Source organism: Triticum aestivum, chromosome 5D (genome assembly GCF_018294505.1).
Source record: "Triticum aestivum cultivar Chinese Spring chromosome 5D, IWGSC CS RefSeq v2.1, whole genome shotgun sequence".
In the NCBI taxonomy this organism is placed as follows: Eukaryota; Viridiplantae; Streptophyta; class Magnoliopsida; order Poales; family Poaceae; genus Triticum; species Triticum aestivum.
The window spans coordinates 385,794,153-385,866,241 of record NC_057808.1 but is presented as its reverse complement, the minus strand read 5'-3'; the positions used below and the strand labels follow the sequence as shown (position 1 = coordinate 385,866,241).

Below are 72,089 nucleotides of genomic sequence, written 5' to 3'. Positions count from 1 at the left end.
TATTGCCATTTGTCAAACTGGAAAGATTGGCATTTGTTGATCTAGTAACATTGCCATTTGTCAACCCTTGTAACACTGCGATTTGTCAAAATATGCAGCTAAAAATCACTAGCACTATCTAATTTTTGCAACTAAAATTCAGTAATTAAGCATAGATTTCATTCATAGATTAAGCAGTTGTTCTTAATTTGTACAAACAATTCAACTCGACAGCTGAACCGACCAAACTTTTCCGCAATTGTTGCCAACCACGTACTGAAATAGTTAGTTCAACTATATATACTAGCTAATTTTAAGTACGTTGTACAGTTCCACCACACATCTATGGTCAGATGAACTGAACAAAATTGCCCCTAAATACTACTACTACTAATGCGGAGGGGCTTTGTGCTACTTCCGGCAGCCTCTCCTCTGCCGAGCGCGCTTAGTAAGAGGCAGAGGAGGAGGAGGAGCCTACCGACGAGCTGGACAAATGCAACACGGTGCCTGCCACTGCTGCACGTTCAGCGACGCTCGCCAGCTCGAACGCCCACTGCCGCTCCAGACGATCCCTCTCGAAGCAGCCGGACTGCTCATACATCTCCTGATTCCTCGCCTCTGCGTCGGCGTGTGCTGCGGCCATGGATGCGGTAAGGCTCTTTGCATGCTCGACGAGGCGCTCCTCCTCCTCCCGCAGGAACACGATGTAGCGCGCAGGGTCGCTGACGCACGTGCGGGCCTCCACCTCCGCCTCCCTCCTTCGGGCGGCGGTGGCGGAGGGTGATGATCCCGGTGGTAGACGGTGGGGTGGCGGCCATGGCGGCCGACGATGGGGTGGCGGCCACGACCACCACCTCCCACCTTCGGGCCGCGGTGGCGGAGCGGGTGATGGCCACGGTGGCCGGCAGTGGGTGGTGGCCATGACGGCCACCTCCTGCCTTCGGGCCGCAGCGGCGGAGCGGGAGATGGCCCTGGCTTTCGACGGTGGTGTGGCGGCAACGGCGGCCGGCAACAGCTACCGACGGGCAGCGGCGGCGGAGCGTGTGGTGGGTGTTCCACGCACACCCAACAGGGACGCCACGCGCACTACACTACGCCGGGGACTGCGCCGCCGCCGCGGTGTAGCCTCCCAGCTGGAGCTGTCCTCTGATGACGGCGGAGTGGCTGAGCGACGACGACGGACCGGTGCCATTGGTGATTGTGGGAGAAGCAGACTAGATAAGCTACAGGGAGGGAGGGGAAAATGCGACGCAGGACTCGCCGGCCGTGAGGGTTTTTATAGCAGGCCGGTAAGCATTGGGATTTTGGGGGATTTCACCGAGTCGGGCAGGAAGCTTGCGCGGGAACCTGCGAGGTTGCGCAGGAACGGGCTCACCGACGATTCATTGGCGCCACTTTGAGCCACCGTTTGGCCAAAAGAACGCCCCTGCGTGGTGCGCAAGCTTGCGCTGTAAGCCGTCTTGGAAGTGCGTTAAGTCAACTAGAGGGGGGTGAATATGCGATTTTTATGAATTCTTCACTGAGGAATTTCAGGGTGAGGAAATTCCTAAGCGAAGAACTACTTAGCAGCGGAATAAGTACTCAGATGCAAACATGATAGAACATAAGCACAGTCATCATGATGAAATGAAACGAGCACAGAGTACAGGAAGCGTAAACACATGATAAGCAGGATGAAGACAAACAGACTGAAGAAATTGAGCTGAGGAAATTGAGAAAGTCTTCAGTCAAAGTCTTCAAACAGATATGAACAAGCACATAACACAGTAATGAGGAAATGGAAGGGTTGAGGAAATAGAACCAATAGGCTTGGTAAAGACAGTGATTTGGTAGACCAGTTCCAACTGATGTGACAGTTGTACGTCTGGTTGGAGCAGCTAGGTATTTAAACCTGAGGACACACAGTCCTCACCGTATTCTCCTTGAGCTAAGATCACACAGACCTCGCCCAATCACTCGTGGTAAGTCTTCAGGTGACTTCCAAACCTTCACAAACTCGGTCACTCGGCGATCCACACTTTCCTCTTGGATGCTCTAGACCATGACGCCTAACCGTCTGGAAGATACACAGTCTTCAAAGGTAACAAGCTTCAGATCCATGCAGGATCAATATCTTCAGTAATGCTCAATCACTTTGGGTTTGTAGGTGTTTGGGTTTGGGTTTTCCTCACTTGATGATTTTCGCTCAAAGTCCTCGGAGGATGGGATGCTCTCAATGACAAGTGTCAGTTTCTCTCAGAGCAGCCAACCAGCTAGTGGTTGTAGGGGGGCGGCTATTTATAGCCTAGGGAGTAGCCCAACATGATAAGACATAAATGCCCTTCAATGATATGACCGTTAGGTGGGTAGATATTTTGGGACAGCTGGCGCATAGCACAGCAACGGTCGGAAATTTGACTATCAAAATCCTCAGGGCTATCATGTTTCTCACTTGTAGGCAATCCGCACTGGAGAATTCCTAACTCCTCAGTCAGAACAAATTCCTCAGAGACCAGAAGATCTTCGTCTGTGTCACTGAAGAAATTGACTGAACTGTATGAGATTTCCAATGGCTTCACTCGAAAGGATTGGGTAGGTGTAGGATTTTGAGATGAGCATCACTTGGAAACTTTTCCTAAGTTTTTCCTCGACCCCCTTTAACAATACGGTGTTTCCTATGACTCAAGAAAGAGAAAAAGAAACTATGAAAACAAAAGTCTTCATGCTTCATGTTCCTCGCATGAAAACCAAGCCTTCAGGATCACACCAATTTCTTCACTTTCAAAGTATTCAGAAAGTCTTCAGAAATCCAAAGTCTTCAGTTGAAGACATTCATTTTTAGGGGTCGACTTTCTCTGTAAATATCAAACTCCTCATAGACTTATAGACCTGTGTACACTCACAAACACATTAGTCCCTTAACCTATAAGTCTTCAATACACCAAAATCACTAAGGGGCACTAGATGCACTTACAATCTCCCCCTTTTTGGTGATTGATGACAATATAGGTTAAGTTTTCAACGGGGATAAACATATGAAGTGTAAATACTCAAATTGAGGAATCTGATTGCAAGATATAGAAGAATTCCCCCTGAAGATGTGCATAGTGAGGAATTTGCTTTTGAAGCAATGCACATTTTGAAGAGTATAATCATGGAGATCTCCCCCTATATCTTGTAATTCATACACGCATTTAACATATGATATGAAGAACTTGAAATGCATGATGAAATATGGTGACTGATGTAATTCAGCATGCGTGCATTAACATATATGAGGAAATAGCATGTAGAAGAACATAGTGAAAGTACCAGACCACCGTAGGGTTTAAGTTTACAACTCGATCCAACAAAGTCATCAAAAGAACGAGAGTTGTAACTTAGCAAAAAACGCCCATATATAGAGACCCGCTTGAAGACTAACTCAAATTTCTCCCCCTTTGTCATCGAATGACCAAAAGGGGCAAAAAATGAGGACTAACGCCCCTGAATAAAATCACGAAGTCGATGGAGGAGCGCCAGCGTTGTTGGGGTCGGTTGTTGAAGTAGGGCCTGCCGCAGTGTCATCCAAATCTTCATGCTCATCAGTCTCGCGCGATGAAGAATATGAGCTGGCAACCAAGGAAGGAACTTTGACGTTCTTGAATTTCTTCGCCGGTGGCCGAGACAAGTCAAAGTCCTGCTCGAACCCATCTGCTTCAGATCTTCTTCACCATAAAGATGAGACAGAAGAGCCCAGGTGTGATTGAATACTTCATGGAGGTAGAAGTGGTTCTTCCTCACTGCATTGTGTGTAGCAGTCATGTTGTGAAGAATTGAACCAAACTGCCTTTTTACCCATTTATGGTTGCGATCGACCTTCTAGTGAAGACCGAGGAGAAGCTCACGATCAGTATCACCCTTGGAGTTGTGGCTTGAGGATTTTGCTTTGAAGCATTGGCGGTAGAGTCATGAGTGGCAGAGTCATCATTGGTGGAGTAAGATGCAGCTTTGCGGAACTGACCATCCAATGGACGAATGCCTTCATCAATAACAGCAGTGGCCTTGCCCTTTTCATCAGCTGAGGAAAATGTCCGCTTGAGGACTTCAATGGGGGGCAAGTAGCTGCCATGGTTGAGAGTGTCAGCCTTGTAGTTGATTGAAGACCTTGTTCTGAGGAATCTCATAATCGAGGGAGCGTAAGGCTTCAATTCAAATGGAGATAATGCAACATTTGCCAGAGTCCTCATGAAGAAATCATGGTAGTTGACAGGAACGCCATGAATAATGTTGAATAGTAGATTCTTCATGATACCAACGACCTCTTCCTCATTAGAGTCGTGGCCTTTTATTGGACTCAAAGTCTTGGTCAAGATGCGATATACAGTCCGTGGCACATACAGCAATTCCTTCACGAGGAATTTGGTCCTTGGGGCTTGACCTGGCTTCAGTGGCTTCATCAAAACTTGCATGTAGTGATTTGTGAGCTCAGGTTCATGGTATATACAACGTGCACCTTCAAGGGGAGGACTGACAGGCAGGGCATGAAGCAATTCAGAGACCGGTGCTTTGATGTGAGTGTTTTCTTCATCCAGTCCAACACCCAAGAGTTCACATCTTCAGCCTATGATGTGCAGCGTCGCATAAAACTGAAGAATTAACTCTTCATTCCAATCACAGATAGCGGTGCAGAAGTTGAGCAGTCCAGCGTCATGAAGAACACTGAGGACTGGTGTGAAGCACGGCAGCGATTCCATATCCACATGAGGAATATGCTCATGGTCAAAGACTTTGTCCTTATCAAAAAGCAGTGAAGAATAGAAGTTTGCTTGGCTGGCAGTCCAGAAGCGCTTCCTTCTAAGACGAGCAGAGTCATATGGGTTGTAGTCGGTGAAGAACACACGCTCGTGGAAGAAGACATCGGCCTTGAAGTTTTGCTTCTTGGAGAAGGGATTCTTCTGCTTGGGCTGAGGAGTATCATTCAATTGCATTACAGCCTCAGGAATCACATTCTCAGGAACCACAGGCTGAGGAATTTCAGTTTCTGCTTCAGTTGCAGCCTGGGTCTTCTGTTCTTCAGCAGCATTTTCATCAGCACTAGTGGCTGGAATTTCTTCATGGATGGAAGGAGTGGTGTGACGTTCGTCAGATCCCATTTAAACTTCAGTATGCACTGGGGACTGAGGAATTTGTTGCAGTGACGTGAACAAAGGAGAGTTGGGGTGCTGACTTTCCCAAAAGTCATCATTCATCACAGGCGTGGTGCTCCCAATGTCCACGTCTTCATCTTCTTCACTTAATTCTTCAACGCCTGCCTCTTCAGCTATGAACTGAGGCATTGGCGATGAGACGACTGGAGTTAAAGGGATATCATCCACTTCAATTTCTTCGTCCAAGTGCTCTGAAGAAGCAGCAGAAGGAACATCTTTATCAGATCCGCTCGGGATCACATATTCTTCACCAAAAGGAATAATTTCCTTTGATGGCATGCTTGAGATGGGAACAACATCAATAGGATTCTCAACAGAGCTTGTCAATTTCTTCATCTTCTTCGGAGCTGAAGATTCTGATGAAGCAGATGTTTTCCTCTTCTTTACTGCTGCTCGCTCTGCAACCTTAGTTTTCTTCACGCCTGATGCAGAAGGAAGAACTGGACTTGGTGTTGGTGCAGGAGGAGCAGAGGAATTTGGAGCAGTTACTTCAGGCACAACGGATGCAGTTGCCCTGGCTTGGTCAGTCTCTTCAGGCACAGCGGTTGAAGCTTCAGCTGGCCTGACTTGTTCCTCAGGCGCAACACTACAGGTTGCCCTGGCAATTTCATCAGCGGCTGGTATGAAGTCATCAGCCTTGGTACTCTCAGTTTCATCAGCGGTGCTGGCATGTTCTTTAGTCGGTTGAGCAGATGCTTCAGCCTGAGGAATTTCAATGTGCGTTGGAGCAACATTTGAAGAAAATTCTTTCGCCAATTTGACAAATCTAACTTTGGCTCCAAGCCAATCTGCACGGTAGGAGTCAAATTCATCACTGAGGTTTTTGATCTCAGTTTGAGCAGCAATAAGTTCATCAGGGGTCATTATGACAATGTTCTTTTTCAGAAGTCGCTCCTTCTTGTATTGAGCTTTCTTCAACTACCTGGCCTTCTCGAATTTCCATTTTTGTTCGCCAATGAAGGCGGTCAGCATGTGACTTTGGCCAGGAGTCAGCTTGAAGTCGGGCATAGGAGTGTTGGGGTCCTTGTTCCAGAGATCAATGTACTCAAGGATCAGCTTTGGATCCAGCAGCAGAGGAACTTCACTTCCTTTGGCTCTAGCGGCCCTTTGCTGTCTATCTCTGATGATTTCAGCAAGTTCCTCATCATCAGCTTCGTCTTCATCGGACGGTACTTGGAAGGCGACCTGCTTCTTGTGAGGACTTGGTCTAGGGCCTCGTCCAGCAGTAGTCTTGGTCTTCAGCAGAGTTGGGCCTGTTGAGGAAGTTGGAGGAGCTGAAGAACTTGCAGAGGCTCCTGAGGTAATTGAGATGCCAGTTGTCCTTTGACACAAGGCGAGATGCACAGGTGCTGAGGACTTTGCCGGAGGAGCAAAGGGTTTTGCAACTTGAGGAACTGGAGCAGCTTGAGGAATTGGCCGTGAGGGCTTTGCAGAACTGGGCCGAGAGGGCATTGCTGAGGAGCTTGGCCGTGAGGTCATTGAATCAGAGGCCCTGGGCTTGTGGCATAGCCTTCTTAGGCTTGCTAGCATAGGCCTCAGCAGTGGCAGCAGCAGAATCTTCATTGAATTTCTTCACTGCCTCTTTTGCCATTTTGTCCAGTTTAGCTTGACGCTTGGCCCACTCCTTGGGAAATTCCTCACCTCTTCTGCTGCTAGAGGGATCAGCTTCTTGGCCTGGTGCCAATGGAGGTCTTGGGCATGGAGGGTGTACAGCGAATTTCATCATGTACTTTGGAGTGACATAATGATATTCCCTCCATTCTCTGGCCCATCTCCTCTCAATCCTTTGTATGCGCACTTTGCGCTCATTCTTTGTTTCATGAGGAGGAGTGCAGTACCCTGCATAGATGTCATCAGGAATCTCAAAAACATTGTTGACTTCCAATTTCTTGCCTCCCTTCTGAGGTTTCTTGCCATCAGCCTTTTTCTTCAGCTGAGGATTATTAACGATTGAATTCTCTGAAGAGGTATGCAACTTTTCTTCGAGGAACACTGCAAATGAGTTAAGTTGATGAGAACCTAGTGATTCAGCAGCGGACATGAGTACCTGTGAACAGAGTATAGGTGCGAAGAATTTGGAGAGGTCATATGCGTTCTCAGAAGTTTTTGCAAAAAGAACAAGTTTGAGGAATTTGACCAGAGGTGTCTTGAGGAATTTCACTAAGTGTTCTTTGACTTAGGTTCCAGAGTTGTATAGATTGAAAATCCACACAATTGAGGAATATTGAAGAGAAATGTTGCTTAGAGAAACAGATCAAGAACAGATGCTTGTGTGAGGTGTATAAAGTGTGGAGATTGAAGAATAAACACCTTTTTGAAGATTTGTAGAAATCATAAGAATCAACAAGGGCAGTAAAAGTAACTTTTAATTACCCTTGACAAAGAACACGACTAACTGGGAATAGTAGATTTGAAGCTCGTCGGTTCGGATCTTCCACGCCCTAACTTGGCGAGGAAGACAGCTACGGCGGCGGCGGAGTGAAGAAATCTGCGGCCGGCGTGAGTACGACGGCGACGAGGTCGAGGTAGCGATGCTCTTCCTCACCGGCGACGATGGAAGTAGCAGCGGCGCTAGGTTTTGAGAGCTTGAGCAAGGGAGTGAGGTCGAGCGGAGTAAAAACGAAGTGAGAAGGATGAGGGGTATTTATAGCCGAGGTGAAAAAAAGCTCACCCGAGCAAAATGGACGAACGTGCCCCTGACCTTTCTCATTCGTGCGACATGTGTCACCCACGTACAGAGAGGTGGAGATCGTGGGTGAATAGGATAATATATCGTGGAATGTCGAACGGTTTGAGCGGCAACAGCAGAAATTTCAGATATGAAAATTTTAATGTTTCATTCGCAAATTCTTCAGCTGACAAGGACATAGTGAAGATTTTGAACGGGTGTCAAATAGAACGCACATGAAGAATTTGTGAACAGATTGGGTTGAGTTTAGGATAGAGGGGGAAGGGTCCGATCACATTCACTTAGCAAAAAAAAGCAACTTGAAGAATTAGCAATAAGTGAATGTTGTAGAAGACATAAACTTATATATATATATATATATATATATATATATATATATATATAGCCAATGAAGAAAAACGACAGAAACAGTGAAGACATTGCAAAATTGAAGAAATTGAACAACTGAGGAAATTCAAAACTGAAGAAAAACTCAAATTGAAGATTTTTCAACTTTTGTTGGTGGCGTGACCCACCTTATAAGAATGATGATTTCAGACGCCGCGTACAATTGTCGTAGGGCTCTGAGAATCAAATTCTTCGTTAATTTCTTCACACTTAGAGGGTTAGTCTTCATTGATTGAAGAAAAACGTTACTTCGTGTGTTGCACATCTAAGTCATCAATTTTGCATAAGTGTTAGGATGTGTATCCTTTTCAAAGGACATTTGAAGATTCTAAGATATTTAGCTCACACCGCAACTTTTTAAATCTCTTCTCATCCAAGGGCTTTGTGAAGATATTGGCTAGCTGTTCTTCAGTCTTCACATGCTCGATGGAGATGTCGCCCTTCAACACATGATCACGAAGAAAATGATGACGAATCTGAATGTGCTTTGTCTTCGAGTGTTGACTGGGTTATGAGCAATCTTGATGGCACTCTCATTGTCACAGTAGAGAGGCACATTCTTCACATTGACGCCGTAGTCCTTGAGGGTTTGCTTCATCCATAACAATTGAGCACAGCATGAACCAGCAGCAATGTACTCAGCTTCAGCAGTAGACAGTAATATGCAGTTCTGGTTCTTCGAGGACCAACAGACCAAAAATCGTCCGAGGAAATGGCATGTGCCAGATGTTGACTTGCGGTCCACATGATCACCAGCATAGTCAGAGTCTGAATATCCAATGAGATCAAAAGCCGAGCCCTTGGGATACCATAATCCAAGTGTTGGAGTGTGAGCTAGATATCGAAGAATATGCTTCACAGCCTTATGGTGTGATTCCTTTGGTGTAGCTTGAAAGCGGGCACACATGCAAACACTAAGCATAATATCTGGCCTAGATGCACATAAATACAATAATGAACCAATCATGGAGCGGTATACCTTTTGATCGAAGTCAATACCATTTTCATCAGTGCAAAGATGGCCATTTGTGGGCATAGGGATTTTGACGCCTTTGCAATCTTGCATGCCAAATTTCCTCAGTACATCTTTGAGGTATTTCTCCTGAGATATGAATATGCCATTGCGCTGTTGACGAATTTGAAGACCTAAGAAGAATTTCAATTCTCCCATCATAGACATTTTATATTCTTCACTCATCATATAGGCAAATTCATCACTGTAACGTTGGTCAGTACAGCCAAAGATAATATCATCAACATATATTTGGCACACAAACAATTCATCATCATAGGTTTTGGTGAAAAGAGTTGGGTCAAGTGAACCGGGTTTGAAGCCTTTCTTCATGAGGAATTCCTTCAAAGTATCATACCACGCCTGAGGGGCCTGCTTGAGGCCATAGAGGGCCTTATTGAGTCTGAAGACTTTGTCAGGATGCTTTGGATCTTCAAAACCTAGGGGTTGAGCAACATATACTTCTTCCTCAAGCTTACCATTGAGGAATGCACTTTTCACATCCATTTGATATAAGATGATGTTATGATGGTTAGCATAAGCAAGTAATATGTGAATAGCCTCAAGTCTAGCAACAGGTGCAAAAGTTTCATCGAAGTCAATTCCTTCAACCTGTGTGTAGCGTTGAGCTACAAGTCGTGCCTTATTCCTCACCACAAGGCCATTTTCATCTTGCTTGTTGCGGTAGATCCACTTTGTGCCAATGATATTGTGCTTGCGAGGGTCTGGTCGCTTGACAAGTTCCCAGACGTTGTTGAGCTCGAACTGATGTAATTCCTCTTGCATAGCTTGAATCCACTCAGGCTCCAGAAATTCTTCATCTACCTTAGTGGGCTCTGTGATAGAGACAAAAGAAAAGTGCCCACAAAAGTTAGACAAATGTGAAGCTCTTGAGCGTGTGAGAGGACCTGGTATGTTGATGTCGCTGATGATTTTCTCAATCTGCACTTCATTTGCAACACGAGGATGAGCGGGTTGGCGACGAGGAATTGGATCAGCATTTTCTTCAGAGCCATTTTCCTCAGGTGCACCAGCATGATGTTCTTCACATTCTGGAATGACTTCTTCAGCAGATTCTTCGGTAGGAATGACATCCTTAGTAGCCTTGAACTTGATGGCTTCCTCAGGAGACTGTTCATCTAGCACAGGAGGTAGGTGCTCTCTTTGCGAGCCATCTCAACAAGAGTCCTGTTCTTGCACTCCACGATGCCATTCTGCTGAGGAGTATAAGGAGCAGATAACTCATGAGTAATACCAAGTTCATCAAGATAGTCATCAAGACCAGTATTCTTGAACTCAGTCCCATTGTCACTTCTGATGTGCTTGATCTTCACACCAAAGTTAGTTGAAGCCCTCGAGAAAAATCGTTTGAAGACTTCCTGCACTTCACTTTTGTAAGTGACGATATGTACCCATGTGTAACGAGAGTAATCATCAACAATAACAAAGCCATATAGAGATGCTTCATTTGTGAATGCAGAATAGTGATTAGGACCAAAGAGATCCATGTGAAGCAATTCAAACGGTCGAGTGGTAGTCATGATGGTCTTTGCTGGATGCTTGGCCTTGGTCATCTTTCCAGCTTCACAGGCTCCGCACATGTGATCCTTGAGGAATTTGACATTCTAATTGCCAATGACATGCTTCTTCTTCGCGAGTGTGTGCAAGTTCCTCATACCAGCATGACCAAGTCGTCGATGCCATAGCCAGCCTTCTGAAGCTTTTGCAAGTAGACATATAGCCGGTTGTGGTCCCGTAGAGAAATCAACAATATACAGATCTCCTCTCCTAAAGCCTTCGAAGACTTTGGAATTGTCAGCTTCCAAGATCACAACACAACGATACTTGCCAAAGATAACTGAAGGAAATATGCCCTAGAGGCAATAATAAAGTTATTATTTATTTCCTTATATCATGATAAATGTTTATTATTCATGCTAGAATTGTATTAACCGGAAACACAATACTTGTGTGAATACATAGACATACAGAGTGTCACTAGTATGCCTCTACTTGACTAGCTCGTTGATTAAAGATGGTTATGTTTCCTAGCCATAGACATGAGTTGTCATTTGATTAACGGGATCACATCATTAGGAGAATGATGTGATTGACTTGACCCATTCCATTAGCTTAGCACTTGATCGTTTAGTATTCTGCTATTGCTTTCTTCATGACTTATACATGTTCCAATGACCATGAGATTATGCAACTCCCGTTTATCGGAGGAACACTTTGTGTGCTACCAAACGTCACAACGTAACTGGGTGATTATAAAGGTGCTCTACAAGTGTCTCCGAAGGTACTTGTTGGGTTGGCGTATTTCGAGATTACGATTTGTCACTCCGATTGTCGGAGAGGTATCTCTGCGCCCACTCAGTAATGCACATCACTATAAGCCTTGCAAGCATTGTACTAATGAGTTAGTTGCGGGATGATGTATTACGGAATGAGTAAAGAGACTTGCCGGTAACGAGATTGAATTAGGTATTGAGATACCGACGATCGAATCTCGGGCAAGTAACATACCGATGACAAAGGGAACAACGTATGTTGTTATGCGGTTTGACCGATAAAGATCATCGTAGAATATGTGGGAGCCAATATGAGCATCCAGGTTCCTCTATTGGTTATTGACCGGAGACGTGTCTCGGTCATGTCATCATAGTTCTCGAACCCGTAGGGTCCGCACGCTTAAAGTTCGATGACGATTGTATTATGAGTTTTTGTGTTTTGATGTACCAAAGGTAGTTCGGAGTCCCGGATGTGATCACGGACATGACGAGGAGTCTCGAAATGGTCGAGACGTAAAGATCGGTATATTGGATGACTATGTTCGGACACCGGAATGGTTTCGGGGAGTTTCGGACATATACCGGAGTACCGGGGGGTTACCGGAACCCCCCGGGGAGTTTAATGGGCCTAGATCGGCCTTAGTGGAGAAGAGGAGGGGCGGCTAGGGCTGGACACGCGCCCCCTCCCCCTCCAGTCCGAATTGGACAAGGAAGGGGGGGCAGCGCCCCCTTTCCTTCCCCCTCTCTCCTTCCCTTCCTTTCCCCCTCCTACTCCAACTAGGAAAAAGAGGGTGGGAGTAGGACTCCTCCCTAGCGCGCCTCCTCCTGGCCGGCCGCCTCCTCCCCTTGCTCCTTTATATACAGGGGTAGGGGGCACCTCTAGAGACACAAGTTGATCTGTTTATCTATTCCAGCCATGTGCGGTGCCCCCTCCACCATATTCCACCTCGGTCATATCGTAGCGGTGCTTAGGCGAAGCCCTGCGTCGGTAGCATCATCATCACCGTCACCACGCCGTCGTGCTGACGGAACTCTCCCGTGAAGCTTTGCTGGATCGGAGTTCACCGGACATCATCGAGCTGGACGTGTGCTGAACTCGGAGGTGTCGTGCATTCGGTACTTGGATCGGTCGGATCGTGAAGACATACTACTACATCAACCGCGTTGTGCTAACGCTTCCGCTTTCGGTCTACGAGGGTACGTGGACACACTCTCCCCTCTCGTTGCTATGCATCACCATGATCCTGTGTGTGCGTAGGAATTTTTTTGAAATTACTACGTTCCCCAACAGTGGTATCAGAGCCTGGTTTTATGCGTAGATGTTATATGCACGCGTAGAACACAAGTGAGTTGTGGGGATACAAGTCATACTGCTTACCAGAATGTCATACTTTGGTTCGGCGGTATTGTTGGATGAAGCGGCCCGGACCGACATTACACGTACGCTTACGCGAGACTGGTTCTACCGACGTGCTTTGCACACAGGTGGCTGGCGGGTGTCAGTTTCTCCAACTTTAGTTGAACCGAGTGTGACTATGCCCGGTCCTTGAGAAGGTTAAAACAGCACTAACTTGATGAACTATCGTTGTGATTTTGATGCGTAGGTAAGAACGGTTCTTGCTAAGCCCGTAGCAGCCACGTAAAACTTGCAACAACAAAGTAGAGGACGTCTAACTTGTTTTTGCAGGGCATGTTGTGATGTGATATGGTCAAGGCATGATGCTATATTTTATTGTATGAGATGATCATGTTTTTGTAACCGAGTTATCAGCAACTGGCAGGAGCCATATGGTTGTCGCTTTATTGTATGCAATGTAATCGCCCTGTAATTGCTTTACTTTATCACTAAGCGGTAGCGATAGTCGTAGAAGCAATAGTTGGCGAGACGACAACGATGCTACGATGGAGATCAAGGTGTCGCACCGGTGACGATGGTGATCATGACGGTGCTTCGGAGATGGAGATCACAAGCACAAGATGATGATAGCCATATCATATCACTTATATTGATTGCCTGTGATGTTTATCTTTTATGCATCCTATTTTGCTTAGATCGATGGTAGCATTATAAGATGATCTCTCACTAAATTTTAAGGTATAAGTGTTGGAAATATGCCCTAGAGGCAATAATAAATGATTATTATTATATTTCTTTGTTCATGGTAATTGTCTATTATTCATGCTATAATTGTATTATCCGGAAATCGTAATACATGTGTGAATACATAGACCACAATGTGTCCCTAGTAAGCCTCTAGTTGACTAGCTCGTTGATCAACAGATAGTCATGGTTTCCTGACTATGGACATTGGATGTCATTGATAACGGGATCACATCATTAGGAGAATGATGTGATGGACAAGACCCAACTTAAGCATAGCATAAAAGATCGTGTAGTTTCGTTTGCTAGAGCTTTTCCAATGTCAAGTATCTTTTCCTTAGACCATGAGATCGTGCAACTCCCGGATACCGTAGGAGTGCTTTGGGTGTGCCAAACGTCACAACGTAACTGGGTGACTATAAAGGTGCATTACGGGTATCTCCGAAAGTGTCTGTTGGGTTGGCATGGATCGAGACTGGGATTTGTCACTCCGTGTAAACGGAGAGGTATCTCTGGGCCCACTCGGTAATGCATCATCATAATGAGCTCAATGTGACTAAGGCGTTAGTCACGGGATCATGCATTGCGGTACGAGTAAAGAGACTTGCCGGTAACGAGATTGAACTAGGTATTGGGATACCGACGATCGAATCTCGGGCAAGTAACATACCGGTTGACAAAGGGAATTGCATACGGATTGATTGAATCCTCGACACCGTGGTTCACCCGATGATATCATCGTGGAACATGTGGGAGCCAACATGGGTATCCAGATCCCGCTGTTGGTTATTGACCGGAGAGGCGTCTCGGTCATGTCTGCATGTCTCCCGAACCCGTAGGGTCTACACACTTAAGGTCCGGTGACGCTAGGGTTGTAGAGATATATGTATGCGGAAACCCGAAAGTTGTTCGGAGTCCCGGATGAGATCCCGGACGTCACGAGAGGTTCCGGAATGGTCCGGAGGTGAAGAATTATATATAGGAAGTCCAGTTTTGGCCACCGGGAAAGTTTCGGGGGTTATCGGTATTGTACCGGGACCACCGGAAGGGTCCCGGGGGTCCACCGGGTGGGGCCACCTGTCCCGGAGGGCCCCGTGGGCTGAAAGTGGAGGGGAACCAGCCCCTAGTGGGCTGGGGCGCCTCCTTGGGCCTCCCCCCCATGCGCCTAGGGTTGGGAACCCTAAGGGGGGGGAGTTCCCCCTTGCCTTGGGGGGCAAGGCAACCCCTTCCCCCCTTGGCCGCCGCCCCCCCCCCCTAGGAGATCCCATCTCCTAGGGCTGTGCACCCCCCTTGGGGGCCTATATAAAGGGAGGGAGGGAGGGCAGCACACTACAGCCTTTGGCGCCTCCCTCCTCCCCTGCAACACCTCTCTCTCTCTCTCGCAGAAGCTCGGCGAAGCCCTGCCGGAGAGCCGCTACATCCACCACCACGCCGTCGTGCTGTTGGATCTCCATCAACCTCTCCTTCCCCCTTGCTGGATCAAGAAGGAGGAGACGTCGCTGCACCGTACGTGTGTTGAACGCGGAGGTGCCGTCCGTTCGGCACTCGGTCATCGGTGATTTGGATCACGGCGAGTACGACTCCGTCATCCACGTTCATTGGAACGCTTCCGCTCGCGATCTACAACGGTATGTAGATGCACTCCCTTCCCCTCGTTGCTAGTAGACTCCATAGATGCATCTTGGTGAACGTAGGAAAATTTTAAAATTATGCTACGATTCCCAACAATAAGTGTTCTCCCTGAGTATGCACCGTTGCGAAAGTTCTTCGTGCTGAGACACCACGTGATGATCGGGTGTGATAGGCTCTACGTTCAAATACAACGGGTGCAAAATAGTTGCACACGCAGAATACTCAGGTTAAACTTGACGAGCCTAGCATATGCAGATATGGCCTTGGAACACTAAGACGAAAAGGTCGAACGTGAATCATATAGTAGATATGATCAACATAGTGATGTTCACCATTGAAACTACTCCATCTCACGTGATGATCGGACATGGTTTAGTTGATATGGATCACGTGATCACTTAGAGGATTAGAGGGATGTCTATCTAAGTGGGAGTTCTTAAGTAATATGATTAAATTGAACTTAAATTTATCATGAACTTAGTACCTGATAGTATCTTGCTTGTCTATGTTGTTGTAGATAGATGGCCCGTGTTGTTGTTCCATTGAATTTTAATGCTTTCCTTGAGAAAGTAAAGTTGAAAGATGATGGTAGCAATTACATGGACTGGGTCCGTAACTTGAGGATTATCCTCATTGCTGCACAGAAGAATTGCGTCTTGGAAGCACCGCTAGGTGCCAGACCTGCTGCAGGAGCAACACCAGATGTTATGAATGTCTAGCAGAGCAAAGCTGATGACTACTCGATAGTTCAGTGTGCCATGCTTTACGGCTTAGAACCGGGACTTCAACGACGTTTTGAACGTCATGGAGCATATGAGATGTTCCAGGAGTTGAAGTTAATATTTCAAGCAAATGCCCGGATTGAGAGATATGAAGTCTCCAATAAGTTCTACAGCTGCAAGATGGAGGAGAATAGTTCTGTCAGTGAGCATATACTCAGAATGTCTGGGTATAACAATCACTTGATTCAACTGGGAGTTAATCTTCCGGATGATAGCGTCATTGACAGAATTCTTCAATCACTGCCACCAAGCTACAAGAGCTTCGTGATGAACTATAACATGCAAGGGATGGATAAGACGATTCCCGAGCTCTTCGCAATGCTAAATCGACAAAGGTAGAAATCAAGAAAAGCATCAAGTGTTGATGGTTGACAAGACCACTAGTTTCAAGAAAAGGGCAAAGGGAAGAAGGGGAACTTCAAGAAGAACGGCAAGCAAGTTGCTGCTCAAGTGAAGAAGCCCAAGTCTGGACCTAAGCCTGAGACTGGGTGCTTCTACTGCAAAGGGACTGGTCACTGGAAGGGAAACTGCCCCAAGTATTTGGCGGATAAGAAGGATGGCAAAGTGAACAAAGGTATATTTGATATATATATATTATTGATGTGTACTTTACTAGTGTTTATAGCAACCCCTATTTGATACTAGTTCAGTTGCTAAGATTAGTAACTCAAATCGGGAGTTGCAGAATGAACAGATACTAGTTAAGGGTGAAGTGACGATGTGTGTTGAAAGTAGTTCCAAGATTGATACGATCATCATCGCACACTCCCTATACTTTTGGGATTAGTGTTGAACCTAAATAAATGTTATTTGGTGTTTGCGTTAAGCATGAATATGATTTGATCATGTTTATTGCAATACGGTTATTCATTTAAAGTCAAAGAATAATTGTTGTTCTGTTTACATGAATAAAACCTTCAATGGTCATACACCCAAGGTGAATGGTTTATTGAATCTCGATCGTAGTGATACACATATTCATAATATTGAAGCCAAAAGATGCAAAGTTAATAATGATAGTGCAACTTATTTGTGGCACTGCCGTTTAGGTCATATTGGTGTAAAGCACATGAAGAAAATCCATGCTGATGGGCTTTTGGAATCACTTGATTATGAATCAGTTGATGCTTGCAAACCATGCCTCATGGGCAGGATGACTAAGACTCCGTTCTCCGGAACAATGGAGCGAGCTACTGACTTATTGGAAATAATACATACCGATGTATGCAGTCCGATGAGTGTTGAGGCTCGCGACGGGTATCGTTATTTCCTGACCTTCACAGATGATTTGAGCAGATATGGGTATATCTACTTAATGAAACTGAAACAGTTGAAAAGTTCAAAGAATTTCAGAGTGAAGTGGAGAATCATTGTAACAAGAAAATAAAGTTTTTCTGTGATTTGATCGCGGAGACGAATATCTGAGTTACGAGTTTGGCCTTCAATTAAAACAATGTGGAATAGTTTCACAATCTCATGCCACCTGGAACACCACAGGATAATGGTGTGTCCAAACATCGTAACCGTACTTTAGTAGATATGGTGCAATCTATGATGTCTCTTACCGATTTACCACTATCGTTTTGGGGTTATGCATTAGAGACAGTTGCATTCACGTTAAATAGGGCACCATCTAAATCCGTTGAGACGACGCCTTATGAACTGTGGTTTGGCAAGAAACCAAAGTTGTCACTTCTTAAAATTTGGGGTTGCGATGCTTATGTGCAAAAGTTTCATCCTGATAAGCTCAAACCCAAATCGGAGAAATGTGTCTTCATAGGATACCCAAAGGAGACAGTTGGGTACACCTTCTATCACAGATCCGAAGGCAAGACATTCGTTGCTAAGAATGGATTCTTTCTAGAGAAGGAGTTTCTCTCGAAATAAGTGAGTGGGAGGAAAGTAGAACTTGATGAGGTAACTATACCTGCTCCCTTATTGGAAAGTAGTTCATCACAGAAATCTGTTCCTGTGACTCCTACACCAATTAGTGAGGAAGCTAATGATGATGATCATGTAACTTTAGATCAAGTTACTACCGAATCTCGTAGGTCAACCAGAGTGAGATCCGCACCAGAGTGGTACGGTAATCCTGTTTTGGAGGTCATGTTACTTGACCATGACGAACCTACGAACTATGAGGAAGCGATGTTGAGCCCAGATTCCGCGAAATGGCTTGAAGCCATGAAATCTGAGATGGGGTCCATGTATGAGAACAAATTATGGACTTTGATTGACTTGCCCGATGATCGGCGAGTCATTGAGATTAAATGGATCTTCAAGAGGAAGACGGACGCTGATAGTAGTGTTACTATCTACAAAGCTAGAATTGTCGCAAAAGGTTTTTGACAAGTTCAAGGTGTTGACTATGATGAGAGTTTCTCACTCGTATCTATGCTTAAGTCTGTCCGAATCATGTTAGCAATTGCCGCATTTTATGAAATCTGGCAAATGGATAAACAAAACTGCATTCGTTAAAAGATTTATTAAAGAAAAGTTGTATATGATGCAACCAGAAGGTTTTGTCAATCCTAAAGGTGCTAACAAAATATGCAAGCTCCAGCGATCCATCTATGGACTAGTGCAAGCATCTCGGAGTTGGAATATACACTTTGATGAGTTGATCAAAGCATATAGTTTTTTACAGACTTGCGGTAAAGCCTGTACTTACAAGAAAGTGAGTGGGAGCACTACAGTATTTCTAAGAAGTATATGTGAATGACATATTGTTGATCGGAAATAATGTAGAATTATTCTGCAAAGTATAAAGGAGTGTTTGAAAGGAGTTTTTCAAAGAAAGACCTTGGTGAAGCTGCTTACATGTTGAGCATCAAGATCTATAGAGATAGATCAAGACGCTTCATAAGTTTTTTCAATGAGTACATACCTTGACAAGATTTTGAAGTAGTTCAAAATGGAACAGTCAAAGAAAGATTTCTTGCCTGTGTTACAAGGTGTGAAATTGAGTAAGACTCAAAGCTCGACCACGGCAGAAGATAGAAAGAGAATAAAAGTCATTCCCTATGCCTCAGCCATAGGTTCTATGAAGTATGCCATGTTGTGCACCAGATCTATTGTATACCCTGCATTGAGTTTGGCAAGGGAGTACAATAGTGATCTAGGAGTAGATCACTGAACAGCGGTCAAAATCATCCTTAGTGGAATAAGGATATTTCTCGATTATGGAGATGACAAAAGGTTCGTCGTAAAGGGTTACGTCAATGCAAGTTTTAACACTGATCCAGATGACTCTAAGTCTCAATCTGGATACATATTGAAAGTGGGAGCAATTAGCTAAAGTAGCTCCGTGCAGAGCATTGTAGACATAGAAATTTGCAAAATACTTACGGATCTGAATGTGACAGACCCGTTGACTAAAATTATCTCACAAGAAAAACATGATCACACCTTAGAACTCTTTGGGTGTTAATCACATAGCGATGTGAACTAGATTACTGACTAGTAAACCCTTTGGGTGTTGGTCACATGTCGATGTGAACGATGGGTGTTAACCACATAAAGATGTGGACTACTGATGTTAAATCACATGGTGATGTGAACTAGATTATTGACTCTAGTGCAAGTGGGAGACTGAAAGAAATATGCCCTAGAGGCAATAATAAAGTTATTATTTATTTCCTTATATCATGATAAATGTTTATTATTCATGCTAGAATTGTATTAACCGGAAACATAATACTTATGTGAAGACATAGACATACAGAGTGTCAATAGTATGCCTCTACTTGACTAGCTCGTTGATTAAAGATGGTTATGTTTCCTAGCCATAGACATGAGTTGTCATTTGATTAACGGGATCACATCATTAGGAGAATGATGTGATTGACTTGACCCATTCCGTTAGCTTAGCACTTGATCGTTTAGTATTCTGCTATTGCTTTCTTCATGACTTATACATGTTCCTATGACTATGAGATTATGCAACTCCCGTTTACCGGAGGAACACTTTGTGTGCTACCAAACGTCACAACATAACTGGGTGATTATAAAGGTGCTCTACAAGTGTCTCCGAAGGTACTTGTTGGGTTGGCCTATTTCGAGATTAGGATTTGTCACTCCGATTGTCGGAGAGGTATCTCTAGGCCCACTCAGTAATGCACATCACTATAAGCCTTGCAAGCATTGTAACTAATGAGTTAGTTGCGGGATGATGTATTACGGAACGAGTAAAGAGACTTGCCAGTAACGAGATTGAACTAGGTATTGAGATACCGACGATCGAATCTCGGGCAAGTAACATACCGATGACAAAGGGAACAACGTATGTTGTTATGCAGTTTGACCGATAAAGAACTTCGTAGAATATGTGGGAGCCAATATGAGCATCCAGGTTTCGCTATTGGTTATTGACCGGAGACGTGTCTCGGTCATGTCTACATAGTTCTCGAACCCGTAGGGTCCGCACGCTTAAAGTTCGATGACGATTGTATTATGAGTTTTTGTGTTTTGATGTACCGAAGGTAGTCCGGAGTCCCGGATGTGATCACGGACATGACGAGGAGTCTCGAAATGGTCGAGACGTAAAGATCGGTATATTGGATGACTATGTTCGGACACCGGAATGGTTTCGGGGAGTTTCGGACATATACTGGAGTACCGGGGGGTTACCGGAACCCCCCGGGGAGTTTAATAGGCCTAGATGGGCCTTAGTGGAGAAGAGGGGCGGCTAGGGCTGGACGCGTGCCCCCTCCCCCTCTAGTCCGAATTGGACAAGGAGGGGGGCGGCGCCCTCTCTCCTTCCCTTCCTTTCCTCCTCCTACTCCAACTAGGAAAAAGAGGGAGTCCTACTCCCGGTGGGAGTAGGACTCCTCCCTGGCGCACCTCCTCCTGGCCGGCCGCCTCCTCCCCTTGCTCCTTTATATACGGGGGCAGGGGGCACCTCTAGACACACAAGTTGATCTGTTGATCTATTCCAGCCGTGTGCGGTGCCCCCCTCCACCATATTCCACCTCGGTCATATCGTAGCGGTGCTTAGGCGAAGCCCTGCGTCGGTAGCATCATCATCACCGTCACCACGCCGTCGTGCTGACGGAACTCTCCCATGAAGCTTTGCTGGATCGGAGTTCGCGGGACATCATCGAGCTGAACATGTGCTGAACTCGGAGGTGCCGTGCGTTCGGTACTTGGATCGGTCGGATCGTGAAGACGTACGACTACATCAACCGCGTTGTTCTAACGCTTCCGCTTTCGGTCTATGAGGGTACGTGGACACACTCTCCCCTCTCGTTGCTATGCATCACCATGATCTTGTGTGTGCGTAGGAAAATTTTTGAAATTACTACGTTCCCCAACAATAACAACCATATCAAGATCACAGAGCATTGAGACTGACATGAGGTTGAATCCTAAGGACTCGACAAGCATGACTTTGTCCATGTGTCGATCCTTTGAGATCGCAACCTTACCTAGACCCAATACCTTGCTTTTGCCTTTGTCAGCGTAGGTGATATGCTTCAGATGTGATGGAGATAGAGGAGCATCCATCAATAAGCTCTTGTCACCAGTCATGTGATTTGTACATCCACTATCGAGGACCCACTCAGTGGCTTTGGGTTGATCATTCTGCAGATGAATTAGTGCAGCTTACGAACTCATATACTTCATCAGTGAAGAATATGACATCAATTTTATCAAGCAATAGCATAGATAAAGCAGTATGAGGACGTGAGAAATGAAAGTTCATTTCTTCATGATTAGCCTGCGTCCTTTCAGACGATTTTAGGTCTCCAGTAAATTCTTCAGACATTTAAGTGCGTCTGGAGACCTGACCCTGCATAAGAGATTAGTTATTTTTCTTCACCACCCACATCTGAAGGGGTGGCAAAGAGTTCATCATTCTGCGAGCTCCATAAGAGAAAGGTGGCATAGAAGCCAGTCCACTTCATTTCACATAAGAGCAGTTAGGGTAAGCTTATGAATAAGCAGAGAAATTCTTCGAGGACTTATGAACATGATGGTTAGAAGAATAATGCACATGTTCATAGCCCTTAGATCTTCCCAGCAAAACAGAAGTGTTAGCACGATGATGTTCATATAAGTACTTTGATCCTTTTGAGGAATTTGATCCACGTGAGGAATTTGGTCCATATGAGGACTTGGATCCATATGAAGAATTTGATCTGGGGTTCCTATTCTTCACAGGTGGTGTCATGATGACATTCACCTGAAGACTTTCAAGGCACCTTTTGGGAACCCAGATTTTCTTCATAGGAGAACCGTTCCTGCAGTTAGTGCCAACATATCTTCACCATTCTGATTTTTGAACAGTTTATAGTTGGAGTCAAATGACTCATCAGAAGAATGAGGAGATTCACATGTAAATCCAGATAAAGTAGATGGATCTACTGGAGGTCCCTTTGCAGCAACCCATGAGGTTTTGGGATACTGCTCAGGCTTCCAGTATGTTCCATCAGCATTGAGTTTCCTCTCAAAGGCAAACCCTCTTTCCTAGGGTTCCTGTTGAGGGTCTGCTTTTTAAGCACATCACAAAGAGCATGATGCCCTTTGAGGCTTTTGTACATGCCTGTCATATACAATTCCTTCAGCCATGCATTGTCAGTGATACTAGCAATATCCTCAGATGAGGAATTAGTGATAGCAGAGACAGGTGAAGAATTTGTAGCAGTAGAAGCATTTGAACATTCAGGTGAAGAATTAGCAGATTCACGTTCAATGCACTTCAAACATGGATGAATAAATTCTTCCTGAGCAACGCTGATTTGTTGAGCAAGTAATGAATCACGCTCCTTCTGAAGATCTTCATAACTCTCCCTTAGCTTCTCAAGATCTTGCTTTCTTTGAAGAAATTCATAAGAAATCTTCTCATGATCAGATAAGAGAGTGTTATGATGACTTTGAAGATTGTCAAACTTGGACTGAAGTCTCTGAAGATTTTCAGTCAAAGTTCTGGTGCGATCCATTTCTTCACCCAACATATCATCGCTCTCATCAAGCATGTTTTGAAATTTTTCCAAAGCTCTTTGTTGTTTAGTGGCAAGGGAAGCAAGTTTGACATAACTGGGTCCAAATTCATCACCAGATTCATCATCACTAGACTCGGATAGGTAGCATTCAGTTACCTTAGCACCTTTTGCCATAAGGCATGGTGTAGAGGATGATGATTCTGGTTCGAACGTCATAGCTTTGAGCGATTCCTTGAAATCCTCAAACCAAGGATCATGACGAGTTCAATGACCTTCATAGACCTCGGAGAGTCAGTCCCAGATAAACTTCGCATGGCTGAGATGCATGATATTCCTTGACTGATTTTGAGACAGACAGGAGCATATGACGTCCTTCGCCGTGAGGTTGAGAAGAGTGTACTTGCGAATGTCATCAGCTTCCGCCATCTTGCACAGATCGGTAAGACCAATCTCAGTGACGGTCCACAGCTCGCTGTTCATCGCCATGAGGCGCTTCTTCATCATGGCCTTCCACTTGGGATAATCGTGACCGTCAAAGATGGGGCATGACACGGTCTTCATTCCTGCAGTCGACATAACTAAAATTCCAGGCGGTTAAACCAAAATCACACAGAACAAGGGAGTATCTTGCTCTGATACCAATTGAAAGTGCATTAAGTCGACTAGAGGGGGGTGAATAGGTGATTTTTATGAATTCTTCACTTAGGAATTTCAGGGTGAGGAAATTCCTAAACGAAGAAATACTTAGCAGCAGAATAAGTACTCAGATGCAAACATGAAAGAACATAAGCACAGTCATCATGATGAAATGAAACGAGCACAGAGTACAGGAAGCGTAAACACGGGATAAGCAGGATGAAGACAAACAGACTGAAGAAATTGAGCTGAGGAAATTGAGAAAGTATTCAGTCAAAGTCTTCAAACAGATATGAACAAGCACACAACACAGTAATGAGGAAATGGAAGGGTTGAGGAAATAGAACCAGTAGGCTTGGTGAAGACAGTGATTTGGTAGACCAGTTCCAACTGTTGTGACAGTTGCACGTCTGGTTGGAGCGGCTAGGTATTTAAACCTGAGGACACATAGTCCCGGACACACAGTCCTCACCGTATTCTCCTTGAGCTAAGATCACACAGACCTCGCCCAATCACTCGTGGTAAGTCTTCAGGTGACTTCCAAACCTTCACAAACTCGGTCACTCGGCGATCCACAATTTCCTCTTGGATGCTCTAGACCATGACGCCTAACCATCTGGAAGATGCACAGTCTTCAAAGGTAACAAGCGTCGGATCCATGCAGGATCAATCTCTTCAGTAATGCTCAATCACTTTGGGTTTGTAGGTGTTTGGGTTTGGGTTTTCCTCACTTGATGATTTTCGCTCAAAGTCCTCGAAGGATGGGATGCTCTCAATGACAAGTGTCAGTTTCTCTCGGAGCAGCCAACCAGCTAGTGGTTGTAGGGGGCGGCTATTTATAGCCTAGGGAGCAGCCCGACATGATAAGACATAAATGCCCTTCAATGATATGACCGTTAGGTGGGTAGATATTTTGGGATAGCTGACGCGTAGCACAGCAACGGTTGGAAATTTGACTATCAAATTCCTCAGGGCTATCATGTTCCTCACTTGTAGGCAATCCGCACGAGCGAATTCCTAACTCCTCAGTCAGAACAAATTCCTCCGAGACCAGAAGATCTTCGTCTCTGTCACTGAAGAAATTGACTGAACTGTATGAGATTTCCAATGGCTTCACTCAAAAGGATTGGGTAGGTGTAGGATTTTGAGATGAGCATCACTTGGAAACTTTTCCTAAGTTTTTCCTCGACCCCCTTTAATAGTACGGTGTTTCCTATGACTCAAGAAAGAGAAAAAGAAACTATGAAAACAAAAGTCTTCACGCTTCATGTTCCTCGCATGAAAACCAAGTCTTCGGGATCACACCAATTTCTTCACTTTCAAAGTCTTCAGAAAGTCTTCAGAAATCCAAAGTCTCAGTTGAAGACATTCATTTTTAGGGGTCGACTTTCTCTGTAAATATCAAACTCCTCATAGACTTATAGACCTGTGTACACTCACAAACACATTAGTCCCTTAACCTATAAGTCTTCAATACACCAAAATCACTAAGGGGCACTAGATGCACTTACACGTCTGCGGCAGCGGGGTGACAAGACGTGCGAGAGGAGGACGAAAGGCCGCGTACACATACGGTTAATTAAAAAAACATTTGCGATTTAATTACTAACTATACCCCCGTCCTGGTTTATAAGTAGGATTTAACTAATAAAATACGAATGCATGTCCCCAAAGATTATATTGTTGGATTCGTATTTGAACATAGTTTTCAGCTATACAATTTTTGTAACATGCATTAACACTTTTTTGGTTAAATTTAAGGTTATATACCAGTAAGCGTTTGCCCACAACACACACGGCTTATTCCATCACAAACAGCTCGGATGGATCAACTGTATGCCACATATCGCACACGCAACTCTAATCTGATTCGTGCTTGATGTCTCCGACATCGCTCGCATAGTTCGTCTTATTTGCCACCTATCACTGTACCGGCCTCTGCTCGCCGTTAGGAGCCGCAGCGCGCTCTGCTTGCATCCGTTGGCGCACTCTGCTCGCGTCCGTCGGTGCGCTGGGCTTGTGGACACCTTTTTCTTGCGTGTTCAACTGCTATATATATATAATATATGGGTTATTCTGTTACGCGTAACAGAATATTATTCTCTTACCCTACTTGAACTGATGAATTCAAGCGGTTGAACTGATAAAATTCGAGCGGTTGAACTGATGCTTTCTGTTGCTATTAAAAATCGTCTTCTTTAGTTCAAATATTTTTGCAATTTTTTTTGTCAAAACGTGGCGTGTAATATATCGTTGGAAAGCTCTTGACATCCACATTACAATCTTACAATTTTTTTTTGCAAAAGAATTATGATTTAAGAGCAGTTTTGAAAAAAAACCGTTTTTTTCAAAACCGAAAACGCGAATCGTAGTTTGGACTTAATTTTCAAACGGTTTGTCGGAATTGAGCAAATGAGATGGCGTTGGAAAGCTTGTGAAAATACGCATCTTCCATATATCTACTTTTTTTCAAATTCTATATGATTTAAAAGTAATTTGACAAACGGTGAAATTCTGGCGAAATGTTTTTTCACTGTTTTTTGCAAACGGTTTATCGGATTGACGCAAACGATAAGGCGTTGGAAAGCTATGGAAAATGTGCAACTTTTGCGTATATAAAGTTTTTTCTAATTCCTTACGGTTTAAATACGAATTCAAATACGGTTAAAAATGGTTTTGAACGCGTTTTTTTTAAGTTTGTCGAAATGGGGCAAATAATATACCGTTGGATAGCTATCGAAAAAGCGAAACTTAGTCATGTTAGACGTTTTCTTTACTTCGCAACCGTTTAAGAGTAATCTTGAATACGGCATGACGGATCCTGCTGTTTTCTCGTCTGAAAAACAGAGTAGTCGTACTGATATATGTGTATGTTTGTACTGAGCTATTTTTTGTAGAGTGATTTTAAATGGTTCCAAACAAAGGTACTTGTACTGATGCTTGTATGGGTTTGTACTAAGCGTGTTTTCACTAACTAGACTTTGCTCTGGTTTTTGGGTAATATTTTTCTCGTAATTTTTCAACGGTTCACTGTATCCTAGCCTTGAACTTGCATGGTTTATATTGTTGAACTGAATGTTATTGTATCGTCGGCCCTGTACTTGCATGGTTTATATCATCGAACTGAACATTTTTTTATTCTTTTTTTTGAACTAAACATTTTTTTACAACGATGTTCTGAACTTCTCTTATTTTATGACTTGTACTTTTACCATTTGAATTGCACGGCGTTTCCTTTTGCTTGAACTTTTACAATTTGAATTTCTGTCATTTCTTTTATTCCGAACGGACCATCATTTTAACTTGTACTGATCAATATTTTTAATTAAACCAATTTTCCTTTGTAGAACGGACCACCGTTTTTGTTTGTACGGATCAGTTGTAGAACTTGGACGTCAATGTCATAGAATTAATTTGTGAGCTTATCACGTTTCTTTTTAAAGTTGTTTTTTCCCTTGAACTTTATTGGCACCAAATTTTCTTTTCCGTGCCTCTTGAACTGATGCGATTTTTTTTGACGAGTACATACCGAATTTCTCTGTACTGTTATGTTTTTAACACACACATATTGAATTGTTCCCACATTTCATTATGAATTTATTATATATAAAAGTTGAACTATACAACACTTTTTAAATGAATCTAACAAGAATTTTCGCTCGCTAAACTTCCAAATGTTTTTCCGTTGTAAACTCAAGTCTGAACAGTTGTAAATACTTCTAAATTGAACTGAAATAAAATATAGGAACACTCGAGTCTGAACAGTTGCAAATAGTTCTAAATTGAACTGAAATAAAATATAGGAACTGAACTGAGTGTATTTTCAGATTTCTGCTAGCATGCATCATGACATTTTAGATATGTTTTTACAATAGAACATATACTAATTTTTATGTCAAGTAAAACAGCCTTTGCGCTGAGCCGGCGAAGGGCAACGCCGGAACTGACATGGGGCCGGGGCACGCTGCGTGTCGCCAGCGCGGGTGCTTCGTCAGGAGCAGGCCAGGGCACCTGTTTGTCATGTAGTGAAGGTTAACTGGTGAAGGCAGGAGTATTTTGTTCTGATTGTAGCTAGCGAAAAAATAAGAATTGAATTGAAATGAAAATTAGAAATTTGAACTGAACTGAAACTAAAATAATAATTGAACAAAACTGAATGCTAAAAAGTATTTTTCCTAGGGAATGTGTGGGAAACATGCAACATACCAGAACTTGGTCTGGACTCGTAGTTGAACTTGTTACCCACCCACACTAGCACCAGAGCAGCACAAGTCGTGTTAGCAACCAGGGGGAGCCAGGCTAGATCCAGTCGGAGATGGCGGCGGCGAGCGCCTACATTTTAGCAATGACACTAAATTTACTTGTCCTTGACCCCCAAAATGAACTGAAAAGGATGCAATTTTTTCATTTTTGTCCTTAAGAGACATATCAACAAACTTAATAGCACACTCACGGCCCTATATAGGGATGTTACTAGTACTGTTTGGTTCTTAGAGACATGCAAACACCTAGCAAGCACAAAGGTACTAATTTCCTGGCGTGTAGTTTAATATTTATGCTGTAGAATGGTCTGATCCCTGTAATGTCGTTGTAAAGTGGCGTGATGCCTAGTATCAAGATAAGCCATGCATCAAACATAAAAATACTTTTGAGACGTCCACTATCATGTACTACCAAACTGGCTAAATCAACAGCAGTGACTGATGGTACACCACACCTAATTCCATACCGAATGATAAATTCTAAAACAGCAGCATCTGCATTTCCAGCTACATATAAGCATCACAAGAAGGAATTGGCACAAATATATTGAACTGAATTGAACTAAACCAAATTTAGAAACTGAACTGAAGGGATACGAATTTGAAACTAAACTAGAATAAGAAATTAAACTCAACTAAAATAACAAATAGTTGAACCTTTCTTTCAGTTCACATATTATCATGAAATAGTACCAGATTATAAGGTTTAATACATGAAAGCAGAAATATATAAGCAGGCATCGCCGCCGGTAATACTTGGCGCACCAGAGAACCTGCACTGCTCGATTTGTTGAGAGAGGACTGAGGGCAGTACATCCCCGTGGCGGATAGGTAATTTCAAGTTCTATATGAACCATCACTGCTAGATTTGTCAATAAAGAACAAAGGGCAACACATCGCCTCCAAAGCTTCTGGGTGCAGGACAAAACACGTCGTGTTTGGCCACCTGTGATGCGTGCATCGATGCATCGTGTACTCAGAAACTTGAGGAGGCGCTTCAGGACTGGCCAAACCTGCTTATTGGAGAAGCCAAGAGGCTTCATGGCCTCTAACACTTTCTAGTAGCATTAGCATTGTTGGAAACCATGGCGTTCAATGAAATGGTTCAGGGATCACTCCCAGTCAGTCCCACTGCTACTTGTGTTGCAGAGAACATGAATATAAAGCAGATGGTGACTCATCATTTTTTCTTTATGATATATCTAAACTTACAGAATTTTGAAACTTGCACTGACGATACTTTAGGTGATATATCTGAACTTTACAGAATTTTGAAGAAACTCGCTGCAAATCATTACTTATTTAGGTGGTATATCTAAACTTACAGAATTTTAAAACTTGCACTGACGATATTTCTGCACACACACCAACTATTCTGTGATTTTTCATGGACTGACGATAGATTACACACCGAACTAATATTAAGTCTGGTACATAAATTCTCTATCACGTAGTTGAATGGGCTCTCTTCGCAGTGGTGAACGGCCCGGGGTGGCAGAGGTGGACGGCCTGGGCTGAGGCGGCGGAGGGTGCCGCCGGAAAATTGTCCCGCGGCACAGTGCGTGTTGCCAGCACGGGCGCTTCGCCGGGAGGATGCCACACACGGCGTGGTGAGTGCACGATGCGACGGCGTGAAAAGGAGGGGCCGTGGCGATGGTCAGGGTGCAGGCCATGGCGATGGGCAAACAACAAAGTATTTTGCAATCAACCAATATAATCCAATATCAACTGGTTGAATTGAACTGAACTATTATATTATTGTTTTTTCCATTACACACACACTGAACTTATCGAGAGAGTTATAAGTGAATTGAAGGGATTCGAATGCTACAGCGGATCTTGGCTTCAATAGATCATGACAATAAGTAGTATATTCCTCCGTCCAAATAAGTGAAATTTTTTGTGTTAAGCAGCAGGAGTAATTTACATTGGGTTTGGAACTTTGAATTACACACATCAGGTAGGAGGTGGCCATCTATCTATTTGCAGTGGCATTGGGTGTGTGTATTCCTGGATCAAAGACTCAATTGTTGTTGTGCATATCAAACGTTTTTTAAATGTTCCTCACAGCTAAATAGATAGAATGTGTATGTTTTGTTCAGTACACCATGTTTATGTTGATCAGTACACCATGTGATGCAATTACATAGTCTATTTCTTTCTGAAACAAGCAATATTCACAAAGGACTTAATTTCAAGCATCAGAAGGTAATTGTCTTGAACTGACAGATTTACACAAGTAGACCAAATTCGAGAACTAGATTAGACGAAATTCTACACACACAAAAATGCACGGTGGGAACTTGTCGGACAGGAGCGGGCGAACTGCACGGTCGCTGCAGCCGTCCTCGTTTTACTTCGAGCTCCTAACGGTGTTGCTCCTGTTGAAGAGGAGAGTAGGGGAGGTGGAAGATGGGGGCTAACCTGCGGATCCCACCAGCGGCCGCTTGCTGGAGCACCTCACTGTCTCGGAAGGAGAAAGAAAGGAGAGCGTGCACACCACGGCCGAGCACGCATGGCGACGTCGTCCTTGTCGTCATGGAGAAGTAGGACTGCTGGAGACATTAAAAAGCAGCACAACAAAATTACATGTTTTCTAAAATCAAGTAAAACATGTTTGAGATTATCAGCAGTACACATATCGTATCTTTCAGCAGATCAACTAGTATATCTAAATGTGGAAACATAGAATTCATGGCTGGAGAAAAGGACTTGCAGTGGCTGATATCAATCGGGCAAAACAGAGAAAAAAATAGAGTGCTCAACTTGAACAGAGGCTGCCGCTGCTTTTTAACCATGAATGCTTTCCGAAGAGACATCGGGATTGCTTCAAAACTGCATCATACTTTGTATTATCTCTGATCACAATGAGCAAAGTATTTAGAACTGAAGTATATATGAGACTAGAACAATACTAAAATGGACTACCATACAATTTAAAACTGATATTTTTTAACACACACACTGCACTGTTTCAGCTTTTCTTTATGAACTGATCATAAAATACATATTGGGTTGCTACACCAGTAGCAAATTCACGAACACATACAGTTTCTGGAGAGCAATCTAACAAGTGTTATAGAAAAGCAGGGAACAACTACACGTTTTGAATTGCTCATGAACATGCATCGGTAGAAAAGCAGAGAACTACTGAATGTAGATGGGGTGGGAGGGAGTGTACGGGGGTGGCAAAGGTGACGGCTTGGGGTGGCAGAGGTGGACGACCTGGGTGATGTATTGTTGAACGGCCTCCGAACTGATACAAACTTCCACCACGTACTTGTGTGATTTTATTTTCAAACAACACAAGAGAAGAGTTTTATTTACATCGTCAATACATGCCAACCATTTTATTTCTGGAAAGCACGCAAACATCTTTGTCCTATTTATATAACCCAGCCTTTTTTTGTAGAAGTGAAACACATAATAGAGCAAAAAACTAGAAGCTGGATCGTGAATAGTATTAGAAGTTTAGTGCACACATAAGAAGAAATAACAAATACGAGTATGGAGCAGCAGCAGTACGGATATGTAAAAGTTCTAGAATTTGATAAAAAAAATGAAGTAGCTTGATCTGGTTAGTACTACTGTAACTAGATACATGTAAAAGTTAAGTGACAACAAGTTCAAAAGAAATTCAGAAAATGAAACCGAAGTGATGGGCTTACTTCATGCATTAAATTGTACACCATAGCGTCTTGTCTGGATGTACACGACGGAGCCGGCGGGCTGCGCGTCGAGCCACACTGTGCAGAGAAGTAGTGTCAAATGATCCAGTCTTGGCGGGCTGGGAGCATGCCATTGCTGCAATCAGAATTTTTCACCATTGATTTCTGAACAATAGGTACAAGAATCACCAAAAGTTTGACTGAAGCTCTAGGAATTTTAGCTCAAAGAACAAACGCGTTTAAGTTCAGAGATGAAACATAGTTGAACGTTCTTCAGTGTCATGAGTTAGTACATGTGGAAGATCATTTCATTTGCTATCTCTATCTCTATCTCACTCACATCACCCTGCACGCACAACCAGTAGCTAAGCAGTGCTTCAGGTTACAACAGTAGTGAAAAAATGTGCATCAGCCGTAGCTACCAACTACCGTCAGTGGCGTGCACCACCAACAGTAATCTGAACAAGGCACTAGTGATAATAATAAGGCAGTCAAGCATCTACTTTTGGCACACCCAATAATAGTTGAACCGAGATGGTCAACTAGTTGTACTGAGATAGTGAACTTATTTATTGCAAAAAGAAAGTCTAAATCATGGCTGAAATCTAGTCTAAATCATAAGACTGATGTGAGGATAAGGTAACACAAATAGAACAGTAAGCTCAGAAAAAGGGTTCAGAACTAAAGTCCCTCGACACTGCACAGTAGGGAATGTAAGGAACATAAACTATGCGAGATCGATCAGAGAGGGAGAGTCAGTGAGGCACAAGACAGCAGGATCCAGGGTAGAGCACGGGGTGGCCTGTACTTAGCTCCTTGAGCGACCGGCGGCGGAGCTAGCAGTTGGACTGCCGACAGGGAGGCTCTCGACCTCGCGGCTCCTCCTGCAGGCTCCAGTGTTTGCGCTGAAGCGCAGACCATGGCGCTGGAGTGGGGCGCGTCCATGGCGGCGGCATTGAACGGCCTGGGGTGGCGGTGATGAACTGCTTGTACGCGGCGGCGTAGTCCCATCGGGAAGGAGGCAGAGTGGTGGCGGGTAAGCATCAATGGGTGCTGGAGGACTTCACCCGAGATCTACCAGCAAGATCAACAAGGAGTCGGAGGTGGCGTGGATACGCTGGTGCGGGGCCACGGTTGGTCACAAGGGTGGTGGGAAGCGTGTCCACGGCTGGTCGCCGGGGAGGTGGGGCGCAGGGCCATGGCCGGTTGCTCGGGAGGTGGGAGGCGGGGCCGTGGCTGGTCGCCGGGGAGGTGGGAGGCGGGGCCGCGGCTGGTCGCCGGGGAGGTGGGAGGCCGGGGCCGCGGCGGGTCGCCGGGGAGGTGGGAGGCAGGGCCGCGGCGGGTCGCCGGGGGGTGGGAGGCAGGGCCGCGGCGGGTCGCCGGGGGTGGGAGGCAGGGCCGCGGCGGGTCGCCGGGGAGGTGGGAGGCAGAGGCGCGGCTGGTCGCCGGGAGGTGGGAGATGGGTCGCGAGGAGGTGGGGTGGGCTTTTTTGTTTTTGTTTTGGGCCACATCGTACGAGTTCGGGTGTCCATCGCGCCCATATAGTGCCGAGGGGTAACAGAATAATATTCTGTTAATAATAACAGAATAACTCTGTCATATATATATATATATTATCAGAATAGTTATTCTGATAACACTTCCGCACTGCACGCTCAATGCAAGTGCACGTCATTGTTTGAACCAAGTGTGCTGCAATACTCACACGAGTGAACTTCGTGTCGAAAAAAACTGCACGCAGTGTTTTTCCGGTACTGTTTTCGCTCTAATTTTTTAATCGTTTATTGGAACGAGGCGTAAAATATACCGTTGAAAAGCTATTGATTAGGCGCAACTTCGCCATGTTGAACACTTTCCGAGATTCCTCTCGGTTTAAGAGCAGTTTCAAAAATGGTGCGGCGGATGACGAGTGGCAGCGAGCGTATTTTTGTGATTTTTTCTAAACCGCTCATCGGAATAAGGCAAATGATAAGCCGTTGGAAAGATATCGTCGAGGCGCATCTTTTTCATATCTATTATTTTCTCTAATTCGTTACGGTTTAAGAGCAGTTTGGAATTTACTAAATCGTGGAATTCTGTTTTTTTTTTTTTTTGTAATTTTCGGTACTGTTTTTGCTCTAGTTTTTGAACCGTTTGTCGAAACGAGGCATGTAATACGTCGTTGGAAAGCTATGAACAATGCGCAACTTTCATATGTAGAAATGGTTTTGAGATTCCTTACAGTTTTAAGTTAATTTCAAAAATAGTGCGGCGAACGACGAGTGGCAGCGGCCGTTTTTCGCAAAATTTTTACAGACCGGTTGTCGAAATGATTCAAATGATATGCCGTTGGAAAGATATCAACGAGACGCAACTTTTTCATGTAGAACACTCTCTCTAATTCCTTACAGTTTAAGAGCAGTTTTAAATTTACCGAAATGCGGACACTCTGTTTTTCGCGACACCCAAATCGACGTGGGTACTTCATCCGACTGAAAACCGCACTGCATCGGACGAACAACCGCACTTCATTGGACAAACAAGTGCACTGCATGATTTATTTTTTGTGGGACGTAATTTTTCCTAAACGAGGTGGAGTGCACTTCATGTCGAGTGTTGGTGAACCACAATACTATGAAAAGTGAACCTCGAGACTACCGTAAATGAGCCGTACTGCATCAGACAGAAAACCGCACTTATTTAGACTAAAAACGCACTTCATTGGACACACAAGTGCACTGCATGATTTCTTTTTTGTGGGACGTAAATTTTCTTTTTTTGTGGGACGTAAATTTTCGCAAACGAGGTGGAGTGCACTTCATGTCGAGCGTTGGTAAACCGCAATACTATGAAAAGTGAACCTCGAGACTACCGTAAACGGGCCGCGACACTACCAAAAGTGAACCGCGTGAGTTTTTTCCAAACTCAATATTTTTTATGTGCGTAGACCGCGCGAGTGGACCGCGGGGACTGAGCGAGTGAACTACATATAATGAAAAGCGAGCTTCATTGAGATATATTTACCAAGCGAACCGTGGAGGAGTATTATAGCAAACTGCATGAGACAACAAAGTGAGCTTCAAAGTTTACTTATAAAAAGACGGGCAACCACACTGCAATGGCGACACAGGGAACTTCACACGACGACGAAGTGCACTGTCGCGCCACTACTCGCGTCGAGCGCATGGACTACAACAAAAATAGTAACCTGCTCAACACACACACACACACATACTCCAATACAAAACAATATCCTTTGCACTCGCAGCACCCAGCTGAACGTGCCACATGTAGAGAATTACATCCCTGGACGCCGTCCACTTTTGTATGTTCTCCATCCTAAGAAAACAACAAAAAATGAACCGAAGAGAAATAGTGAGTGGACTGCGTGTGTGAATAACAAATTATAATGAGGTACCATTTTTACAGATAGCTAGTGTACTGCATGATGAACTTTGAATTACTAAAAAAGGAAGCCGCCGGCCACCCTGTGGCGAACAACAAGGAGTGGAGGAGAGAGCTACATCCTGCAGGTGAGCGTCATGGCTCGCATGCCTGGGCGAGCTGCACGCCGCACTCCTTCGCACTGCAATACCCACCGTCCCAATAGTGGACTGCACGCACGAGCACGAGATTCACCCAGTACTGCGCTGTCCCGTGGGACGTACTTCTCGTCCTCGTGGGCCGAGATGCACGCGACGCATGCAGCGGCCGTCACTGATAGGCGCGCCTGAACGCAGACAAGGACGAGAACAAGGGGAGGAGCAGGACTCCGGCCGTCCGGCGGCGGCGCTGCCGTTGCCCTCCTTGGGCGCCTCCCGGGCGGCCACGGTTGTGCTTCGGAGTCGTCATTGAGGAGCCCTGGAGCTCGAGCTCGAGAACGGCGAGCCTCATGGGAAGAGAACTGCATGGAGTGGAGGGGCGCACCACAGCCGGATCTAGCACGCACGGGATCCACTTTCCACGGATCCAGTGGCCCCGGCGGCCGAATCCGGGGCGAGACAGGCCACGGAGATTGCTGGAATCCGGCCAGAGGAGAGGGGAGGCTCGTCGGTGATGGAGACGAACTCCACAGCCGCCCAAGTAAAGATGGGGGCTGGTTGCCGCACCCATGGCCGTCGCGGTCGATTCTGGTGGTTTCAAGCCGCGTCGGGGGCCGGTGGCGGCCGGATCCGGCGGTTGAGGCCGCGCCGGGGGGGCGTGGTGGCCGGATCCGGTGGTTGAGGCCGCGCCGGGGCCCGGTGGCGGCGGATCTCGCCATTGTTTGGGGTGGCATGGGAGAAAGAGGGGGAGGATGGCGGCCGGCGTAGAAGGTGGGGCGTGGAGTTGGGGGAAGGTGCAGCACCAGGGGTGGTGGTCGGGAAAGGTAGAGGGGTGGGGGCACGACGGCGGCCGGTGGGAGGGGGTTGTGGGCACGCCGGCCGTGGGAGGTAGTGAGCTAGGTTGGGGCGTGTCGGGCGAAGGTGGAGGGGATAGAGGCTGGGAGTCATGCGTGTGTAGGTGGTGGTCGGTGGATTCGTTTGCCTCTGTCTGTGGTGCGATTCGGGAGGTGTTATCAGAATAAGTTTTGGTGTGCAGAATAAGACTCTTAAGGGTGTTATTAGAATAGACCCACCCTATATATATGGTTGCTCGCCGTTGAGGCGACTGCGGAGCGCTCTGCTCGCGTCCCTCCGCGCGCGCTCTGCCAGCGGTTGGGCGTGCGCACGATCACGTCGGGGGCCTCATATGCATGCGGTTGCGCCGCGCGCGTTGCCACACGATGCAGTTACGTGCGGCACGATGGAGTTACGCGCTGCAAATTAGAACTGCCATCAGGGCCTGCCAATATTCCTGGCCGTCCGGCTTCCCCTTTAGTTCCCGTGGCCATTATAACCTTAGTCTATTCGACCTTTCGATCGCGCCCCACAACACAACAAGCACACCCACGATGACACATAGAGAGGGGATGTCTAGCGGCGCTCCAATGGAGTTCGGCGAGCATAGAGTGGAGACCCACGCGAGGGAGACGGATCTCTCGGTGGTGTACACCATCGACCCGGCCGTGGTGGACGACTACATCAACAGCGTTGAGCAGTTGCTTGCTCGAGACAAGTACAAGGTGGTCGGCATCGGCCTCCAGTACACCGCCGGTCGTCCCCGCATAGATCAGAAGGTTGCCGTCGCCCAGTTGTGCGTGCGCCATCATGTCCTCATCTACCACTACTACATGGCCATAGAGCCTTGCGACCGTTTCAACAGGTTTGTCAACAGCACCGACTACAAGTTTGCCACGGTGAAAACCAAAGACGATGTAAATGCGCTCAGTGTTACGGGCTTGGCCTGCAAGAACCTTGTCGAAATCCGTGACCACTACAGGGTCTGGGGCAGCACGAAGAAGGAATCCCTGGTCGAACTCGCCTCGGCCATCATCGACCCCTACTACGAAAAGATGAACCAGGATGCCCAGAGAACAAGTCCCCTATCCTGGCACAGGGCCTGGATGGGGCAACTGGATGAACCTCACCTCAGGTTCGCAGCCAAGAGCGTGTACACATGCTACGAGATGCACAGGCGGATCGTTTACATGAGGAAGTGCCTCGTTGCCCGAATCGACAAGCCCGGATCGAGCAACAAGCAGAGCAAGCGTCACAAGAAGTAGATGATGACCAGATGATCATTTATGCTAGTTAATCATGCATGTAATATATAGTTTACTTTATTGGTGTGTGGAAATGTCGTGTGTAGTAGTAGTAGCCACCTATGTAATTATGCATGTAATAGTTAACTTTGGTGTGTGCAAATGCCATGGTTGTAGTAGCCACCTATGTAAGTGGATGTTTAATTTGGTTATGCAACCATGTCTTTATAAGTGTGTATATAATGTTGTTGTTCTGTTTGCAACCCATCGCACAATACACACGTCTTATTAGCAGCAATCCTCTGTGTTATTATCGGTCTTCGCACACATTTCTGATTACAGACATGTTTGCCGCGTATCACACACATCTTGTTATATTGAAGCGTTTCTGTTCTCTTGTCTCAACACAAACAGTTCATCCGAGTGAACCGCATGCCGTATATCGCACACACCTTTGATCTGGCTGACCGTTTCTTTTGTGTTGCCTAATCACAAACAGTTCATCCGAGTAAACCGTATGATGTATATCGCACACGCTTTCATCTGGCTGCCCGTTTCTTGTCTTCCTCCTCATCGCAAATGGTTAATTGAACTGAACCGTATGCCCTGCATTGCACACGCAACTAAAATCTGAACCGTGTTTGATGCATCCTCCATCGCAAATGTTTTGCACCTTTTTTGATGGGTTTTTTACACCACCGTTTGCGACTATGGCATCGCAGACAGTTTCGTCGAAGGGTCTCTGATTGTAGTGTCGCGTTAGCAGCAACCTGCAGTAGTGATAATTTTCGGTATTCACTTAGTTTTGTTATTAGGTCTAAGATTCACCGATAGCCTGGTAAAAAATATAACCGGTGCGGAGATGACTAGGAGTCGCTCTTTTCTTTATAGCTCAAGCAAATAATGAGAACGGATTAAGTATCACCTAGGTTTGAATCTAACTTCTACAAATTTTCAAGCCCCAGACGGTTCCTCTCTCCAACACACAGAGGCAAAAGGGGGTGGAAAAGTCTTCCTCGTCCGCCGCCGGCAAGGCCGTGGGCTCTCCTTCTCTCCCCTCATCGCTCCGGCGGCAGCAGGAGAGAGGGGGAGCCCCGGATCCACTCGCCCAGCGTGTAGATAGTGGTAGGATAGGTATGTTGGGCGACGTTGATTGGTTGATGCCGGCGTCGCCGCAGCAAATAAAGCTTTCTGGGCCTCCTCCTCGTCGGCGATGTTTGATGTTGTCGAGGGGACACGGATCTGTCTCTCCGTCGCTTGTCCGGGTCGGCGGAGTAAGGTTTTCCTGGTGTCGCCCTCAAGGCGTCGGTGGAGGGCGCGCACATGGATTTTTTTTCTCCGGTTCCATCCGCGTCGTGCCGGCATCTCCTCCAACGCCGTCGAAGAGCTGGGAGATGATGTATAGGAGTTAGCCGGCGTTTCGGCGCTGGATCCATTCGAGAGACGGCTCTTCGGCAGACTGGTTTGTGGAAGAAGGCTGATGGTGCTGTGGTTCGCCAACGGCTTCATTGCTGCTCGGGAATGTCATGCTCCAGATCCAAGAAGTGTGGGGAGGATCCCCGGCCGACGATCCACAGTGGCATGTGCGCCGTCGTCTTCGAAGGCGCCTGTTCTGAGGCCTGCAACGCAGTTTGTTTGCCTTGGCTCACACTGCTATGGCACTCTCTCTTGGATCCAGGGTGTATGGTTGCTCGCCTTCTTCTCCTCCGGCGGATGCTACGGCGACGGCGGTGGTTGGTTTGGGCGAGCGTGGATTTGGTGGTTGCAGGGACCCGGAAGGGCTTGTTTGTGAATTTCTTTCTTCTGGGGTTTTCTCTGTAATTATCTGTGGTGTGATGTCTCTATGGACAATTCCTGAGAGAAACTACGTGTGCTGTACCTGGCTTTGATTTCAATGAACACGTGGCATTTCTCCTCATAAAAAACTTCTACAAATTTTCAAAGTGTGGAGTGAATAAGTCATATCCCTTGCGTAAAACAAGTAAAAAAAGGAGGGCCTGGGAAGGATTACACCAGGCAAGCCATGTACCTACATAGTGGTCACATTGAACGCAGTACCTCTTTGCCACAAGTGAGCAGTACCTCACCACTACACCAGGCCTGTCAAAAACGTGCAAAATAGAAGAGAAAATGGTTCAACTTATACTCTAGAAGTTTCAGTATTATGATTGTCTAATTATATACTAGAAAGTTTTATTAAGATATTTGGTTGATCATGCATTTCAAAGATTTCTACCATGACATTTAAGAATATTGAAATATAAAGCAATAAAAAACACGCACGCACGCACACGCACACACACGCACACACAAATAATTTGAGATTTTTTACAGAATATAATTCAAATTTATCGGAACGCAAGTTCTTTTTAATGGTAAGTCTTTAAAACAACATATATTAGTTTACGGAGGGGGTATTAATTAATAAGATTGTAGCATAAGAAAAAATAAGTTACATATAAGTACAAAAGTTTAGTATAAACGACATATGTTGTAATAAACTACAAATTTAATTTTCTCCATGCCCAAATGTCCTAAGCTTGCTTCCATCTGTTGTATACATGTTGTAGTAACCTTTTCCATGCAAAGCACTGCTACCTCTTGAGCACTGCGTTGGTTTTCCCTTAAAGAGGAAAGGGTGATGCAGCAAAGTAGCGTAAGTATTTCCCTCAGTTTTTGAGAACCAAGGTATCAATCCAGTAGGAGGCCACGCACGAGTCCCTCGCACCTACACAAACAAATAAATCCTCGCAACCAACGCGATAAGGGGTTGTCAATCCCTTCACGGTCACTTACGAGAGTGAGATCTGATAGATATGATAGGATAATATTTTTGGTATTTTTATGATAAAGATGCAAAGTAAAATAAAAACAAAATAAAAGGCAACGGAAATAGATAAGTGTTGGAAGATTAATATGATGGAAAATAGACCCGGGGGCCATAGGTTTCACTAGTGGCTTCTCTCAAGAGCATAATTATTTACGGTGGGTGAACAAATTACTGTTGAGCAATTGACAGAATTGAGCATAGTTATGAGAATATCTAGGTATGATCATGTATATAGGCATCACGTCCAAGACAAGTAGACCGACTCCCGCCTGCATCTACTACTATTACTCCACACATCGACCGCTATCCAGCATGCATCTAGAGTATTAAGTTCATAAGAACAGAGTAACACTTTAAGCAAGATGACATGATGTAGAGGGATAAACTCATGCAATATGATATAAACCCCATCTTGTTATCCTCGATGGCAACAATACAATACGTGCCTTGCTGCCCCTACTGTCACTAGGAAAGGACACCGCAAGATTGAACCCAAAGCTAAGCACTTCTCCCATTGCAAGAAAGATCAATCTAGTAGGCCAAACCGAACTGATAATTCGAAGAGACTTGCAAAGATAACCAATCATACATAAAAGAATTCAGAAGATTCAAATATTGTTCATAGATAAACTTGATCATAAACCCACAATTCATCGGTCTCAACAAACACACCGCAAAAGAAGATTACATCGAATAGATCTCCACGAGAGAGGGGGAGAACATTGTATTGATATCCAAAAAGAGAGAAGAAGGCATCTAGCTAATAACTATGGACCCAAAGGTCTGAGGTAAACTACTCACACATCATCGGAGAGGCTATGGTGTTGATGTAGAAGCCCTCCGTGATCGATGCCCCCTCCGGCGGAGCTCCGGAACAGGCCCCAAGATGGGATCTCACGGGTACACAAGGTTGCGGCGGTGGAATTAGGTTTTTGGCTCCGTATCTGGTAGTTTGGGGGTACGTAGGTATATATAGGAGGAAGGAGTACGTCGGTGGAGCAACAGGGGGCCCACGAGGGTGGAGGGCGTGCCTGGGGGGGGGGGGGGGTAGGCGCGCCCCCTACCTCGTGGCCTCCTGGTTGAAGTCTTGACGTAGGGTCCAAGTCCTCTGGATCACGTTCGTTCCGAAAATCACGTTCCCGAAGGTTTCATTCCGTTTGGACTCCGTTTGATATTCTTTTTCTATGAAACTCTGAAATAGGCAAAAAACAGCAATTCTGGGCTGGGCCTCCGGTTAATAGGTTAGTCCCCAAAAAATTTAAAAGTGTATAATAAAGCCCAATAATGTTCAAAACAGAATATAATATAACATGGAACAATCAAAAATTATAGATACGTTGGAGACGTATCAAGCATCCCCAAGCTTAATTCCTGCTCGTCCTCGAGTAGGTAAATGATAAAAACAGAATTTTTGATGTGGAATGCTACTTAGCATAATTTCAATATAATTCTTCTTATTGTGGCATGAATGTTCAGATTTGATATGTTTCAAGATAAAAGTTTAATGTTGACATAAAAACAATAATACTTCAAGCATACTAACTAAGCAATTATGTCTTATCAAAATAACATAGGCAAAGCAAGTTATCCCTACAAAATCATATAGTCTGGCTATGCTCCATCTTCCCCACACAAAATATTCATATCATGTACGACCCCGGTTTTGGCCAAGCAATTGGTTCATACTTTTAACGCGCTTCAGCCTTTTCAACTCTTACGCAATACATGAGCGCAAGCCATGGATATAGCACTATGGTGGAATAAGGTATAATGGTAGGGGTTATGTGGGAAGACAAAAAAGGAGAAAGTATCACATCAACGAGGCTAATCAACGGGCTATGGAGATGCCCATCAATTGATGTTAATGCGAGGAGTAGGGATTGCCATGCAACGGATGCACTAGAGCTATAAGTGTATGAAAGCTCAAAAAGAAACTAAGTGGGTGTGCATCCAACTTGCTTGCTCACGAAGACCTCGGGCATTTGAGGAAGCCCATCATTGGAATATACAAGCCAAGTTCTATAATGAAATTTCCCACTAGTATATGAAAGTGACAAAATGAGAGACTCTCTATTATGAAGATCACGGTGCTACTTTGAAGCACAAGTGTGGTAAAAGGATAGTAACATTGTCCCTTCTCTCTTTTTCTCTCATTATTTTTTTATTTGTGATTTTCTCTTTCTTTTTATTTAGTCCGGAGTCTCATCCCGACTTGTGGGGGAATCATAGTCTCCATCATCCTTTCCTCACTTGGGACAATGCTCTAATAATGATGATCATCACACTTTTATTTACTTACAACTCATGAATTACAACTCAATACTTAGAACAAAATATGACTCTATATGAATGCCTCCGGCGGTGTACTGGGATATGCAATGAATCAAGAGCGACATGTATGAAAGAATTATGAACGGTGGCTTTGCCACAAATACAATGTCAACTACATGATCATGCAAAGCAATATGACACTAATGGAGTATGTCATGATGAATGAAACGGTGGAAAGTTGCATGGCAATATATCTCGGAATGGCTATGGAAATGCCATGATAGGTAGGTATGGTGGCTGTTTGGAGGAAGATATAAGGAGGTTTATGTGTGATAGAGCATATCATATCACGGGGTTTGGATGCACCGGCGAAGTTTGCACCAACTCTCAAGGTGAGAAAGGGCAATGCGCGGTACCGAAGAGGCTAGAAAATTGCGGAAAGGTAAGTGTGCGTATAATCCATGGACTCGCATTAGTCATAAAGAACTCATATACTTATTGCAAAAATTTATTAGCCCTCGAAGCAAAGTACTACTACGCATGCTCCTAGGGGAAGGGTTGGTAGGAGTTAACCATCGCGCGATCCCGACCGCCACACAAAGGAAGACAATCAACAAATACTTCATGCTCCGACTTCGTTACATAACGGTTCACCATACGTGCATGCTACGGGAATCACAAACTCCAACACATGTATTTTTCAATTCCACAATTACTCAACTAGCACAACTATGATATTACTACCTTTATATCTCAAAACAATTATCAAGCATCAAATTTCTCATGATATTAATTAAAGCAAATTGCCATGCTATTTTAAGACTCTCAAAATAATATAAGTGAAGCATGAGAGATCAATAGTTTCTATAAAACAAATCCACCACCATGCTCTAAAAGATATAAGTGAAGCACTAGAGCAAAAACTATATAGCTCAAAAAATATAAGTGAAGCACATAGAGTATTCTAATAAATTCTGAATCAAGGTTGACTCTCTCAAAAGGTGTGTACAGCAAGGATGATTGTGGTAAACTAACAAATAAAGACTCAAATAATACAAGACGCTCCAAGCAAAACACATATCATGTGGTGAATAAAAATATAGCTCCAAGTAAAGTTACCGATGGAAGTAGACGAAAGAGGGGATGCCTTCCGGGGCATCCCCAAGCTTTGGCTTTTAGGTGTCCTTAGATTATCTTGGGGTGTCATGGGCATCCCCAAGCTTAGGCTCTTGCCACTCCTTGTTCCATAATCCATCAAATCTTTCACCCAAAACTTGAAAACTTCACAACACAAAACTCAGCAGAAAATCTCGTAAGCTCCATTAGCGAAATAAAACAAAAGACCAATTCAAGGTACTGTAATGAACTCATTTTTTATTTATATTGGTGTTAAACCTACTGTATTCCAACTTCTCTATGGTTTATAAACTATTTTACTAGCCATAGATTCATCAAAATAAGCAAACAACACACGAAAAACAGAATCTGTCAAAAACAGAACAGTCTGTAGTAATCTGTAACTAACGCAAACTTCTGGAACTACAAAAATTCAGCCAAAATAGGACGACCTAGACAATTTGTTTATTGATCATCATCAATTGGAATCAATATTTTATCACGTTCTGGTGATTTTTAACAATTATTTTCGTGAACAGAAAGTTTCTGGAATTTTCAGCAAGATCAAATAACTATCATCCAAGAAGATCCTATAGGTTAAATTTGGCTCAAACACTAATTAAAACATAAAAACACATCTAACCAGAGGCTAGATCAAATATTTATTCCTAAACAGAAGCAAAAGGCAAAAAAAACTAAAAATAAAATTGGGTTGCCTCCCAACAAGCGCTATCGTTTAACGCCCCTAGCTAGGCATAAAAGCAAGGATAGATCTAGGTATTGCCATCTTTGGTAGGCAATCCATAAGTGGCTCTCATAATAGATTCATAAGGTAATTTTATTTTCTTTCTAGGGAAGTGTTCCATGCCTTTCTTTAAAGGAAATTGGAACCTAATATTCCATCCCTTCATATCAATAATTGCACCAATCGTTCTAACGAAAGGTCTACCAAGAATAATAGGACATGAAGGATTGCAATCTATGTCAAGAACAATAAAATCTACGGGCACATAGTTCCTATTTTCAACAATAAGAACATCATTAATTCTTCCCATAGGTTTCTTAATAATGGAATCCGCAAGGTGCAAGTTTAAAGAGCAATCATCAAAATCACGGAAACCTAGCAAATCACACAAAGTTTTTAGAATAGTGGAAACACTAGCACCCAAATCACACAAAGCATAGCATTCATGATCTTTAATTTTAATTTTAATAGTAGATTCCCACTCATCATAAAGTTTTCTAGGGATAGAAACTTCCAACTCAAGTTTTTCTTCATAAGATTGCATTAAAGCATCAACGATATGTTTGGTAAAGGCTTTATTTTGACTATAAGCATGAGGAGAATTTAGCACGGATTGTAACAAGGAAATACAATCAATCAAAGAGCAATTATCATAATTAAATTCCTTGAAATCCAAAATAGTGGGTGTATTGGGACCTAAAGTTTTGACCTCTTCATTACCACTTTTATCAATTTTAGCATCAAGATCTAAAAACTCTAAATTTCTAGAATGCCTTCTAGGTAAAGGTGGATCATATTCAGTCCCATCATTATCAAGATTCATATTGCAAAACAAAGATATTTAATAGGAGACACATCAATAACTTTTAGATCTTCATCTTTGTTTTCATAAAAATTAGAAGAACATGCTTTTATAAAGCAATCTTTCTTAGCATGCATCCTAGCGGTTCTTTCTTTGCACTCATCAATGGAAATTATCATGGCCTTGAGAGACTCATTGATATCATGCTTAGGTGGAATTGATCTAAGTTTCAAAGAATCAACATCAAGAGAAATTCTATCAATGTTCCTAGCCAATTCATCAACTTTAAGCAATTTTTCTTCAAGCAAAGCATTGAAATTCTTTTGCGAATTCATAAATTCCTTAACACTAGTCTCAAATTCAGAAGGCATCTTATTTAAAATTTCCATAAGAATTGTTGTAGGAATTACCATAATTATTAGAGGAATTACTAGGATAAGGCCTAGGATTAAAGTGTCCTCTATACGCGTTGTTACCAAAATTATTCCTACCAACAAAATTCACATCCAAAGATTCATTATTATTCTCAATCAAAGTAGACAAAGGCATATCATTAGGATCCGAAGAAACACTTTTATTAGCAAATAATTTCATAAGTTCATCCATCTTTCCACTCAAAACATTAATTTCTTCTATCGCATGCACTTTTTTATTAGTAGATCTTTCAGTGTGCCATTGAGAATAATTAACCATAATATTATCTAGGAGTTTAGTAGCTTCTCCTAAAGTGATTTCCATAAAAGTGCCTCCCGCGGCCGAATCTAAAAGATTTCCAGAAGCAAAATTCAATCCGGCATAGAAATTTTGTATAATCATCCACAAATTCAAACCATGCGTAGGGCAATTACGTATCATTAATTTCATCCTCTCCCAAGCTTTGTGCAACATGTTCATGATCAAGTTGCTTAAAATTCATAATATCGTTTCTAAGAGAGATGATCTTGGCGGGAGGAAAATACTTAGAGATAAAAGCATCTTTGCACTTATTCCAAGAATCAATACTATTTTTAGGCAAAGACGAAAACCAAGCTTTAGCACGATCTCTAAGCAAAAAAGGAAATAGCTTCAATTTAACAATATCATTGTCAACATCTTTCTTCTTTTGCATATCACACAAATCAACGAAGCTATTTAGATGGGTAGCGGCATCTTCACTAGGAAGGTCGGCGAATTGATCTTTCATGACAAGATTCAACAAAGCAGTATTGATTTCACAAGATTCAGTATCGGTAAGAGGAGCAATCGGAGTGCTAAGGAAATCATTGTTGTTGGTATTGGTGAAGTCACACAATTTAGTATTATCTTGAGCCATCGTGACAAGCAAGCAATCCAACACACGAGCAAACAAGAAGCGAGCGAAAAAGAAAAGGCAAAGGGAAAAGAGAGGGCGAATAAAACGGCAAGGGTGAAGTGGGGGAGAGGAAAACGGCAAATAATGTAATGCGGGAGATAAGGGTTTGTGATGGGTACTTGGTATGTTGACTTTTGCGTAGACTCCCCGTCAACGGCGCCAGAAATCCTTCTTGCTACCTCTTGAGCACTGCGTTGGTTTTCCCTTGAAGAGGAAAGGGTGATGCAGCAAAGTAGCGTAAGTATTTCCCTCAGTTTTTGAGAACCAAGGTATCAATCCAGTAGGAGGCCACGCATGAGTCCCTCGCACCTACACAAACAAATAAATCCTCGCAACCAACGCGATAAGGGGTTGTCAATCCCTTCACAGTCACTTACGAGAGTGAGATCTGATAGATATGATAGGATAATACTTTTGGTATTTTTATGATAAAGATGCAAAGTAAAATAAAAGCAAAATAAAAGGCAACAGAAATAGATAAGTGTTGGAAGATTAATATGATGGAAAATAGACCCAGGGGCCATAGGTTTAACTAGTGGCTTCTCTCAAGAGCATAAGTATTTACGGTGGGTGAACAAATTACTGTTGAGCAATTGACAGAATTGAGCATAGTTATGAGAATATCTAGGTATGATCATGTATATAGGCATCACGTCCGAGACAAGTAGACCAACTCCTGCCTACATCTACTACTATTACTCCACACATCGACCGCTATCCAGCATGCATCTAGAGTATTAAGTTCATAAGAACAGAGTAACGCTTTAAGCAAGATGACATGATGTAGAGGGATAAACTCATGCAATATGATATAAAGCCCATCTTGTTATCCTCGATGGCAACAATACAATATGTGCCTTGCTTCCCCTACTGTCACTGGGAAAGGACACCGCAAGATTGAACCCAAAGCTAAGCACTTCTCCCATTGCAAGAAAGATTAATCTAGTAGGCCAAACCAAACTGATAATTCGAAGAGACTTGCAAAGATAACCAATCATACATAAAAGAATTCAGAAGATTCAAATATTGTTCATAGATAAACTTGATCATAAACCCACAATTCATCGGTCTCAACAAACACACCGCAAAAGAAGATTACATCGAATAGATCTCCACGAGAGAGGGGGAGAACATTGTATTGAGATCCAAAAAGAGAGAAGAAGCCATCTAGCTAATAACTATGGACCCGAAGGTCTGAGGTAAACTACTCACACATCATCGGAGAGTCTATGGTGTTGATGTAGAAGCCCTCCGTGATCAATGCCCCCTCCGGCGAAGCTCCGGAACAGGCCCCAAGATGGGATCTCACGGGTACACAAGGTTGCGGCGGTGGAATTAGGTTTTTGGCTCCGTATCTGGTAGTTTGGGGGTACGTAGGTATATATAGGAGGAAGGAGTACGTCGGTGGAGCAACAGGGGGCCCACGAGGGTGGAGGGCGCGCCTGTGGGGGGGGGGGGGGTAGGCGCGCCCCCTACCTCGTGGCCTCCTGGTTGTAGTCTTGACGTAGGGTCCAAGTCCTCTGGATCACGTTCGTTCTGAAAATCACGTTCCCGAAGGTTTCATTCCGTTTGGACTCCCTTTGATATTCTATTTCTGCGAAACTCTGAAATAGGCAAAAACAACGATTCTGAGCTGGGCCTCCGGTTAATAGGTTAGTCCCAAAAATAATATAAAAGTGTATAATAAAGCCCAATAATGTCCAAAACAGAATATTATATAGCATGGAACAATCAAAAATTATAGATACGTTGGAGACGTATCAAGCATCCCCAAGCTTAATTCCTGCTCGTCCTCGAATAGGTAAATGATAAAAACAGAATTTTTGATGTGGAATGCTACGTTGGAGACTGTAACACCCCCAGTGTCATGCTACAGTAATCCCCTGTTAATGGTGCCAGGTCACCATGCTTACTGAGCTATTTATCACTTGATGAAAATCAAAGTCAAATTCAAATTAAAATTATGAGTGAAATTCAAAATTTCTCAAACATGCAAACTAAATTGTTCATTAAATAGAAAATAATTCATAACTAATTATCTTCAGAAAAACAACATCACCTAAATTCATTATGTGACTCAAACAGCGTGAAACAGCATCAAAACAGAAATTTAAAGTGCCATATCATTTATTAAAAATTAAAATGAAATCATTTTGGCTCCAAACCATTTTTTGGCAGTGGTAAATATTGCACTATAATTGTTGAGCTAAGTCACATATTTTATAAAACTCTAATGGTGGCTAAGCAATTTGCAAAACATGAATAAATCAAAAAAAAGAAAAGGAAAGGAAAGCAAAGGGAAGAGAAAAAATGGCCCCTGACCCACTGGGCCAAACGGCCCAGCAGGCCGTCGGCCCATGCCAGCCGGCCCACTTCCCCTCCCCTGTCGTCTTCCCCTTTCTCCTGTTCGACCGACCCGCGCGAGCGGCCGCCGTCGAACCCGCTCGTCGCCACGCGCCTCGCCGAAGAGGGGATAAGGATCCCCTCCCTCCCTGTCGCCTCGATCCCCTCTCCCCCCCACTTGCACCTCTCCTTCCCCAGATCCACCTCTCCCTCTGCTTCGTTCTGGAGAGGAGACCGACGCGGTCGCCGCCGTTCTCCGCCGTCACCGCGGCCACAGCTACCGCCTCGCTCCGCCGTCTTGTCATGAAGCTCCGCCGGGGTCGACTCCGTCGTCTGGTGCCCTCAGGTGGAGCTGGGAAGCACCGCAGCCGCCGTTCGTCCTCGTCCCCATCTCCGGCTGCCGTCGATCTTCTTCGTCTCCGGCGCCGCCCCTGCAGCTCCTAAATTGCCACCGAGCCTCCTTGTGCTCCGCGGTGAGCTCTCCTTCCTCCCCGCTCTATTCTCCTCGCCCCCAACGTGCCCGTAGTTGCCGTCTCGTACGTGCCCGAGCCCATCACCGCGGGGGCTTATCGCCGATGAGCTTCCGGCGACCAAATGGTCCCGCGCCAGTGCCCGTTTAGCTCGGCCGCGCGCGTAGGACCTCGCCCCCCCCTTTGCCTCGCCCGTTTGCGCACTGCTGCTGCTAATCCACTTCCACCCGAAAGCCACCGCCGCCCCCACTCGTCGTCGGCGCAGTTCTGGTCACCCCGAGTCCAACCGACCACACCACGCGGCGCGACATCGAGTCCTTATTCGAATGCAACAAACCGCGTGCGATTTGGTGTCTTGTGGCGCTTTTCCGAGCATCTCCGGCCATCTGCCGTCGTGCGCGAGCTCGCTGGAGCTCCTCCGGCGCCGCCGCCGACCTGGCAAGCATAGGTCCCACCCCGGTGAGGCTGACCGTGGGCCCCAGCGCCTCAGTTGACCGCGTTGACTACGGTCAACGCGGGCACTGTTCACCCCCTGCCACTAACTTGTGGGCCCTTGCGCTTAATTAAGATAATTAAGTTTTCAAACTAATCTGCTAATTAGAATACTCGCTGACACATCGGGCCCACACCCCTAATTAACCCTGTGTGAATAATTAATCCACTATTAACCCACAGAGGCTGACATGTGGGTCCCTGTGGCCCCACTGGTCAGTTTGACCTGGTCAGCCGTCCTGTTGACTGCTGACGTCGCAGTGATGTCATGCTGGCGTAGTATTCCTTTTCTGTTAATATTAATAATTCCACATAATGCTTTAATCTTTGAAAATTAATAGAAAATAAACCGTAACTTGGATGAAAATGTTTTCTACATGAAAGTTGCTCAGAAAAATCCAATGGCCCCGAATACGCTGTTCGTTCATCTGTCACATGCCCCTAGCATGCTGAACATGGAACTTTCCCCCTCTTTTCCTTTGTCCGGAAAACGCCAAACACCGAAAACCCTCCGGATGTTTTCCCTCTCCGTCTGCAACGCGTAGTACTGCGTTAGAACACCCCTAGTTCTGCTTTTCGTCATGTTACGCTTTGTGATGCTATGTTTGCTTTATATTTATTGTTTCTTCCCCCTCTTCTCTCCGGTAGACCCCGAGACTGATGCCGCCCCTGTGATCGACTACGTCGACGACGACCCCCTCCTTGCCAGAGCAACCAGGCAAGCCCCCCCTTTGATCATCCCGATATCGCCCATTCCATTCTCTCATGCTTGCATTAGATTTTGCTACTGTTATTGTTTGCTCCTATTCTGATGCATAGCCTGCTTTTGTATCTGCTATTGTACCTTACCTGCTTATCCTAAACTGCTTAGTATAGGTTGGTTAGTGATCCATCAGTGACCCCCACCTTGTCCTTGTTGCCCCTGCTTCATCATTGAAGACCCGATCAATGGGATCGAAGACCAGGCCCCGGCACCGCACATCACTTTCCCCTTAGTTGCTCGACACTACTGGGTTACTATCGAGTGCCGAGGGTGAGACCTCTACAGCACTTCTATTGTTAACCCTGTAGTGTAGCTATTCGGTCATGGTCATCGAGGGGGGTTCCGGTAACCTCCCGGTACTCGGGTAAAATCCCGATTTCACCCGGAACACTTCCGATATCCAAACATAGGCTTCCAATATATCAATCTTTATGTCTCGACCATTTCGAGACTCCTCGTCATGTCCGTGATCACATCCGGGACTCCAAACAACCTTTGGTACATCAAAACATATAAACTCATAATATAACTGTCATCGAAACGTTAAGCGTGCGGACCCTACGGGTTCGAGAACTATGTAGACATGACCGAGACACGTCTCCGGTCAATAACCAATAACGGAACCTGGATGCTCATATTGGCTCCCACATATTCTACGAAGATCTTTATCGGTCAGACCGCATAACAACATACGTTGTTCCCTTTGTCATCAGTATTTTACTTGCTCGAGATTCGATCGTCGGTATCTCAATACCTAGTTCAATCTCGTTACCGGCAAGTCTCTTTACTCGTTCCGTAATACATCATCTCGCAACAAACTCATTAGTTGCAATGCTTGCAAGGCTTAAGTGATGTACATTACCGAGAGGGCCCAGAGATACCTCTCCGACAATCGGAGTGACAAATCCTAATCTCGAAATACGCCAACCCAACAAGTACCTTCGGAGACACCTGTAGAGCACCTTTATAATCACCCAGTTACGTTGTGACGTTTGGTAGCACACAAAGTGTTCCTCCGGTAAACGGGAGTTGCATAATCTCATAGTCATAGGAACACGTATAAGTCATGAAGAAAGCAATAGCAACATACTAAACGATCGAGTGCTAAGCTAACGGAATGGGTCAGGTCAATCACATCATTCTCCTAATGATGTGATCCCGTTAATCAAATGACAACTCATGTCAATGGCTAGGAAACATAACCATCTTTGATCAACGAGCTAGTCAAGTAGAGGCATACTAGTGACACTCTGTTTGTCTATGTATTCACACAAGCATTATGTTTTCGGTTAATACAATTCTAGCATGAATAATAAACATTTATCATGATATAAGGAAATAAATAATAACTTTATTATTGCCTCTAGGGAATATTTCCTTCAGGCCTCTCTATTAAGCCTAGGTCGGGTTGCGGCGTATTGTTTGGCCGAGGCCGGGCATGACCCAGGAAAGTGTGTCCGGCCGGAGTTAATCGAGCGTGGTGGGTAAGTTGGTGCACCCCTGCAGGGAAGAAAACATCTATCGATAGCCTGTCCTACGGTAACGGACACTTGGAGTTGTATCCCGATCGATGCAGCTAGAACTGGATACTTGTGATGAGTAATGGATTGTGATGATAACTGGATAGTATGGCTATGGGATTGCTTTCTCGCAGGGAGTCGAGAAGGGATCTCTGGCCGAGGTTGATAACACTACTACTACTTTACTTTATGCTACTCTACTCCCTCCTGTTGCTGCAAGATGGTGATTTTCCAGAAGATGCTAGTCTTCAATAGGACTAGGCCTTCTCTCTATTCTGGCATTTCTGCAGCCCAGTCCACATATACAACCTTCCTTTGATAATGTTGCATATGTAGTGTAGATCCTTGCTTGCGAGTACTTTGGATGAGTACTCACGGTTGCTTTGCTCCCCCTTTTCCCCCTTTCTTCTTCTTTCCGGTTGATGCAACCAGATGTCGGAGCCCAGGAGCCAGATGCCACCGCCGATGCATACTACTACGTGGAGACCGCCGGCGACCAGGAGTAGTTAGGAGGCTCCCAGGCAGGAGGCCTTGCCTTTTCGATCGTTGTTGCTTTTGTGCTAGCCTTCTTAAGGCAAACTTGTCTAACTCATGTTTGTACTCAGATATTGTTGCTTCCGCTGACTCTTGAGTTTTCGAGCTTATGTATTCGAGCCCTCGAGGCCCCTGGCTTGTAATATAAAGCTTGTATTATTTTAATTTGTGTCTAGAGTTGTGTTGTGATATCTTCCCGTGAGTCCTTGATCTTGATCGTACACATTTGCGTGTATGATTAGTGTACGATTGAATCGAGGGCGTCACAAGTTGGTATCAGAGCCGACTGCCTGTAGGTATCCCCCTTTCCAACTCCTTGGCCGAAATTGAGTCTAGTCATTGAAAAACTTTTACTAACATGGCTGTGTGGCTTGCGGGCCCATGTCGCCATTGGGTGGTATTAGTATCTTTTATTCCTCGTCTATACTCTGGGACTCTGATCTCTCTTCCATTCGGGTTAAATAATTTTGCTAACTCTAACACTAGGTTCTCGTAACCGCTTCCTCCCAGAGAGCTCCTTCAACACATATGATCGTCTGCTACATCAGAAGACTCTAAAGACACTTCTCGATGTATCCCGAGACCCTGTGTCCACGCCTTGCAGTTTCTGACCGCCGGTAATCCCCATGAATAACATCCTTGCCACTTGTACCTTCATCCCCAGTTGTTCATATACTTTCCTAAATACTTGGAAATACTATCTGATCTTCCGAAAATCCTCTGCAGCCTATTACTCTTGATTCTCCTTACCTGCTTGCATTATGGATAATCCCATAAGTCTAGTAATCTTATTGGCATCCTTTGTCACTATCCTTTTGAGTCCGTTAATTCAATATGTTGCGGATGCTCGCAATCCTCAGTCGGATCATAGAATTCATCCTTCCGGCTTGGACGTCATTTGACCAAGAGTTGTTTCTCGACCAATCAAATTGTCGTCAATTGTATCCCTAGGGCTATTCAAATTATCTTTTGATCAGAGTGTCTCCTTCTGATCTTCTTTTTTTTGAAATCATGATTTCTTTGCATTTAAGCATCGAATTATTCAGATGTCTCCCTAATCCGAAGCCTTTGCATTCTTTCTTCTTCTGGTTGAGTACCGATACTCACATCAGATCCTATGTGGACCGCCAGATCCTTTGTTGGATTTTATCTGACAACGTCCTTCATATTCAATAACCTTTTGGAGCCTTTCCTCAGATGCATTATGCCTTTGGTAAATTGTATCCTCTGCCTTCTCAACCATGCTCTGCCTTCGAGCTTGTGTTATTTTACTCGTGGAGTTTGTGGTATATGTTCCGAAGATGCCCCTATGGGTTGAACCCATGTCTTCCTTAATCCATGTGATCCCGAGAGTTTTCACGAGTCATACTCTTCTGGTGTCTTGCCAGATAACATTTCAACACTACAACTTCATTGAACGCGAGAAGTGAATGAAAGGTTATGCATTGGAGAAGTGGGAGTCGACCTTGAACTTTGTGTTCATGCCCATGGAAACGATGTAGATCTTATCATGGAAGCTTCTCGTAACAATAATTATTCCCTTGGTATAATTTGATCCTGTATCTGTGATTTTGGCCTTTGCAATCGTGGTTCCAACCAAGATTGTCTTCTTTGATCCCCTTTCTCGGACAAGTTGAAGTGCTTGCCTTCTGCATATCAATACACATGTCCAAACTCTAATATGGTCTACCTTCGAATATTACCCTTGGTATCTTGAGAATATCAAATAACTGAGTTGCTTCCTATGAATATTCATCTAGTATTACTTCTCACCGATTTCATATTTTTCCCCGGGTTCTGAGTTATCAGTCACTCGAGAACACCGATAAGAGAATCGATCCCGCACTCCGATTCAACAACTCTAAGTAATTTTCGTTGCTTACAAGTTTAATAATCCTTCAAGTCATTCCTAGCCTGATCGGCTATATCATTATCATGATAAATTTTAACTGTGCTACCTGATCCTTCTTCTCGCAGCACAATTTTCGATGATGAGCTAAGCTTACGTTGATTTTTTCCTTGTCATATCATTTTGCCTTGAACAACAAGCTTGGTTTCGAGTTTGCGTTGTACCCGTGGTTCCAATAACTTTTCGCTTCATCATTCCTTTGACTTGATGTCATCGCCGATCGATTTCATCTTCCTGAAATCTCTTGACAATTGTGTCGTGCTCGTCAACATTCTGAGCTCTTCCAGCATATCAATCGAATTCGTGATGAGAACTACCATCCTTGACCCTCGATGATTTGAGTTATCATCGACAACTCCCTTGTCTTCTTTCCAACACATGTTTGATCATGTCTTGGTTATACCTTGGACTCCTTGCTATTCCTGCAATTGTTCCTTGAGTATTTCTTGTGATCTTCAACTCCAACCCCTACTTGTAACACCATGTTAATGCTATCTCGAAGCATGACTGAGGTATTCCGTATATCAACAAGAACATTGGAAGCACATTGTCGAATGTTTCTTGATCTATTATCCAAACACCGTTGTATGGGTAATATCATGATTCTTCCCTCGCCCCGTTATCTAAATGCTTTTGAATTTGCTGTCATATCATGTATATCCGGCTCCGCTTCCCCTTGGGAAGGATATACTCCCAATCCTGGTGTGTGAACACATTTTCCTTTACAATGTTCTGATTAATCTAATGATCACCTTTTCTTTTCCATTGTTTTGTTTAACCTTTCTGGTGGCTTATGAGATCTAAGCAGTAATAGTTCCCTGCTTATGAAAACACCTCGGTGTACAATTTGTCAGTAAGACCTTGTTATTATTGTTGTTGACATTCCGGTAACCATCGATGGACGAGAACTTTGCCTATTGGTCCACCTCGTTCAACGAGCAGGAAAATAGTTCTCTCCGTCCCTCGCCCTTGGTACCAATGTTGTTGACAACATAACTGACAGTCTATCATCTGACATGCCTTGCTATCGGCCCCCTTTCTTCTTTTAACCCACATGGTGGGCTCATAACCCACAGTTCCACAGGATCGGAACCTGACTCTCCTGTATATCTTTGATTCCGAAATATTCTTGCATTTGGCTTCGTAACATGTCATGAGCCACCTTTTGAGAGATGATCTGTTCCCGATGCTCTGAACCCCTTCCTCACACATTGTTTAGGTATCAATCGTTTGTCCATTCGCTTGAAACTTCCTATTGTACCTTCATACTTTGCTCTCGATGTTAATTAAGTTTCAACTCGAGAGATACTTCTGCTTCATTCCCTGAATTGTTCACCAGATAATTAACCCTATAAGGGTCAGTTCTCCCGAAGTTACTCTTTACTTCACCACTTAAATCTCGGGACGAGATTTCTTGTAGTGGAGGAGATTTGTAACACCCCCAGTGTCATGCTACAGTAATCCCCTGTTAATGGTGCCAGGTCACCATGCTTACTGAGCTATTTATCACTTGATGAAAAATCAAAGTCAAAGTCAAATTCAAATTCAAATTATGAGTGAAATTCAAAATTTCTCAAACATGCAAACTAATTTTTCATTAAATAGAAAATAATTCATAACTAATTATCTTCAGAAAAACAACATCACCTAAATTCATTATGTGACTCAAACAGCATGAAATAGCATCAAAACAGAAATTTAAAGTGCCATATCATTTATTAAAAATTCAAATGAAATCATTTTGGCTCCAAACCATTTTTTGGCAGTGGTAAATATTGCACTATAATTGTTGAGCTAAGTCACATATTTTATAAAACTCTAATGGTGGCTAAGCAATTTGCAAAACATGAATAAATCAAAAAAAGAAAAGAAAAGGAAAGCAGAGGGAAGAGAGAAAAAAGGCCCCTGCCCCACTGGGCCAAACGGCCCAGCTGGCCGTCGGCCCACGCCAGCCGGCCCACTTCCCCTCCCCGGTCGTCTTCCCCTTTCTCCTGTTCGACCGACCCGCACGAGCGGCCGCCGTCGAACCCGCTCGTCGCCACGCGCCTCGCCGAAGAGGGGATAAGGATCCCCTCCCTCCCTGTCGCCTCGATCCCCTCTCCCCCCCACTTGCACCTCTCCTTCCCCAGATCCACCTCTCCCTCTGCTTTGTTTTGGAGAGGAGACCGACGCGGTCGCCGCCGTTCTCCGTCGTCACCGCGGCCACAGCTACCGCCTCGCTCCGCCGTCTTGTCATGAAGCTCCGCCGGGGTCGACTCCGTCGTCTGGTGCCCTCAGGTGGAGCTGGGAAGCACCGCAGCCGCCGTTCGTCCTTGTCCCCATCTCCGGCTGCCGTCGATCTTCTTCGTCTCCGGCGCCGCCCCTGCAGCTCCTAAATTGCCACCGAGCCTCCTTGTGCTCCGCGGTGAGCTCTCCTTCCTCCCCGCTCTATTCTCCTCGCCCCCAACGTGCCCGTAGTTGCCGTCTCGTACGTGCCCGAGCCCATCACCGCGGGGGCTTATCGCCGACGAGCTTCCGACGACCAAATGGTCCCGCGCCAGTGCCCGTTTAGCTCAGCCGCGCGCGTAGGACCTCGCCCCCCCCCTTTGCCTCGCCCGTTTGCGCACTGCTGCTGCTAATCCACTTCCACCCGAAAGCCACCGCCGCCCCCACTCGTCGTCGGCGCAGTTCTAGTCACCCCGAGTCCAACCGACCACACCACGCGGCGCGACATCGAGTCCTTGTTCGAATGCAACAAACCGCGTGCGATTTGGTGTCTTGTGGCGCTTTTCCGAGCATCTCCGGCCATCTGCCGTCGTGCGCGAGCTCGCCGGAGCTCCTCCGGCGCCGCCGCTGACCTGGCAGGCATAGGTCCCACCCCGGTGAGGCTGACCGTGGGCCCCAGCGCCTCAGTTGACCGCGTTGACTACGGTCAACGCGGGCACTGTTCACCCCCTGCCACTGACTTGTGGGCCCTTGCGCTTAATTAAGATAATTAAGTTTTCAAACTAATCTGCTAATTAGAATACTCGCTGACACATCGGGCCCACACCCCTAATTAACCCTGTGTGAATAATTAATCCACTGTTAACCCACAGAGGCTGACATGTGGGTCCCTGTGGCCCCACTGGTCAGTTTGACCTGGTCAGCCGTCCTGTTGACTGCTGACGTCGCAGTGATGTCATGCTGGCGTAGTATTCCTTTTCTGTTAATATTAATAATTCCACATAATGCTTTAATCTTTGAAAATTAATAGAAAATAAACCATAACTCGGATGAAAATGTTTTCTACATGAAAGTTGCTCAGAAAAATCCAATGGCCCCGAATACGCTGTTCGTTCATCTGTCACATGCCCCTAGCATGCTGAACATGGAACTTTCCCCCTCTTTTCCTTTGTCCGGAAAACGCCAAACACTGAAAACCCTCCGGATGTTTTCCCTCTCCGTCTGCAACGCGTAGTACTGCGTTAGAACACCCCTAGTTCTGCTTTTCGTCATGTTACGCTTTGTGATGCTATGCTTGCTTTATATTTATTGTTTCTTCCCCCTCTTCTCTCCGGTAGACCCCAAGACCGATGCCGCCCCTGTGATCGACTATGTCGACGACGACCCCCTCCTTGCCAGATCAACCAGGCAAGCCCCCCCTTTGATCATCCCGATATCGCCCATTCCATTCTCTCATGCTTGCATTAGATTTTGCTACTGTTATTGTTTGCTCCTATTCTGATGCATAGCCTGCTTTTGTATCTGTGTTGTACCTTACCTGCTTATCCTAAACTACTTAGTATAGGTTGGTTAGTGATCCATCAGTGACCCCCACCTTGTCCTTGTTGCCCCTGCTTCATCATTGAAGACCCAATCAACGGGATCGAAGACCAGGCCCCGGCACCGCACATCACTTTCCCCTTAGTTGCTCGACACTACTGGGTTACTATCGAGTGCCGAGGGTGAGACCTCTACAGCACTTCTGATGTTAACCCTATAGTGTAGCTATTCGGTCGTGGTCATCGAGGGTGATTCCGCCTTAACCACTTCCGATACGACTCTGTCGTGCAACCCCTCAAGTGTGAACCTCGGGGGTGGTTCCTCTTACATTCACCTTGATGATTACATCGAGTGGAATCCACCGGGGTGATTCCTCGGGTTTTCCCCTTGATGTTTGGACACACAGTTACTATGGTTACTCTGAATTTACACTGAACCATGTTACTAAAGACGGGTCGGCCCTGAGGGGTACCCGCGCGAGCTTAATTGCGAGTGATGTGGAGACGGGTTGACCTGGAGGGTGCCCGCGAGATAATTACGATGCGTGGCCGGGCATTCCTAGCCCTTGCCGCAAGTCCTCGAGACGGGGCAATGGGGTCACATCTTTCGTGAGTCTCTGCTTGTTACCGCGCGTTCCTAATCCACTACAATTTGGCTATTTGATCCGAGGGGCCTCTGGCCTGATAGCACTAACCATCACGTGGGCATAGTATGGGCGTTCTGCGTCGTATACATCAGCCGAAGCTTAATAGACGTCAGCGACTGAGCGGCGCGCGTTGGGTTGGACTGCGTAAGCACCTGCCTTGTTGAAGGAGGTAGCTAGGTCTGCTCACCGGCCGCGTACACAACGTGCAGGAGTTCCCGGGGAGATGGCCCATGACCCCTGGGACATAGGTTTAGTCCGACGTGCTGGCCTTGTTGGGGAACGTAGTAATTCAAAAAAATTCCTACGCACACGCAAGATCATGGTGATGCATAGCAACGAGAGGGGAGAGTGTTGTCCACGTACCCTCGTAGACCGAAAGCGGAAGCGTTAACACAATGCGGTTGATGTAGTCGTACGTCTTCACGATCCGACCGATCAAGTACCGAACGTACGGCACCTCCGAGTTCAGCACACGTTCAGCTCGATGACGTCCCTCGAACTCCGATCCAGCCGAGTGTTGAGGGAGAGTTTTGTCAGCACGACGGCGTGGTGACGATGATGATGTTCTACCGACGCAGGGCTTTGCCTAAGCACCGCTACGATATTATCGAGGTGTAATATGGTGGAGGGGGGCACCGCACACGGCTAAGAGATCAATGATCAATTGTTGTGTCTATGGGGTGCCCCCCTGCCCCCGTATAAAGGATCAAAGGGGGGAGGTGCGGCCAGCCTTGGGGCGCGCCAGGAGGAGTCCTACTCCCACCGGGAGTAGGACTCCCCCCTTTTCCTAGTTGGATTAGGACTTGGGAGGGGGGAAAGAGGAGAGGGAGAAGAAGGAAGGGGGGCGCCGCCCCCTTCTCCTTGTCCTATTCGGACTAGGGGGGAGGGGCGCGCGGCCCAGCCCTAGCCGCCTCTCCTCTCTTCCACCTAGGCCCACTAAGGCCCATTATGTTGTCGGGGGGTTCCGGTAACCTCCCGGTACTCCGGTAAAATCCCGATTTCACCCGGAACACTTCCGATATCCAAACATAGGCTTCCAATATAACAATCTTTATGTCTCGACCATTTCGAGACTCCTCGTCATGTCCGTGATCACATCCGGGACTCCGAACAACCTTCGGTACATCAAAACATATAAACTCATAATATAACTGTCATCGAAACGTTAAGCGTGCGGACCCTACGGGTTCGAGAACTATGTAGACATGACCGAGACACGTCTCCGGTCAATAACCAACAGCGGAACCTGGATGCTCATATTGGCTCCCACATATTCTACGAAGATCTTTATCGGTCAGACCGCATAACAACATACGTTGTTCCCTTTGTCATCGGTATTTTACTTGCTCGAGATTCGATCGTCGGTATCTCAATACCTAGTTCAATCTCGTTACCGGCAAGTCTCTTTACTCGTTCCATAATACATCATCTCGCAACAAACTCATTAGTTGCAATGCTTGCAAGGCTTAAGTGATGTGCATTACCGAGAGGGCCCAGAGATACCTCTCCGACAATCGGAGTGACAAATCCTAATCTCGAAATACGCCAACCCAACAAGTACCTTCGGAGACACCTGTAGAGCACCTTTATAATCACCCAGTTACGTTGTGACGTTTGGTAGCACACAAAGTGTTCCTCCGGTAAACGGGAGTTGCATAATCTCATAGTCATAGGAACATGTATAAGTCATGAAGAAAGCAATAGCAACATACTAAACGATCGAGTGCTAAGCTAACGGAATGGGTCAGGTCAATCACATCATTCTCCTAATGATGTGATCCCGTTAATCAAATGACAACTCATGTCAATGGCTAGGAAACATAACCATCTTTGATCAACGAGCTAGTCAAGTAGAGGCATACTAGTGACACTCTGTTTGTCTATGTATTCACACAAGCATTATGTTTCCGGTTAATACAATTCTAGCATGAATAATAAACATTTATCATGATATAAGGAAATAAATAATAAATTTATTATTGCCTCTAGGGCATATTTCCTTCAGGCCTCTCTATTAATCCTAGGTCGGGTTGCGGCGTATTGTTTGGCCGAGGCCGGGCATGACCCAGGAAAGTGTGTCCGGCCGGAGTTAATCGAGCGTGGTGGGTAAGTTGGTGCACCCCTGCAGGGAAGAAAACATCTATCGATAGCCTGTCCTACGGTAACGGACACTTGGAGTTGTATCCCGATCGATGCAGCTAGAACTGGATACTTGTGATGAGTAATGGATTGTGATGATAACTGGATAGTATGGCTCTGGGATTGCTTTCTCGCAGGGAGTCGAGAAGGGATCTCTGGCCGAGGTTGATAACACTACTACTACTTTACTTTATGCTACTCTACTCCCTCCTGTTGCTGCAAGATGGTGATTTTCCAGAAGATGCTAGTCTTCGATAGGACTAGGCCTTCTCTCTATTCTGGCATTTCTGCAGCCTAGTCCACATATACAACCTTCCTTTGATAATGTTGCATATGTAGTGTAGATCCTTGCTTGCGAGTACTTTGGATGAGTACTCACGGTTGCTTTGCTCCCCCTTTTCCCCCTTTCTTCTTCTTTCCGGTTGATGCAACCAGATGTCGGAGCCCAGGAGCCAGATGCCACCGCCGATGCATACTACTACGTGGAGACCGCCGGCGACCAGGAGTAGTTAGGAGGCTCCCAGGCAGGAGGCCTTGCCTTTTCGATCGTTGTTGCTTTTGTGCTAGCCTTCTTAAGGCAAACTTGTCTAACCCATGTATGTACTCAGATATTGTTGCTTCCGCTGACTCTTGAGTTTTCGAGCTTATGTATTCGAGCCCTCGAGGCCCCTGTCTTGTAATATAAAGCTTGTATTATTTTAATTTGTGTCTAGAGTTGTGTTGTGATATCTTCCCGTGAGTCCTTGATCTTGATCGTACACATTTGCGTGTATGATTAGTGTACGATTGAATCGAGGGCGTCACAGAGACGTATCAAGCACATCACAAAATTAGGATATATTCAAAAAAATCTACTAGTTAGACTTGTAACATAGGCCCTCCTTTGCAGCCCAAGTCCAGAACAAATGTGGGATGCATTTATTGGATCCTCACTTGAAACTTTTAAAAATTGCAATCACTACAACAAGGAAGTGAGATAGAAATTTGTAGACATTCTCAGACTTCTCGCATACAATATATATAGATAAATTAATTGAACATTATCCTTGGTAGCAAGGCAGTGACTAGGATGTAGCATACAAGCAGGAGTACAATGGAGACTCCACTTCCCCACAACAAGTTTGCAGCCCATCTTGGCGAGTTCTTGAAAAACACGGCATCACGCAACAATGACGGCCATGAAATCCACAAATGTACATAAGATCGGCAATATCCATGCGAACGCATTCATCTTCAATTCACTCGACACCGCCGAACTCAACCAGTTTTGCAGGACGCTTCTTAGGAAGTGGCTCCTCGGGTGTAGGTGGTGGCATGTCGGGGGCACACTTGGGGTTGGGACGAGGCCCGACCTAAGCCGGGTCCCTGGTGTTAGGTGACTGGGGAAGGAAATCAGATTGGGATCTCGCAGAAAGAGAAAGGGAGCAAGTGAAGAGATAAAAAAACTTACATGCATGTGCAGGAGAGAGGAGCACGCCGCGGTGGAGCGACCGATGATGGAGTGCGTGGCCCTAGAGTGACTAGTGGTGGAGCACACGGCAGCGATGCATGGACCCACATTGCGTTGATCTGGCATGGGGGAAGCTCGGGCTTCGATTTCAAGGATCGTCATAGGTCCGGCGGTAAGGCTACCCAAGAACTCTGCTCCTTCACGCTGTCGCGGCCAAACCCTTGATGCGGTGCGATGGGACCGTGGGAGCTAGGTGCGGTTTTTTTTGTGTGTTAAAGGTAGCCTATTTTCAGTATATACTTTTTGCCTTGAATCCATCTTTTATTCATCCTAAAAACCCTTAAACCTATGGAACAACTTTGTTTAATAAAATTCCCTGAAGGGCATCTTAAACTTGATAATTATAAGAAAAATTGCGATTACACTAAAAAATACAACTGAACACATAAAGACCAGTAAAAAGTAAATTCATTGAAAATCATACTAGTCTTCCTCTTCCTACGATTGTACTCCGTTCAGAGATTAAAAAAATGCACCGAACCAATAGTGAAGGAAATGGACATCTGCAAGCATCCTCGCGATACCATACTTTAAAGACAACAATGGTCATTCACCCCTTGAGACGAGATCTAGAAATCGCCGAAGAAGCATTGGAGCATCACCCCCCCCCACACACACACAGTACATGCATGCAATCCATCATCGCTGGTCCAGAGAGTTGGAGAAATTTGACCATGCCGCAGAACAAAGACAAAAGAAGATGTTGTTGCTGCACCATAACAAGGCAATTGCTCTCCTTTATAGACACGCCAACTACAAAGATCTGAAGAGAGCCAACACATCTATGGACACAAAATCTAATAGGTCCATCATCAGCGTCGTTCGGCCATCATTGAGGTGAGGAAAGACTAGACAGAATTTATCCCAACATGCTATCACCGTCGATAACTCGCTGATGTTGCCCGGGAAACAAAACCTAAGCAAAAGGAAAACGAATGAACGGGTCCTGACTCCTCTTGCCATCGGGGATACAAATTATACTACATGCGTACTTGCTTGAACAAACTTTTGTTTGAGTAAAAACACATTCTCGGTCTTTAAGAGCGTCCAATTTGGTCAATGTACTTTGAGATGTTCAATTTATGGTCATTGGAGACGTTGGGGAGGCCCATCTAGAATCACTGGCTTGTTCCTTATATATTTGTCTATGGTTACTAATTAGCAAACAAACCATCTTTGTCTTGATTAGTCATGAATGAAGAGTGAACTTTGTCATTGATCGACGGTTGATACATCTCCAATGTATCTAATTTTTTTGATTGTTTCATGCTGTTATATTATCATTCTTGGATGTTTTATATTCATTTTATAGCAACTTTATATCATTTTTTGGGACTAACCTATTGACATAGTGCCAAGTGCGAGTTGATGTTTTTTGCTTCGCAGAATATCCATATCAAGCAGATTCCAAACGCAGCGAACCTTTTTGGAGATTTTTTTCTGCCCAGAAGACAACTTGGGAGCCAAGGAAGTACCCGAGGGGAGGCCCGTGGGGCCCACGAGACACTAGGGCGTGCCCTGGTGGGTGGTGGGGCCCATGGAGCTCCTTTCCACCGCCTCTAAGCTCTATAAATTCTCAAATATTCCAGAAACCCTAGGGGAGTCGACAAAACCACGAGATCCAATCTAGAGGCCCTTTCCGGCACCTTGCCGGAGGGGAACACGATCACGGAGGGGTTCATCATCCTCATTAGTGCTCCTCCGATGATGCGTGAGTAGTTAAACACAGACGTACGGGTCCGTAGGCAGTAGCTAGATGGCTTCTTCTCTCTTTTTGATTCTCAATACAATGTTCTCCTCCATGTTCTTGGAGATCTATTTGATGTAATGACTTTTTGCGGTGTGTTTGTTGGGATCCGATGAATTGTGAGTTTATGATCAGTTCTATCTATGAATATTATTTGATTCTTGTTTGATCTCTTATATGCATGATTATTATAGCCTCGTATTTCTTTTTCGAAACTTTGGTTTGGTTTGGCCAACTAGAATGATTTTCTTGTAATGGGAAGAGGTGCTTTGTGATGGGTTCGATCTTGCGGTGTCCTCACCCAGTGACAGAAGGGGTAGCGAGGCACGCATGTATTGTTGCTATTAAGGATAAAAAGATGGGGTCTATTCCTACATGAATAGATATTGTCTACATCATGTCATCGTTCTTATTGCATTACTCCATTTTTCTATGAACTTAATACACTAGATGCATGCTAGATAGCGGTCGATGTGTGGAGTAATAGTAGTAGATGCAGGTAGGAGTTGGTCTACTAGTCTTGGACGTGATGCATATATACACGATCATTGCCTTGGATATCGTCATAATTAGTTGCTCTTCTATCAATTTTCCAACAGTAATTTGTTTACCCACCGTATGCTATTTCCTCGAGAGAAGTCACTAGTAAAATCTACGGCCCCCGGGTCTATTTTCTATCATATTGTTTTCAGATCTATTATTTCAAAAAAAACAAAAATACCTTGCTGCACTTTTTCTTTACTTATTTTATTTTATGTTTTTGCTAGATCTATTTATCCAATATCATACAGTTTTATCTATCTTTTTACCGGGGAGGGATTGACAACCCCTCTTACGTGTTGGGTTGCAAGTATTTGTTCTTTGTGTGCAGGTACCGTTTACATAGTGTTGCTTGGTTCTCCTACTAGATTGATAACCTTGATTTCATAACTGAGGAAAATACTTACCATTGTTGTGCTGCATCATCCTCTCCTCTTCAGGAAAATACCAACACAGATACAAGCAATCAATGGTCGGGTACAATATATATGCATCCCGAACATACGCGGCATTACAAAGAGGCAACCACAATGTTACAAAGAGATGCATTGGTTGCTCGCGTCTCTCCCGGATTGCAACCGCATGACGGTTGGACAAAGGGGAGATTCCCTTTATTAAAAGTGCTAATTAATCACAACACATTCCTAATCTATGCTTGTCCATGTAGAATGTAGAAGTCTCTGTGCTTTTTGTTCCATGCCTAGATCAGTATGCTGGCACACACAATACTTTGATGAAATACTATAACATCACATATAAAAAAAATCGTAGATCCAGAGTATACCTTATTTATCACAGCGAAACATATCAATAGGGGTGTGGAGTCCCATCAATGCCAACGGAAGTTGTGTGTAAACCGTAACCCTATATTGTAACTCTTTCTCGTCGTAGGAATATCTGCAACATGCGACGTTGCAACCATGTAGGTCAGTACATTGAATGTACCGTCAAGATCACAACAGAACGATGATGAAAGTCTATACTATATGCAAATATGGCTGGTGGTGGCTCTAAGTTTATACTTTTTGCGTAAAGCTCATTTTCCCTACAACAAAGGAGTCAAACAAAAAAATCACTACAAAAGTTGGTTGTTAATGAGATGGTTTCGACAACCAATTCTCATACCCCCAAAATTATCAATAGACCCACTTATCTATCTATATATATATATATATATATATATATATATATATATATATATATATATATATATATATATATATATATATATATATATATATATATATATATATATATATATATATATCACGAGAAGCAACAGGAGAGAAATGATGTGTCCTTCGAAAAGAGTCTCCGCAGCGGTGGCCGACGGAGCTAGGAGCTGCGATCTTCTCGCGGGTAATGTTTGGTGTAGGAGATGTTGATAGTGGTGGGTTGATCGACGTCTCCTATCACGGCGTAACTGGATGTATTACTAATTGCAGCACATAAATCTAAGACCCGACGATACTGCTAGCTAGTCGAAGAAACACATCCTAATAACCAATGGCCAGCGCGAATATTTAAGAACATAATGCAGCGTCAGATTTGAAACATTGTTTGATTTTTTTTGAACTTATCCAAAAAAATAAGAATGAATTTGCGTATATTCTTCGAAACATGAACAATTTTTTAAATTCCAAATAGCTTTCTGAAAATCCTGAATATTTACGAAAAACATGAACAAAATTTTAAATTGGAATATTTTTTGAAATTCACAAACATTTTATAAAAACATGAATTTTTTATAATAACCAGAATATTTTTTGAATTAGTGAAAAGTTTTTAAAAATGGTAAAATGTTTTGAACATTCAGAACAATTTTGAAAATATTTTTCCAAAAAATAAAATTATTTTAATTTCGGAAAAACTTCTCTAAAATTACAACATTTTCAATTTTGAAACATTTTTTCAAATGCAAAGAGAAATATTGGAAATCATGAATAATTCTGGACAATAAAAACATTTTTTGAAAAATTGCGAACATTTGTTTTCTTTTGACAAATTTCAGAAAGAATAAAATAAAGTTCTGAACATTTATCAAAAAAGAAACATTTTTAGAATTTGGAACATTTATCAAAAACTTGCACAAAAGATTTAAATTCTGAGGTTTTTTGATAATTTATAATTTACTAAAAAAGGGAAAACGAAATTAAACTTGGAAGGGAAAAAGTAAAAAGAAATATGAAAGAAAAAGAGAAATAAACAGAAAAAGACAAAACACGGGATAAAACAAAAATGGGCCGGCCCAGTATTGGGCAACCTGTGCGAAGCTTTGGGTATTTTTCATTCCAAAATTTGTATTTTTTAAATCTGAATAATTGTGAGAATTTTGAATTTATGAAATAAATTATATAAGAAAATAAACTTTGAAGAGAAAAAATAGATAGGGGAAGGAGAATAAAAATAGAAGTAAAACACAGAAACAAAGAAAAGTGGGCCAGTCCATTATTGGTTGTCCTGTGCGTAGCTCTCACTATTTGTCGCCCAGTGTGTAAAATAGATTTTTTCCAGCTGCGTGGGCAGATAAATAAGTGGGCTGGCTTCGCTGGGCCACGGTGCGCGGCCCACGCACGAAATTATAGAAAGCCTTTGTTTTCTAGGAGACGAACGCATAAGAATGTAGTACCACCTCGGATAGAAAAAAATTCTTTTCCACGATGAACGGATGAAAAAATTGGCGAACCGCACCTTGCTTTATTAATACTAGCACATATACCCGTGCGTTGCAACGGGAGAGATATATATCACGAGAAGCAACAGGAGAGAAATGATGTGTCCTCCGAAAATAGTCTCCGCAGCGGTGGCCGACGGAGCTAGGAGCTGCGTTCTTCTCGTGGGTAATGTTTGGTGTACGAGATGTTGATAGTGGTGGGTTGATCGACGTCTCCTATCACGGTGTAACTGGATGTATTACTAATTGCAGCATATAAATCTAAGACCCGACGATACTGCTAGCTAGTCGAAGAAACACGTCCTAATAACCAAAGGCCAGCGCGAATATTTAAGAACATAATGCAGCGTCAAATTTGAAACATTGTTTGATTTTTTTTTGAACTTATCCAAAAATAAGAATGAATTTGCGTATATTCTTCGAAACATGAACAATTTTCTAAATTCCAAATAGCTTTCTGAAAATTCTGAATATTTACGAAAAACATGAACAAAATTTTAAATTGGAATATTTTTTGAAATTCACAAACATTTTCTGAAAACATGAATTTTTTATAATAACCAGAATATTTTTTGAATTAGTGAAAAGTTTTTTAAAATGGTAAAATGTTATGAACATTCAGAACAATTTTGAAAATATTTTTTCAATAAAGAAAATTATTTTAATTTCGAAAAAAATCTCGAAAATAACAACATTTTCAATTTTGAAACATTTTTTCAAATGCAAAGAGAAATATTGGAAATCATGAATAATTATGGAAAAGAAAAACATTTTTTGAAAAATTGGGAACATTTGTTTTATTTTGACAAATTTCAGAAAGAAAAAAATAAAGTTCTGAACATTTATCAAAAAAGAAACATTTTTAGAATTTGGAACATTTATCAAAAACTTGCACAAAAAATTTAAATTCTGAGGTTTTTTGATAATTTGTAATTTACTAAAAAAAGGGAAAACGAAATTAAACTTGGAAGGGAAAAAAGTAAAAGGAAATATGAAAGAAAAAGAGAAATAAACAGAAAAAGATAAAACACAGGATAAAACAAAATGGGTCGGCCCAGTATTGGGCAACCTGTGCGAAGCTTTGGGTATTTTTCATTTCAAAATTTGTATTTTTTTAAATCTGAACAATTGTGAGAAATTTGAATTTATGAAATAAATTATATAAGAAATAAACTTTGAAGAGAAAAAAGAGGGGAAGGAGAATAAAAATAGAAGTAAAAGACAGAAACAAAGAAAAATGGGCCAGTCCATTATTGGTTGTCCTGTGCGAAGCTCTGACTATTTGTCGCCCTGTGCGTAAAATAGACTTTTTCCAGCTGCATCGGCAAATAAATAAGAGGGCTGGCTTCACTGGGCCACAGCGCGCGGCCCACGTACGAAATTATTGAAAGCCTTTGTTTTCTAGAAGACGAACGTATAAGAATTTAGTACCACCTTGGATAGAAAAAAAAATTCTTTTCCATGATGAACGGATGAAAAAATTAACGAAACGCACCTTGCTTTATTATTAAATAGAATAAATAGATATAGATATAGAGGTATAGATATCTATCTATCTATATCTATACTTCTATATCTATATCTATCTATCTATCTATCTATACTTATATATACTTACTTATACTAATTACCGACTCCCAAAAAATTCCCACGTTAACTAGAAAATACTAACCGTTAATCTGGTGGGACCAAATTTTATGGTGTAGATCAACTCACGTGATAATTGACAAAAAAAATACTCATAGGGCCCACAAGAGATAAAAACACGCTTAAATCCTTTCACATGGGTCATGCATGCGGCAGCCCATAACAGAATCACGGAATCAAAAGGTTGATTAACTTCCCTAAACAAAAGCTAGGTTGATTAACTACATATGTATTTTTTAGTGGTGATTAACTACGTATGTAACATGCCAATAAAAAAATAAAATGGCCAGGTTGTAATATGCCAATAAAAAAAAGCGGCCAGGTTGTTAAAAAAAGAACGTAATATGCCTAGGAAGACTAGGATCTCACACCATTGAACCTGCACTCATCTAAAGATTGCAAAGAAACTTTAAACACACAGACTCCCCAACCAGGTCTCGCCAATCTTCCTTCTCACCAAAGCTCCTACAATACTGCCCGATCGATCGATCATCTGAGGCTCTCCCCAATCTTCCTCCTTGCCATATGCACATGTTCTTCCTGTAACATCTTCATTTCTCGATATTCATGCCCAATCTTTGTTTCTTTGCTTTTCTGCTTCATGTATATTGCGTATTTCATACGCTATCAACTCATCGCTCTGACCAAAATATTTTTGCACGTATATCTAAGATTGATCCATCAACATCACTTCCTGGCCGATAAATTTGGAAGTTTCACTACTAGAAAAAGGCCTACTAGTGGCGCACCAGTTTTGCCTACTAATGGTGCACTATTAGTGCGCCACTAGTACCACGCCACTAGTATTAAATATTAATGGCGCACCACTGGTGCGCCATTAGTATAGACCAACATGCGTCATTAGTGTGCCTCCCAGGGGGCGATATTTACACATGTGATTTGCCATACTAATGGCGCATTGTGGGGTGATGCGCCATTGCTATTTTTGAATTTGGATCTGGATCGCGATTTTTTTTGCCCATTTTTTGCTCGTTTTTTTGCACGATATTTTTTCAAATTTTGTTCTCGTTTTTGGATCTTGTACATTCTTTTGCCGTGTTCTTTTGCCGGAGAGGAGGGCCGAGGTCACCGGAGAGGAGGAGGAGGAGGTCACCGGAGAGGCGCTCGCCTACATCGCCGGAGAGGAGGAGGAGGTCGCCGGAGAGGAGTTCACCGGAGCATCGGAGAGGAGGAAGGAGAAACCATGAGGGGAGGGGAGGAGAGGGGAGGAGGAGCTCATCGGAGAGGAGGGAGGAGGAGATCACCGGAGAGGAGGGAGGAGGAGATCACCGGAGAGGAGGGAGGAGAAACCGTGAGAGGAGGGGGGAGAGAAGGGAGGAGGAGGTCGCCGGAGAGGAGGAGGGGAGTATGGTGGAGGAGAGAAGGGGAGATGGAGTGGAGGAGAGGAGGAGATGGAGTGGAGGAGAGGTGGAGTGGAGGAGAATAATGAAGAGGTAAGGAGGAGAGGACCCCGCCCAGCCATATATACGGCATAGTAATGGCGCATCGTGGGCAGGTGCGCCATTACTAACTTTTTTTATTTTTTTGATTTATTTTGAATTTTGAAGGCGGGAAGATAGTAATGGCGCATCGTGGGCAGGTGCGCCATTACTAACTTTTTTTATTTTTTTGATATAGTTTGAATTTTGAAGGCGGGAAGATAGTAATGGCGCACCATGGGCAGGTGCGCCATTACTGAGTTTGTTTTTTTTTGAATTTTTTTGCCTCTCCGGATCTTAAAAGTCCCGTAACTTTTTTTCTATTAGGTTTTTTAGGATTCTAAAATGTTTAACGGAGTTCCTCCAGTTAAATTCGGATGTATCTTTTCGAGTAGATGATTTTTCATATAAAAAACATTTTAATCCGAGTTCGTATGTAAAAATTATGCCCATTTTACAAATTCCAGAGAGATTTTGCAAATAAAGTCGAAATTCATATTTGTAAATTTTTCCAACAAGTAGACCATATATCACATGGGAAACTTATTTTCTTTTATTTTTTTGACATTTCCATCATTTTCTTTTATTTTTTCTAAAACTGAAAAGGCAGTCCAGGGGGTGCATTCGGTGGAATTTTTGGGGCAAATTACTAATGGTGCACCGTGGGAGTGGTGCGCCATTACTAGTTCAAATAGTAATGGCGCACCACACACACGGTACGCCATTAGTAGTTTTGAAAAAAAAATTAAAAAAATTGAAAAAAATTACTAGTGGCGCACCGTGGATGTGGTGCGCCATTACTAGTTTAACTAGTAATGGCGCACTATCCCCGGTGCGCCATTACTAGTTTTGAAAAAAAAATTGTTACTAGTGGCGCACCAACACATGGTGCGCCACTGCTATATAGTAGAGGCGCACCACATGTCTGGTGCGCCATTAGTGTCCATATCATCTATTGCCCTTTTCCTAGTAGTGTCAGCAGCGAAGGAAGATGCGGCAGGGTACAGTAACGTCAAGCTCCAGGTTCATTCGCGGAACATCCTAATTAGATTTTCGTTATTCTGTCCAAATATACCACAATTTGTTCTCTTTCTTAGCCACCTCTTTTCCTAATTTCCGTAATTGGCAATTTGTGCAGTGCTATTAACCATGGAGCGTCTGGAATTTGTAATTTCCACATGTATGTGCCTAATCCTAAAGAATTTGATCTGCTCTTCAATCATTGTACCAAGCTTAGATTATTTGTTCTTCTCATGTTGAAGGTTTGATGCTAAGTTGCTAACACAATTCATACAATTTACCTCTTTGGTTATTAACCAGTATGATAGCTTTTCCAGCATAAGGCCATGATCATGTTGGACCTATCTGGAACTTGACGTGGATGGAGAAAGCTTTATGACGAGAACCCAACAAACAGCCAGTTTTTTTGGCGAGCACTGAGATAAGCCAGCATATCAACATTATCCTGATTTGCTCCTTTAGCGTATGAGAAGCGCACCGCGAGCAAGCCATGGTCTATTTCCAAGAAGGTGGCTATATATGATGTACCCAGCTTCAGGCCAGAGATCATTGCCCAAGTTTTCATTATCTACACCACGTTGGGTAAGCCACCCATTTAAATCTTTTGTTCTACGGATACAATACGCAATTGATGTTGCATAGATACAAAACTACATACATGACAAACAGGGAAGTATCATGATC

The 72,089-nt window shown here is 44.0% G+C and overlaps 1 long non-coding RNA gene across 5 annotated transcripts; it reads right to left on the bottom strand.

Annotated features, from left to right (window-relative positions):
• Positions 1–27,336: 27,336 nt before the first annotated feature.
• On the bottom strand, positions 27,337–33,003 carry LOC123121990 (uncharacterized). Of its 5 annotated transcripts, none has more exons than XR_006460001.1 (5): positions 31,555–32,933; positions 30,653–30,744; positions 30,311–30,441; positions 27,831–27,956; positions 27,337–27,635 (listed from the first exon to the last, which is right to left on the bottom strand). It is a non-coding gene; the product is annotated as an uncharacterized lncRNA (long non-coding RNA). The 5 variants fall into 5 exon arrangements; XR_006460004.1 differs by having other exon boundaries at positions 30,653–30,721; XR_006460002.1 differs by having other exon boundaries at positions 30,311–30,438; positions 30,653–30,721; positions 31,555–32,929.
• Positions 33,004–72,089: the final 39,086 nt, after the last annotated feature.